The sequence below is a fragment of the Triplophysa rosa genome, linkage group LG12, assembly GCF_024868665.1.
Source record: "Triplophysa rosa linkage group LG12, Trosa_1v2, whole genome shotgun sequence".
Taxonomy (NCBI): domain Eukaryota; kingdom Metazoa; phylum Chordata; class Actinopteri; order Cypriniformes; family Nemacheilidae; genus Triplophysa; species Triplophysa rosa.
In genome coordinates this window covers 4,727,825-4,799,913 of record NC_079901.1, presented here as the reverse complement: position 1 = coordinate 4,799,913, position 72,089 = coordinate 4,727,825, and the positions used below count along the sequence as shown (strand labels likewise).

At 39.4% G+C, this 72,089-nt stretch overlaps 3 protein-coding genes across 4 annotated transcripts; 1 reads left to right on the top strand and 2 right to left on the bottom strand.

Moving 5' to 3' along the window:
- Positions 1–38,579: 38,579 nt before the first annotated feature.
- iqcg (IQ motif containing G) lies at positions 38,580–48,048 on the bottom strand. The gene is made up of 9 exons (XM_057347346.1): positions 47,743–48,048; positions 47,538–47,605; positions 47,249–47,377; positions 47,055–47,136; positions 46,637–46,798; positions 45,361–45,435; positions 40,522–40,653; positions 40,337–40,438; positions 38,580–40,059 (listed from the first exon to the last, which is right to left on the bottom strand). Exons 1-9 carry the CDS (start codon positions 47,836–47,838, stop codon positions 39,958–39,960), a joined length of 948 nt encoding a protein of 315 aa, XP_057203329.1. The 5' UTR covers positions 47,839–48,048; the 3' UTR covers positions 38,580–39,957.
- Positions 48,049–54,826: 6,778 nt separating this feature from the next.
- Positions 54,827–58,895, top strand: LOC130562880 (uncharacterized). Its single transcript, XM_057348187.1, has 6 exons — positions 54,827–55,662; positions 55,944–56,077; positions 56,484–56,631; positions 56,969–57,217; positions 58,070–58,334; positions 58,690–58,895. The coding sequence occupies exons 1-6, from the start codon at positions 55,292–55,294 to the stop codon at positions 58,891–58,893; spliced, it is 1,371 nt and encodes a 456-aa protein (XP_057204170.1). The 5' UTR covers positions 54,827–55,291; the 3' UTR covers positions 58,894–58,895.
- A 307-nt stretch (positions 58,896–59,202) lies between these two features.
- LOC130562881 (uncharacterized) lies at positions 59,203–61,843 on the bottom strand. 2 transcript variants are annotated; one of them, XM_057348189.1, is made up of 8 exons: positions 61,413–61,843; positions 61,037–61,234; positions 60,862–60,948; positions 60,393–60,646; positions 60,183–60,299; positions 59,860–60,000; positions 59,549–59,660; positions 59,203–59,429 (listed from the first exon to the last, which is right to left on the bottom strand). In XM_057348189.1, exons 1-8 carry the CDS (start codon positions 61,522–61,524, stop codon positions 59,209–59,211), a joined length of 1,242 nt encoding a protein of 413 aa, XP_057204172.1. In that variant the 5' UTR covers positions 61,525–61,843; the 3' UTR covers positions 59,203–59,208. The 2 variants fall into 2 exon arrangements, with proteins under 2 accessions (XP_057204172.1, XP_057204171.1); XM_057348188.1 differs by having other exon boundaries at positions 60,183–60,311; positions 61,413–61,842.
- Between the last annotated feature and the right edge of the window lie 10,246 nt (positions 61,844–72,089).

The window sequence follows — 72,089 nt, the reverse complement described above, 5'->3', positions numbered from 1 at the left end:
GGTAATCAAACACTTAGGGAAGGATAACGAGGAAACGAGATGGCGGGAACAGAGACGAGACACTGGAAAAACACATGAGAGGTAAAAACAAACATCTCATGGCCTTCCCACATAAAACCCAAGGACTCTGCCCCGATCCCACCACACGACTAGAATTTCATAAACAAGACGGTGGGACCGTGACAGCGTCGTACCGCATGCAGGTCGCGACCGCGTCGCCCCCTATTTCCGCGCGCCTGCCGCGCATCTACATTTAAAATAACGAATATGCGCGCGGAAAAGACGCGAAATGTGAATTGGGCCTCTGTATTTATGCTGTTTTATAACTATTATATAGCTATTACGTATTTAATTAGGTGTTATACAAATTACTGTTAATTGATATAAACCCATTCCACGTTTCTTGAAGCTTTTATTATTTTATTATTTTGACAGTTGTCGAAGCAAAATAATAAAATGTTATTGTGTAGTGTTGTACAATAAATGAACTGAATTTTGAGTATGCATTTGTCATTTATATATGAGTATATTAACTATCTGACGTTGTCACAACGGTATGATTACGAAATCTGATGACCACACTTTCGTTGTGACAACGTAATCTAGTAACGTTGTGACAACTGGAAAAGTGAAATTCCTGGATTCGTTGCAACAACGTAACTCTGTGACATTGTTAGTAAGTAACCTCCACGTTGTGACAATGTCCTCTTTTACTATCTTACTAACAACGTCACGAAATTACGTTGTTGCAACGAATCCAGGAATTTCACTTTTCCGGTTGTCACGACGTAACTAGTTACATTGCCACAACGAAAGTTTGGTCGTCATATTACGTTGCAGTTACGTAACAATCACGTGATCACGTTAGCTGGGTGTTTGGTTAACGCGGCGCGAATTTTCGCCAAAGTTCAGAAGTCAAACTATTTGCCTTCCATATGCTCATGCATGCGTGAGGTAAAAGCGCGCGAGCAGATCATCTACATGACAAGCCGGTTCTCTTTCATCATCTCGTGTTCGAGATCCACCTATGGGAAGGGCATCCATACCTGACCTCTGCAGAAGCATCTAATTGCACCAAGTCTGGCTAGACAGACAGAAGGGCGCAGCCAATGCCAGGTAAGGCCCCACCCCTTTACCTGAGCGCATATAAGGTCTGCTTGCGCTGCTGTTCCTCAGTTGTCATTCGCTTCTCACGATCTCTGCTTTAACGCAGTTAAACACGGTTGGATTTTCGCTGCTCAATGTTTGTCTTCAGGAGGACATATCGTCTGATCAGCCTGTGCTAGACGTGACAGTCGTCTATTCAGCCAGGTTAGCTGTGTGTTTTCTATTCATCCTGAGCCGCCCACGCTCGTGCTTTTTTCACCTGCTCCCCCTTTACTTTCCACGGCTGCCCGCCACGGATATTAACGAGTTTTTCGCCTACATGTCGCTCTCTAAATCTGCCACTGCTCCCGGGACCAGCTCATCATGGGCCTGCCCGGCTCTCATCGCAGCTAAGGACTCTCACGAGTTCTGCGTGGTCTGCTTGGGCCTCAAGCATGAAGAAGAGGCTTTGGAGAACCCGGAGCATTGCAGCCATTGCCTTGTGCTTCCGAAAAAGCTCAAAAGTTGCCGCTACCCAGTGTATCGAGCTCAGCCTTTCTGACTCGGATGGGGGACACGGTGACGGCGACGCGCGATTTCGGCACTTCACCGGCCCCGGTGGGGACGCTCGCGAATTACGAGTCCGCCTGGCAGACTGTTGCGCCTCCAGAGTCGGTGATGCGAACAATTATGCAGGGTTACAGACTGCAGTTTATAATGAAACCCCCGCTTTTCAACGGAGTTCTCTCTTCTCACGTGGAGGAGAGCTCCGCTCACATTCTGAAAGGAGAAATCTCTTCTCTCTTAATGAAGGGAGCGATTCAGGTGGTACCTCCCAGCCTGATAAGTCAAGGGTTTTATTCCCATTATTTCCTGGTCCCAAAGAAGGACGGCTCTCTCCGCCCCATATTGGACCTCCGAGTGTTGAACAAACATTTGAGGAAATACAATTTCAGAATTTTAAACCACGGCACTCTGTCCCGCGCCATAAAACAGTACGACTGGTTCACTTCGGTCAATCTCAAGGATGCTTTTTTCCACATAGGCATTTATCCGCCACACAGGAAGTTTCTTCACCCGCGTGTGGTTGCCACTATACAAAATATGGTCCATATATGGTTGTAAGTGGCAAGTGTTTGAAGAGTGGTGTGATGGGCGCAGTCTCACATCATATCAGTGCTCAGCTCCTGATATTTTGTGTTTCTTACAGGATCTTATGGATAAAGGCAGGTCTTTTTCCACAATTAAGGTCTACCTGGCAGCTATTTCTGCCTGTCATGTGGGCTTTGAGGGCTCAACAGTCGGGCAGAATCCTTTAATCCGCAGATTTATGAAGGGTGACTGTCGCTCCTTGACAGTCATCAGGAGAACCGTCCCTGAATGGGACCTCTCCTTGGTGCTGGAGGCCCTGTCTCAGTATCCCTTTGAGCCCCTGTGAGGTATTTCCCTGAAGCTGTTGTCCTTCAAGACGGCTTTGCTCTTGGCCTTGGTATCAGCCAAACGTGTCAGTGAGCTACATGCACTCTCAATACATCGTGCACTAAATTCTCTTTGAGTGGAGATAAGGTTTTTCTTAAACCTAACCCGGCTTTTATGCCTAAATGTTTCCCTACATTCACTTCGGAGGTGTTGGAGCTGTCAGCTTTTCACCCTCTGCCTTTTTCCTCTGTGGAGGATCAGAGGCTGAATGCTCTGTGTCCTGTTCGTGCATTACAGGCATATATGTCCAAGACCAGTGCTTTCCGGAAGAGCGACCAGCTCTTTATTTCGTGGGCACCCCCTCATAAGGGGAGTCCCATATCTAAACAGCGCCTCTCACATTGGCTTGTGAACGCTATAGCAGTTGCACATGAATCAAGGGGAGTGCAGCCCCCAGGTACCATCAGAGCTCATTCCACGAGGGGCTTAGCTGCCTCTTGGGCTTTGTTCAGGGGAGTATCACTGCAGGACATCTGCTCTGCAGCCAGCTGGGCTTCTCCCCATACGTTTGTGCGTTACTACCGATTGGATGTCACCAAAACCTCGGTAGCACATTTTGTTTTAGGAGTGGGGTCTTCATAGCCCCTCCTTGTTATATTCCTTCACCTCCTGTTTACATATTGTTATGGTAACGAGGGTTGAACGGGCCGGTGGGCCGTGCGCATTCATGTCACCAAGCATGCATTCACATTCCGGCCTGGGTGGTATATATGTGTTGCTGGGTTAATTACATGTGTGTGCCTCATACATGTTCCTGTCCTGTATGTGTGCAGCAGCTATGTGTGTGCATCAGGGCTGCCAGGGACATAATTATGGGACGTGTCATGCACCGCCTCTTTGGGGGTGACCGTCTTTTCTGGCTTTCAGAACCTCACTGTGAGTGTATTGGGCAATCGGGGAGCTGTCCATGTCTCTCCCATAGGTGGATCTCGAACACGAGATGATGAAAGAGAACAATAGGTTACTATTGTAACCCCGGTTCTCTGAAACATCGAGTGGAGAGATCCACCAGCTTTGCCCCGCTTGCTACACGAGAAGTGAATATACTTACTGAAGAACAGCAGCACAAGCAGACCTTATATATGCTCAGGTAAGGGGGTGGGGCCTTACCTGGCATTGGCTGCGCGCTTCTGTCTGTCTAGCCAGACTTGGTGCAATTAGATGCTTCTGCAGAGGTCAGGTATGGATGCCCTTCCCATAGGCGAATCTCTCCACTCAATGTTTCAGAGAACCGGAGTTACGATAGTCACCTATTGATTTTTATCTTCATGTACACATTACACAATAATAATATTTTACATTGTAAACCATTTATTTTTTTATATTTGGCATGTTTGTGTGCTGCTGCGCTTCCCTCTGTGTAATAAGTAAAGTGAAAGCGTGTTGTATGTGGACCCACCCAGAGGTGCATTTTCTGCTAATGCGCTCTTTTTTTAAACAAAAAAATATTGCGCCATTGACTTTAGACTTTAGACCAGGTTTGAGTTGGTCTATGGAGCAGTCTATTTTAAGTTCCTCAAAATAGCAACGCGCCAACAATGCGCCTGAGCACACCTCTTTTTTAGACCAACACGCCCATGGGCGCACAAATGAGTGCAAATGCATTTGCTATTTAAACAATGCGGCGCAGGATGGGAAAATGAGAACTGCGTTGGGCGGAAACTAGCAAAAACACTTGCGCTGCGCCTTGCGCCGCGTTGCGCCGGGTGTACAATAGGGCCCCATGTACACTCTGAATCAGAGTGCATTGTGGGTAAAAAAGTAATAAACGAATGTAGGGAATAAGTTGTTCACTCAGAATTCGGACAACACTGCAAAATGGCGGAGCGAATTCGGACACAGCTACTTTGTATGATCATTTAGCCTGCTTATTGACTGGTTTGCAAAAAATGTATATTTATAATCACCGTTTGTCTATATATACACACAGAAACCATGTTTTGTCTGATTTATTACAAATTGTATTACCAAAATTTGTGGTTCCTGTGCTTTACTGAGAATATTATTGTTAAACTATGCTTAAAAATATGGTTAATTTTCGTAGGTATTGAGATATCAGCAGATCACAAGTTAAATATGCACACAGAAATTGATTTGAGGAATTTAAGCTTAAGTTTCAAGTATCCTAACCTTCCGATTTCGTTTTTCGATTCCCAACACTGAATAATGAATAGTTGAATAAAATTCAGATAATGAAAAAAAATATTTAATCACCCTCATGTCATTTAAATCCTGTATGACTTTCTTTTGCAAAACACAAAAAGAAGATATTTTGAAGAATGTTGGTAACACTGGCCTCCATTGACATCCATTGAATGGACACAAAACCACTGACACATTTCTCAAAATATCTTCTTTTGTGTTCTACAGAAAAAGTGTCATGTATAGGTTTTTAAATGACATCAGGTTGAAGAAATTATGACAGAATTTTGATTTTATGGTTAATTTTGATGTAATATATTTTGATCTATATTGTATCTGTTGCCATTTTATACTCCATTCCTTTAAGACTCTTTAACTATTGTAACATGCACTGCAAACATATCCATATACTTTAAAGGGGGCATGCAACAGTGTTTCATGCATTCTTGTCACGTATGTACGGAGACAGAACCCAAACGCAGGCAGCAGTACGGGTAACACAAAAGATTTTAATAAATGTAAACACAACAAAAATCCACGATGGGGAAAACTGTACAAAACACGAAAACAAACTAAAATACTTCCCGAACGGGGATAAAGTACACACGAAGAATAATCCAAATAATAAATCCAACAAGAAAATAGCCCAGGGGAAAAACGTAGTCCAGGGGAAACACGTAATCCACACGACACGAACACAATGAACTGACAAGGACTGGGAAAAAAGACAGGGGAAAACTAATGAAGGATAACAGGACAAGGACGGTGACGGGCAGGTGAGGGAGATGAAACACTAATGGAGAAACAAGGGGGCGGAGCTAAACGAAAGACAGGAGGACACGCGGCGAAATGTCAAAACAAACCGCCACGTGTCTCCACACAAGACGAAACACACACACAAGACATGGTACTGTCACGACCCTGTCCAAAGAGTTAAAGAACTCGAAAACAGGAAGGACAGAGTCCTGACAATTCTGACTTCTTTACAATGTTAAACGTGCTGTCTTCTCATGCTTGACATGGTCAACTGGTCAAATATCTGGTTGGACGTATGACATAGTATTTCTGTGCTCAATACACTACCCCAACGTTCGTATAGGTTTCGGAAAGTTTCGTAACAACTTTTCTTAGTCCCTTATTGGGCAATTCTCCAAAGCACGCCCAAGGCAAGGCGAAAGAAATAGCCCGCAGCATCAACCGACGAGCGAGACCCGCTTAACATCAAGACTGACTGCGCTGTGGGCCTGCAGCTGCAGCTTGTTACTCTTGCCACAGTGAGAGGTGTGTTTTTGTTTGTTCACGGCATTTAAGTGATGGATGTTATATAAACGGTGGATATAAGCCTGGATTTGGAGATCGTTTGAAACTGATAGATGGAGCGGTCCCAGAGCTAGAAAATGCTGGACATAAACTGAACGTGGTAAGTGAAACTGAGTCATATGTCTGTGTTTTGTTGGCAATGGGTGGGCACGTGCTTTAGTTTCACCCCCACATCCCCCCGCCCGCGTCCTATGTTTTCGGAAATAATTGTACTGTCTTTTATAAATGTGACCAAACTAAAGACTCTACGGATATTTGAAGGGTGCGATACTATTCTGTAAGGACTCAAGATTATCATGAGATATGCAGAAACTGTCTGAGTTATGGCCACTTTAAATCTGATTAAAATTGTCTAACTTTATTTGCCTTGTTTCAAGTATGAATTTATAGAGATATCGGATGTATGGCTGTATTTGAACAAATGTGTTTTACATATATATCCATATATGAGATTTCTGTATGGGAGATACAGGCAATGGCACTTTACCTCTTCATTCACTGAAATAATAATAATAATTGTGTATCTGTCTAAATTCTCAACAACCCACACTGACACTGGACAACTTGCGTGCCAAACTGCAGGTTCAAAATGTACAAGTTAAAGGCGAAGTGATGCCTTGGCAAACAAAGTTTCTCACAAAAAGGCCGTCTGTCTACTCTTCCATCACGGCATGAAGACTCTGGAGAGCTGCCCGAATGTATTATGAGATATGAAGTGCCTTCGAACTGTTTGCTAAACAGACGGTGTGGAAATATCATTGGTAATCCCATTGTAAGTGTTTTAACAGAGAAACATCCAGACTTCGTATTGAAATATTGAACCAGCTGCGATGATTCAAAATGTTTCTGTCTGTCTGTTGCAGCCGCGAGGATGCGATGGCTGCACACACTCCAGCACCCTGGCATCAATAATGAAAGCAAATTTACTTTTATTTGATATATCACAGGATACTTCATTCACAGAGGTCTATTCATCATTGCCAGCGTTTCCACTTTCAAGCATGTGAGCAGAAAGAGGTGCATTAGAAAGATGGAGGCGGTTATTAGATTACAGCAGGCCTCTGTATGTCACCCCACTCTTCACAAGCTCACAACTTCTCCTCTATTAACCCTGCATGCATTTATCCACTTACACACACACACACACGCACACGCAAGTTAACTTTTATCTAATGGGGACATACCAAAAACGCTGTTTCTTTTTGTATACACAGCTTTTTAAAAAAAAAAAAGAAATAATACTAGCCCTCTCGCTAAACTGATGCTTTGTCAGATGTATCTCATAAATGGGAAACAGTTTGAACTGAGAGTGCAGTATTGCTATGTTGACCCCCACACACACACACACACACTGTATTGTGATGTATTAACTGATGTAAATGGGGACGTGCAATTGTTCTCTCCAGTCACTAACATCCTCAAACTCACATTTCACACAACAGCTTCGAATTCACATGTGAAGAGTGTGATCCTTTCAGATATAACTCTGCTGCGTGTCTGCCTGGCGTCTCTCTGTTTCTCATCGCACTGATGGTCTGATGCAGAGCTGGGCGAACTTAAGTGAATTGCACATCTTCAATCTTTTCCAATCACTTAGAGCCGCAGTGCAGCCATCAGCCATCCATCATCTGTGGCCTGAAACATCTGGTACATCAGCAGCTGAATGATAGGAATAGAAATGATAGTATTCAGGCAAAAGAGACCCAAACGCCAGCCTAGATTGTGCATCACAGGAGCCATATTCAGCAAAATATTTGCCCACCTAAACCACACTTAGAAATGTCTGAAAGTCATTGGATTGGATAACAAAATAATAAAACAAGATCGGCATGCGCAAACAAATCACGCCAGCTTTTCAGATTTTTAAGATCAGAATCAGATGGCTAGAGGGGAGGGGTCAGAAAACAAGAGGGAAGTCCGATGCTTTGAAGGCAGAGCAAAGTATTACATTTTATTGAGGGATTACGAACACAAGCTTTTTGAAACATGCACAACAACACTCTAAAAAAAAACCTGCTTCAAAAGGTTCTTTGATGCCATAGAAGACATCCGAAGAACCTTTCTGTTACAAAATAGGTTCTTTGTGGGCAACAAAGGTTCTTCAGATTATAAAAAATAAGAAAGAGATGGTTCTTTAAAGAACCTGTGACTGAATGGTTCTTTGCGGAACCAAAAATGGTTCTTCTATGGCAACGCTGTGAGGAACCTTTGAAGCACCTTTATTTTAAAGAGTGAAGAGCAGCAACATTTATTATGAAAGTAAATAATTGACTTCAAAATATGAATTTTAATGTTCACACAGGTGTCCTACAGCATTAACCTTATATCTTGGTAACCTGGTATTTGTAATGCATTATGTTTTTGTTATTTATGTCTGAATGCTCCATCCATTGATAAACCACACAGATGTATGTGAAACAACTGGGCAGTTTTATCATGTGAGAAGAGATGAGTTGTGGGTCACATCTCCTGACCGTCATTGTTTTATAGGTCTCTGTCCGAGTATAAGCCCGGGTGCAGGGTTCTTGGTCATATGACACTATAGGACTACAGTGGCTTATTACTAAATGCTTGACCTGCGTCCAACCCCTTTTACAGGGTGCGAGGAAGCTATCTTCTGATAGCTCGCTCCTCATTTCATGATGGCAGCGGCATAGTAGATTAATCTCTTCCATAAAAATGAAATGAATATAACTGACAAGCGGTCAGATGTAAAAAAAACAGCGAGATGAAAAGAGAGATGGTGACATTCAGCTGATAACGCAGTGATGTTCCTCATAATATTTATTTATTTATTTTTGTTGGGATGGATCTCTAATAATGTGATTATAAATATTAAAACATGTTGACTGTATGATCTTAGCAGATCTAAACACAGTTTAAAACAACAAAGATTTTTCCAAAAAAAAAAACATTTTGGCATCTTTTTGTACAATTGTGTGCCACTATTTCCACCGAAACTCCATACTGCAGCTTTAGAGGGATAGTTCACCCTAAAATGATTGGTTCACCCTCAGATTGTTCCCAACCTGTATAAATTTATTTGTTCTGATGAACACAAAGGAAAATATTTGGAAGAATGTTAGCAACCAAACGATCTCATCCCCCATTGACTCCCGTGGTATTATTTTCGCTACAATGGCAGTAAATGCGGGATGAGCTCAGTTTGGTTACAGATATTCTTCCAAATTTCGTTCTCTGTGTTTAGCAGAACAAAGAAATATTCACAGCAAATTTGCCAGTGTTAAATTACCACTGCTGTGTGGGGTCTCGGGTCTGAGCACCTGTCTGTTTTGTTTCATGTCGAACACATGGTGCAGTTTGACAGCTCACCATGTGCTCGGTGTCTTCGTGACAGCCCCGCCCTCGCGTGTCCGCATTAATTACCTCATTATTGTTTCACTCCGTTCACCTGGGTTGGCTCTGGTTTTTCTCGCTCCCCTCCTGGTTTCTCATTCTCTCCCGTGATTATTGTCCTTTTTTAAACCCTCTTGTGCCTCCGTCCTTTGTCAGATCGTCGGTGTTATTTTCCGACGACTTACCGGTCGTTTATCTAGTCTTGGGTATCGTGTTAATCACCTCTTTTTCGTCCACGCTCCTGAGCTGTGTTTGCCACGTGGTGTCTTCTTGTCTGCCTGCAGCGTCAGACTCGCTGCACGGATCCTGTTTATCTGGCTGGTCGGTCTGACGGCTCTGGAGGGATTTCCCGTCTACATGTCCCCAGCCTCACAGGGAACCGCTTCCTAGTCCTGGAGACTGGTCCCTGTATGCTCTCCTGTCGGTCAAAGTGGATTTCATCCAAGTATCTCTGCCCTGCCGGTCTAGTGGATTCTCATTGGAATAGAATTCTTTTGTCGGGCAAAGTGGATTTCATCCAAGTATCTCTGTCTTGTCGGTCTAGTGGATTCTCGTTGGAATAATTCTCCTGTCGGTCAAAGTGGATTTCATCCAAGTATCTCTGCCCTGTCGGTCTAGTGGATTCTCATTGGAAGATGACTCTCCTATCGGGCTAGTGGATTTTTCGGTTACCTGTCTCAAAGTGGATTACTGAACTGCCTATAAAGGTTGACCTTCTGTTTCGTTCATTGGACATTTTTTGCCCAGAGCATTCTCTGGCTCTGTCTTCTCATTCCACGGTAGTGGACGACACTCTCAGCCTCATGCTCAGTTGCGGATTTCCCGCTGTTTAAGAACTGTATTGCTTTTCCCCTTTTTGTGGCCAAACGCTCAAGCCTTTTTTCCCTGGGTTTTCCAAACTCCATTTTTCGACTCGCCGGTCAGACTGACCTTGGGTTTCTGAAGTGTGGCCGCTTGATGGCCTTTGATTTTGTGACTATTCCCTTTTGTATTTGCTGAGTGAGGTGCTTATTAAAGATTCTTATTACCCTGCTTTTGACTCCCGAGTGTCCCTAACAGAACGATCTGACCAAACATGGTGTCAGCAGGGTCCAACCCTCTACACGCAGCCCTCACCCAACAGGGAATATTATTAGGGCAACAGGTCTCCCGACTCAATGCCGCCACCCAAGAGATCGGAGCCCTCAACGCTCAGGTGGCAGAGCTCACAGCTCGCCTTGGAGAGCTCCAGCACGCTCCCACCTCCCGTGAACCCGAACCACACTCCAGCAGCCCACCTGTTTACTGTGGAGACCCGAACTCCTGTCGAGCCTTCCTTTCCCAGTGCTCTCTTGTTTTTTCGCTCCAGCCCCGACGCTATGTCACCGAAGCCTCCAAAGTAGCCTATGTCATTGCACTTCTCTCCGGATCGGCCCAAGATTGGGCAGTTGCTATTTGGCATGCTAAGGCCCCCTGCTGCACCTCATTTGAGGTGTTCCGTAAAGAGATGGTTGGCTTATTTGACCGTACGGCCCAGGGGCATGATCACTCCTGGCTGGTCTCATTCGGCACTCATCATCTCCTGCGGGTGTGGGATTCTTCTTTGTGGAAAAGAAGGATGGCTCCCTATGTCCCTGTATCGATTACCGAGGTTTGAATGACATCAGTATTAAGAATTGGACCCCTTACCTTTAATGTCTTCTGCCTTTGAGTTATTGCAGGGAGCCTGGGTCTTCACTAAACTCAATCTCCGCAATGCCTATCACCTAGTCCGCATCCGAGAAGGTGATGAGTGGAAGACGGCCTTCAACACGCCCACAGGACATTATGAATATCTGGTTCTACCGTTTGGTCTTACCAATGCCCCGGCCGTCTTCCAGGACCTCGTCAATAGCGTTCTGGGAGACATGATTAATAAGTTTGTCTTTGTGTACCTGGACGATATCCTTATTTTTTCCCCCTCTCTCCAGGAACACACCCTGCATGTTAGGCAGGTCCTCCAATGGTTACTCGAGAACCAGCTTTATGCCAAGGCGGAGAAGTGCGAATTCCACACCGATTCAGTTACATTCCTTGTTAACATCGTCTCCACCGAAAAGTATCAAGGCGGATCCGGCAAAGATCAAAGCTGTCGCCGAATGGCCCATCCCCGACTTTCGCAAGGCGCTACAACGGTTCCTGGGTTTTGCCAACTTTTACCGGAGATTCATCAGGAACTTCGGCCTCAGAGCTGCGCCTCTTACCGCATTGACCTCCATGAAGTTCCCTTCTGCCCCGAGTCGAGGAGAGCACGGCCAACGTGTGAAAGTCCTGTTCAAGTGGAATCACGATGCACAGGTTGCCTTTGATAAATTAAAGTCCTGTTTTGTCTCTGCACCTGTTCTGTCTGTTCCAGATCCTGCTCTCCAGTTTATTGTTGAGGTCGACGTGTCAGATGTTGGGGTCGGCGCAGTTTTATCCCAACGCTCCGCTGGTGATGGGAAGGTGCACCCGTGCACCTTCTACCACCGCCTCAGCCCTGCAGAACGTAACTACGACATCGGCAACCGGGAGCTGTTGGCGGTTAGACTAGCCCTGTGGGAGTGGCGTCACTGGTTGGAGGGTGCAGAGCGGCCCTTCTTGGTCTGGACGGACCACAAGAACCTAGAATACGTCCGTTCAGCCATGAGGGTGAGTTTGCGTCAAGCCCGCTGGGCACTCTTCTTCGGCCATTTTAATTTCACCCTGTCGTTCCGGCCTGGATCTAAGAACGTCAAACCCAACGCTCTCTCACGCCTGTTCGAGACCACTGAGGGGGGAGCCCCCGACTGAAACCATCCTCCCTGGGAGGGTGGTAGTTGGGGCTCTCTCCTGGGGGATCAAACGGCGAGTAGCGGAGGCCAGACCAGGGGTGCAAGTGCCAGCAGAGTGTCCAGGGGGTAGGCTGTCAGTTCCTCCCGCTTTGCGATCCGATGTCCTTCAGTGGGGTCACTCTTCCAGATTGGTCTGCCATCCAGGAATTCGTGGAACGCAGGCGGCCATCTGCCGGCACTTCTGGTGGCCGTCCTTGGCCGATGATGTCAGACAGTTCGTGTTGGCCTGCCTGGTTTGTGCTCAATGTAAGACGCCCAATCACCCTCCCGCTGGTCTGCTCCGCCCCTTACCCATTCCCTCCCACCCTTGGTCCCATATAGCTCTTGATTTCATCACTGGGCTACCTGCCATGGAGGGCAACACTGTGGTTCTCACGATGGTGAATCGTTTCTCCAAGGCGGTCCATTTCATTCCTCTGCCCAAACTTCCCTCCACCCGGGAGACTGCTCAACTGATGTTAGATCACATCTTCCGTCTCCATGGTTTGCCGGTCAACTTGGTTTCGGATAGGGGTCCTCAGTTCTCCTCCCGGTTCTGGAAAGAGATTTGTAGACATATCGGGGCCTCAGTGAGTCTGTCTTCAGGTTTTCACCCCCAGACCAACGGGCAATGCGAGCGGGCCAACGAGGATCTCGGTAGAATGCTCCACTGTCTGACATCCTCCAACCCGAGTTCTTGGTGCTCTCAGCTCCCATGGGTAGAGTACGCCCACAACTCCCTTCCCTTGGTATGTCAGGTATGTCTTCCTTTGAGTGTTCGGTTGGTTATAACCCCCCTCTGTTTCCCTCGCAGGAACCCGACGCTGCGGTTCCGTCTGCTCTGGCCTTCATCCGTCGTTGCCGCCGCACTTGGGAGAAGGCCAGAGGAGGTCTGGCCCAAACTGGTAGACAGACCAAAGCAGCGGCTGACCATCACCGGGTCTCTCCTCCTACCTGTATTTATGGTCAGCGAGTATGGCTCTCTACCAAGGACCTGCCTCCCCGGGCGCCTTCTTGCAAGCTGGCGCCCAAGCTCAATGGTCCATTCCGCATCGCAAAGGTGGTTAACCCGGTGACCGTCAAGCTCAGACTTCATCCCTCCCTTGGTTGGGTCCACCCCGTTTTTCATGTGTCCAGGGTCAAGCCGGTGTTCTCTTCACCCCTTCACCCTGCCAGTAATCGCCCCGTCCCCCCTCCCCCACGTCTAGTGGATGGCACCCCCACCTACACGGTGAGGAGGTTGCTGGACGTTCGTCACAGGGGTGTCCAGTACCTCGTGGACTGGGAGGGTTATGGCTCAGAGGAGAGATGTTGGGTACCATCCCGGGACATTCTGGACCCGTCTTTGATCTCGGACGACGAGGTGAGCCCCTACTAGGACGCCCAGTGGCGCCGCTTGTGGGGGTCCTGTGGGGTCTCGGGTCTGAGCACTTGTTTTGTTTCATGTCGAACACATGGTGCGGTTTGACAGCTCACCATGTGCTCGGTGTCTTCGTGACAGCCCCGCCCTCGCGTGTCCGCATTAATTACCTCATTATTGTTTCACTCCGTTCACCTGGGTTGGCTCTGGTTTTTCTCGCTCCCCTCCTGGTTTCTCATTCTCTCCCGTGATTATTGTCCTTTTTTAAACCCTCTTGTGCCTCCGTCCTTTGTCAGATTGTCAGTGTTATTTTCCGACGACTTACCGGTCGTTTATCTAGTCTTGGGTATCGTATTAATCACCTCTTTTTCGTCCAGGCTCCTGAGCTGTGTTTGCCACGTGGTGTCTTGTCTGCCTGCAGCGTCGGACTCGCTGCACGGATCCTGTTTATCTGGCTGGTCGGTCTGACGGCTCTGGAGGGATTTCCCGTCTACATGTCCCCAGCCTCACAGGGAACCACTTCCTAGTCCTGGAGACTGGTCCCTGTATGCTCTCCTGTCGGTCAAAGTGGATTTCATCCAAGTATCTCTGACCTGCAGGTCTAGTGGATTCTCATTGGAATAGAATTTTCCTGTCGGGCAAAGTGGATTTCATCCAAGTATCCTCTGCCCTGTCGGGCTAGTGGATTCTCATTGGAATAATTCTCCTGTCAGTCAAAGTGGATTTCATCCAAGTATCTCTGCCCTGTCGGTCTAGTGGATTCTCATTGGAAGATGACTCTCCTATCGGGCTAGTGGACTTTTTCGGTTACCTGTCTCAAAGTGGATTACTGAACTGCCTATAAAGGTTGACCTTCTGTTTCGTACATTGGACATTTTTTGCCCAGAGCATTCTCTGGCTCTGTCTTCTCATTCCACGGTAGTGGACGACACTGTCAGCCTCATGCTCAGTTGCGGATTTCCCGCTGGTTAAGAACTGCATTGCTTTTCATCTTTTTGTGGCCGAGCGCTCGAGCCTTTTTGCCCTGGGTTTTCCAAACTTTTCGACTCGCCGGTCAGATTGACCTTGGGTTTCTGAAGTGTGCCCGCTTGATGGCCTTTGATTTTGTGACTATTCCCTTTTGTATTTGCTGAGTGAGGTGCTTATTAAAGATTCTTATTACCCTGCTTTTAACTCCCGAGTTTCCCTAACAGAACCCTAACATGCTGGGTGTCTATATGTGTCCACACTATTGGGTGTTAAAGTAACACTGAAGCAGTGTTGCATATAATGAGATAATGAAGTGATAAATGAAGAGCTGATTGATCAATAACAATGAACACCTGCTGTTAACAGAAACAATCACTGAAGAAAACATGAACAACAAGAAGTGTTTCCTTGAGTTGGGCTCTTGATCCTTGATTTCTAGTAATTTGAGTTTTTCTTCAGTTGAAATATTGTGCTTTATAAGTGTCTTTATTACAGCAAAAGAAAGCTAAAAATAAGCTAAATGATAATATTGGCAAATGGTAATTAGCAAAAGCATTATCCTGAAGATGTTTTGGTAATCTTTAGTTTGTCTTTTGACCCTGTGATTCAGCAGTGTAGCAGTTCCCAATTATTGTTAAAGGGGACAAAGTTCTCAACCATTTAAACACACAGACATCAAGAATCTATAAATGAATCTCAACAATGGTGAAAATCAACAACAAAAAACTTTATGCAGCAATGCATTCTGGGTAACATCATAATACAAAACTCCTCTATGATTCCCAGCATGCATTGCAGTTGATCTGTTTATCTAAATAATTTCGTAGCTTGTGACCATCATTGAGGTTTGTATGATGAGTGTTGATGTATCTTAGTGACAGTGTTAATTCTTTGGGCAAGTAATTGTTTCTCCACACTGATATCAGTGATCTTTATACTACATCAGTATTATTTATGTTATATAAAGCATTTTACATGTACAACGTTAAAACGTTAATTTAACACTGGCCAATTTGCTGTGTATACAGGTTTGAAACAACCCGAGGGTGAGTAAATGACGGCAGAATTTTCATTTTTGGGTGAACTATCCCTTTAAGAATCACCCACATGCCCTACACATTTTAATTCTACAGTCAACTGTTGTAAACCACCATGAGGTCTTCTGTCAGACACAGTTAACACAGTTACAAAGAGCCGACACACTTCTGGCACCTGCATCCACACTGACCCACATTCAGAAACTCGTACCCCTACAAACCCACCACGGGCCACAGCGGCCACCCGCCCAGCCCCAGCCCGTGCCTCGAAACAATGGGGTTAGTGGCAGCTGCTCCGACGTAAATCTTGTCGGAGTCAAATGGCAACTGTTGAATAGCGCACAGGCTGGTGAGGCACGAGGAAGGGGGTTTCACGGGTGGGGCCGGCCACCCTTAATACTGCATCACAAGCAGTTCATCTTCTCCTCCTCTCCGAGAGATTTCGGCTCGTGCTGCTCCGGCACAAAAGAACATAATGGCCGGCGTCCACCAGAGAGCCAAATCGCTGTTTCCTAATCTCCCTTCATTAGGCCCCTCTCGTCCACCACAGTCCTTGTTCCTTTCATCCCCCATCGCGCCGTCCCGCGACCGGACAATGCTGGAACTTCTGTCCTCTCAAAGGGCCCAGCGGATGTTCAATTAATCTTGCTTGCCTTCCTGCTCGATGAAGAGAGAGAATGTGGATTTAGTCCTCCTGTAGTCATTTTACAGATTAAAGGAGATGTTATTCCCTCCTCACACACACACACAGATGTTGTCTGCTTTAGAATATAGTTTATGCAATACAGTACAATGCTGATTTGCCAGTAGAGAATTCCAGTTCTGCTAAAATATTCACAATGTCAGATATGATGTAAAATCCCAGATACTGCAGTATTTTGATGCGAAGCACCCATAGAGACCAGATATTAACTGTACGCTGTATGATCACTACATCAGATTACAAACATAACTGACATAACTGCACTTCTCAAATTTGAACTACAATCTTTTTCATTTTGTTGCGCGATGTGTTGTCGAACATAAACAAAACTATTGTCTTCACAGACCGACAGAAAAAACATTGTTTTCTAGCCCCAAACCATGTGAGAAATCAGTAACGTTGTAGTTTGTTGAACTTGTTCTAGCCTCCTCATTTTCTACCATCTGCCCTGTGATTGGCTGGAGCAGTTATAATACATGATGGGACGATAAACATGTCCGGAAAGTCTTTGAAAGCTCAAAACGGCCCAGATCGTATCGCTCAACCGTTCACACTTAACCAGTGTTGCCGACCACACGCAGCTTCATTTTTACTTGCCTTGTTTAAAATTTGCCTGTGGAGTTTTGAAACAAATTTGGATAATAAAATAACGTTTGAGGACATTTCTGACCTTAAAGGTGAATTTTTTTTTCTAAATGTTAAAACTCTTTTTCCTTTTCTATCTATAGGCAGATTAAGATAGATTATTTTTGTAATATCGTTAGGTGGATCTAGTGGCACAAAAATGTACTATTTTAATTTTGTAGTGAACAGACAAACAGATGCTGTTACCTCAAATGCCTCACAGTTCCAAAACATTTGGTTTATTACTGCTATAGTGAAATTCGTGATTTCTGGACCAATGCAGAGAAACTATTGAAAATAGTAGTTTTGTAAATCATGCTATATTTTAAGTTAGGGACCTTCAAATGAAAACTGGAATCACCTAAACAAAACTATGTAATTGCCATCAATAGTAACCCAAACTTCCCCAAGTGTGCCCAAAAGCTCCCAGTGCTCCTCATCTACACTCCACAGATAAAGTCTGCTCTAACAAAGCTTCCCAATAGCCAGAGCTCACATGAATGAGCCTTTTTCCTTAAATCCCTCCTGTTTGAGAGTGTAGATGTTTGTGGGTGAAAAAACGGTGTGGTGTCTCTAGCTTGCCCCCTAGTGCTCACTCATTCACACAGCACATTCTCTGAGAGACCTCACAGGGGCTGCAAGCATGTGTGCTCACACACTTAACGGTCACTAAAGCTGCACAATGAGGGGAAGAGCGTTAGATCAAAGATCACCCTGACCTGAGTGTGTGTGTGTAATTATCCCACTTAATGGCATGACTAACAAAGGAGGAAAGAGACGTCAGAACTACAATTCACACAGACAGATAATACAACGAAAGCATAAAAAACTGTGCAATTTATTAACAATTATAATTTTATGGTGTGATTAACTGTTTAATCAATTCAATGTTGCCAAATACTTTGAAGCAATGTTTTTTTTATACGTAGTTCCTTTTAAATTCAGAAAAGCAAGCTATTCATAAGTGTTCAACTACAGTTAAGCTATCCTATAGGACTGACATGTCAATGTTGAATTGATTTAAACAACAACAAAAAAATTTTGTGATCACTACTGAGAAATGACTTGAATCAGTAAGTCTATATATTTATAGAGTTCGTTGAAATTTTGCATCTGAATCTACTGATCTGGTAAGAGCTGTGTAGTGTGTCGTGCAGCATTGGGAAGCTCAATTTATTTTATTGAACAAATTAGTTTGAACAGCTCATGTATGAGCCTGCTAAAAATCATTGTACAGTTGCATTGATTACATCATCTGATAGTTATTTAGTTAGTACTTTTCAGCTGTTAATGCTAAAACTACAGTACATTTTTACATTTTCGAATGCACCTGTAGTAAAATAGCTACAGTTGTGTTTAGTAGTTTAGTTGGTTACTTCACTCTAGGTCAGTAGCAGAAATAAAATCACTACACTCATGCTGTTTATACAGTACACATACACAGCATCTATTCAATGGCAAAACCATAAAGCATTAAATGACCTTTCGACCCGTGTTTGAACTGCTGTTGTTGGCAGTCAATCTCAAGATAAATCAGCGACTTTATTCTCTTTTATCTGCTGCATTTGCACTCACTGAACTCTTGTGTTTCTGACTCGCTGATACTTGACCAGGATGCATATTTAAACAAGCACACCCCTCTAATGTTCAGAGACCGATTGGCAGGATGAACTGGGCTTTTCGGTTGGACAGATCTATTGGGACAAGTGGAATCAGAACCTGAAGACATAAAAGCGCACATCTTCAGCTGGACTCACACTGAGCTCTATAAAAGATTCACGGACGCCAGCAATGTTGAGCTTCAGTTAAAAAAATAACAAAGTGAATACCTTACATTAATTGTGCGCTGTCAGATTTTTTTCCGTTTGGGCTTTCACAGACTGCTGTGTCAGATCACTGATTGGTCATTTTTAATGCTTAACAATAACAATGCAGTGTTTTTTCTGGGACTCTTCAGTGCATGTGTGTAATCTCTCCGGGCGGTCGTGTGGAGCAGTATCTCAGTCCCTCAGTCAGAGAGACAAAGGTGGCGTCTCCACAATGTAATTTGGTTTAAAAATACACCCTAAATCTCATTTGCCCTGCATTAAAGGATCTTGTGTTAAAACAAATCATCTCTCTCTTTAACACACATCAACCCTGCACAACTGAACACGCTGACGTTACTAAACTCATCCATCCTGATCGCTGATCCAAATGGTGTGTATTACAGCAGCAATGTAAGCTCACGTCATATAAGGGCTTTTCCATTTTTACAGAGTTAGATTTTCTTAGTAAAACTTTGTAATATCTATCAATTAAACTTAAATTGTAAGGTAATGTAATATCTAAAATGTTATATCCAATGGTTTTAAACAAGTTTATTTAATTGAATCGTATTTAGTCACCAATATGTAGCAGTAAACCCACGGGCACAAACAGGGGACTTCAGCACAAGTTATACATCAAGGATAAAATATTTCCCTGATAAAATAAACCAAATACTTTATAATGCTCTACTTTTTTCATACAACGGTTGTTACAATAATTCATGATAAGTGATTCTTAGAATAAAGCCTGCAAACTCAGATATGTCCGTACATACAGTACAATCACAGCGGCTCAAAAGAAAAGCGCCTCCACCGCTGCTTCTTTCAATGAGATTTTTGTATTCTCCTCTGAGATCCTCCATTAAGGAGTCTTTTCTTTATTTTGTCTTAGATTTTATTCTTACCATCTCATTCTGTTCTTGTATGCCAGAGAAAACTGCTCCATTACGCACTTCAGCTTCATGGTACCGCAGGCATTCCTTTGAGTCTAAGGTTATGGTTCATGGACGGCTGGAACGGTGAAAGATCTGAGGCTGGGACTCATGCTGTCCCAAGGTTTGGAGGGAACACTCAATTCATCCGTGTAAAAAAACACGACGCGCCTGCACTCTTAAACAGGGCTTGAAGTGAAGCAGTTGTATGAATCGTTTCTCAAGGCCGTCATCTTTGAGATTTTCCCTGAGAAGTAAGGATCAGAAATGAAGGGTTCTTCTCTTTCCCTGCTCATAACAAAGCAGCTGGTCACACTGTCTTTTGTCTTGAGATGGTGTTACCTGGCTCATATCTTATAGGTATAAATTGGCTTTCTGTTAGTTTCTTTAAGCATTAGAAGTAAAATTTGTATTATTATGAGTATTATAAACAGTTTGCTACTGTAGATCAGCTATTATCCAATACAAGCAAACCGTAGCATAAAAATATTGACACATTATTTACATAACATTTTATATGAAGAAATTTATCCTATCATCATCATCACCATGCTTTAACAAATGGCGAACTTTTTGTTGTTAAACTGTATAAAAAATGATGTGTTACAATCTGGAAGGAAACTGAGCCAGCCTCTAAATTAATTTAAGTTTTATCTTAAATTAAAAAAGCAATGAAGCCAACTGTTGTGACATTTTAATTTGCAGTTATCTTTCCAATACATTGCCAGTCAAAAGCCTTTGGGCCTTAATAATGCATTAGGGCTGCACGATATTGAAGAAAAAGAGTTAACTTGCAAAACAATGTGATACTGTATATACGTATGCGATACCATAATTCTTTAAGTTTAAAATCAATTAAACTATAGTTTAATACAACAGAAAAATATATAACCAACATACTGTACGTGGTTAAGAGCACACGCATACTCATGCACACACAGGCACTGCACAGGCAAACCATTGCGATATGCACATTTGCGATATTTCAATACATTGTGCAGCCCTACAAAAGATATAGCCAAAGATGATTTCACTGATTTACTGGCTGTCCCTTTTCAATCCAATAATTAAAATAAAACAATAATTAAAATAAAAATTGTTATTTGATTAATTGATATTCACTTCACTGTACTAAACATACTTTTAAAAAATTAAGTCTATACAGCATGGGAAACAAGTAAATATCATTCTACTGTATTTTCGTAGTTTTTGACACAAGACATAAGTAAAAAGCAATAAAATAACACAATATACAAAGAATACAAATAATTATTTTTAAATTAGGGGAAATATATATTTATCAACAACTACCAGCATTTGGCATCATTTTTTTGTCTTTATACATCTATCTTTTATGTTTAGTTTATGAACATGTTTGTAGCTAGAAAATAAAAATACGAAAGTAATAATAATATTAAATTAATATATTTTTGTGGAAAGTAATTCCTGGCCTGCAGTCACTAGAGCAGATTTTAAAATGAGCTGTTATTCTCAACAACACAACAGATCGCAGGCAGAGAACCTGAAACTGAATACAGACATCCAACAGATTCTGTCTCACGGTCTCAACGCTCTATTAATAAGATGAGAAACATATAGAAAGAATGTGAGAGAAATCTGTGGACTACTATCGCAAATACTAAACTGCAAAAAATGTTGGGTGCTCCTTCATATGAAGCATTGCCAAGGTTAAGTCATTCAGTTCATTTGAATGATTTGGTCAATGAACATGATTCAAACAAAGATTCACTTACTCATTAGAAATATTTAGTTACATGCTGCTGTTTGCTGTTGTAAGCTGACTTGATGTGCAAGTCTACGTAGACAGCTGCCTATTGTAACATCATAAACTAAAATGTGATTGATTTGAGATTCTGTTCACCACACAAATCGCCTTCCTGACCCAAAACACACAGGAGACTCACAACTGATTCCAACAGGGTTTAGTATTTGCATCTGTCTAAGGTTACAACATGGTACTCTGACATTTTAAATACACATCGCACAAAAACATAATACGGCCAATTTTAGTTAGACTGGATTATTTTTGTTGTTATGATTTCTAATCCTGAAGATGATGTGATGGCTCAGTTACATGATCATGTGTTGTGAGTGTGTTGGTGTGTATTTCATACTGAGGGTAAATGTGCATTATGCTGTTTCACCCCCAAGCAAATTAACAATATGTTGGGCAGGGGCCATTCGACCCCTGGGGGCCATGATCCCTGACCTCTCTTCGGACTACTGTATATGTCAAGCAAAGTGCATGAGGAAAATCCACAGTGGATACAAAGGATTCATAAACATATCTGCTGTATATACATCACACACTTATTACTCGGCTTGTTGGAATGCTTGATTCTGATTGGCCAGTTGCGACATTTACAGGTTCATTATTCCCAGATAACAACCGCTCAAAACTAATAACACACAGTAACCCAGATGCAGCAAATCATTTTGACAGTTTTTTTTACAAATGAATTATAAAATTTGTCTTTTAATAACATATATGATATTATATGCACAAATGATTAAACCAAATCGCCTGTTCGTGACATTTGAACGTTGTTTCTATAAAACTGAAAGTAAACGGCTTTTCCTCGCGACTTTTTCCTGCTTTCGGTAAAAATGTGCTAATAAAATATTTCAAATTCACATTTCATGTCCAGTTTTTTTCTCATGTGCCAAGTAGCCGTGTAATACTACTTGAGTACAAGATTACACTGTCGGGGCTTATTTCTGTGATAACAACCTGCTTACATTATCCCTAAAGGTCAAGAGAGTAATATCTAGCGGCAAGGTTGCGAATTGCAACCAACCGCTCACTCCACCCCTCCCTTTCGAAACACTACAGTGGCTGACAGAACATGGCAAATTACATGCAAGGGGACCCGCAGTGTATGTAGATAGAAATAGCTCATTCTAAGGTAATAAAAACATAATGCTTCATTGTGTAGGCTCTTTATATACCTCTGAAGACATAGTTATGTATATTATAGCATTTCTATCAATAGATCATCCCCTAAATTACACACTGGACCTTTAAAATATTTCACTCTGTATTATGAGTTGAAGCATGTCAGCCTGTTGAAGTCAGAATGTCGAAATATTGCATTTCAACACAACTGCACTTTTTATCTGCACATATGCACATATCGCCAGTTTAGACAGTTGATACTGCTACATCTGGTAATGTGCACCATTTAAAATGTATGCATATTTATAAATATCCTTATTTATTTATATATTTATCTATCATCATTTTGTTGTTCTTCATTTTGTATAAACTTTCTTTTTCTCTTTTTCAGATTTCCTTCAATTTAATTCTTTATTGTGTAAATAATTGATGTCAGTATCATAGTGTGTACGGTTTTGTTTGTGACATAACTTCACTTCATAAAACAAATACAGTTTTGGAAATTTGGTATTGCTTGCACGTTGAACTTTTCCTTGAAAAGTGTCATTTTATTGCAGAAAGATTTTAAAGCTTTTCAGCAAAACAACTGTTTTACCCATTCTCTCATTCTGCATTTCATTCTGCACTTTTATTATTAGAATTGTCCATGACAACAGTTTTGATGACAAGACCAGAGGCAAACCTGATCACTTAATAGTCTGTAGGTTTCTAATACGTTTTATAATCTGATCTGTCAGCGTCTTTCAAGTTCATATCAGAAAATATCATCATCAATAACTGTAGTGACTATGGTGTTTTGGCAGAAACTACTCTGTGGTAAAGGAAATTTTCAATCCTGAAAAGTAATGCTAATTTTTTGTTACACAGATGCAGTGTTGACGTTGGTATTATTAATTATGATTCAGATTTGTTCATTGATCAGAGATTGTAGATGAGTGAGTCGTCATTGCTTGTCTTGCTAGTACTCATAGACACACATTGAAACAGGTTATCAGAGTAACAAACTCCTCTCTGATACCCACATTTATCAGCAGCTCTTCTGTACAAATACCCGTCTTATTCTTAAATTGCTAATGCTAACACCCTGGAACTGATCCAGTCACGTTAAATGCTAATAAACTGGCTGTAACCCAGCTATGCTAATGCTAACATACTGGCCGTAACCCAGAACTGATAATGATGAAGGTCTGGCTCCAGCCTTCTTACTGTCTTTACTGCATTTCATAACATTCTGCATTTATTATCGGACTAGACCATGTTAACATTTAATTCAGATATATTATTTTATAGCCTAGTTCCAGTTAGCAAAGACCAAAATATTAACCTCCAAAAAACAATCGCTTACACAACTGACAAGCGGTAGTTAACATAGCCATGTAAGCTAGTTAAAGAGATCTCACACAAAAATGTAAATTCTTACATAATTTCATTCCAAACCTGTATGACTTTCTTTCAAACGGAGAACATAAAAGTGGAATAAAAAATATATATATTTAAAAATGATGATAAGCACCATTGGCCCCCATTGGAGATAAGACCCCCCTAAGACATTCCTCAAAACATATTTTGTGTTCCAGAAGAAAAAGTCTTATACAGGTTTTGAACAACTTTAACGTAAATATTTTTTTGGGAACTATCCCTTTAGTAGTTTTTAGTGACACTTCTTATTGTCATTTTTAATCTATGAATGATAATAAAATCACATTAAATGAATACAAATTTGTCATTAAAGGCTTATAAATGGCCTTTAAGTCACATTAAACCACTAAAGTGTTTCTGTTGCAAAAATGGTGAAGTGGCATTATACTGTACTTCACATATCAGATCATAGAATCCACAATTAAAATAAGTAATATAATAAGCATAATGTCTACAGTTACTGTCCATTACTACTGCAAGAACATATTGCACATAAAAAATCTGACACTATACAGTCAAATGAGACTCTTTATCTAGCGTAAATAATTGAGAAAAAAATATCCTCAGCACGTGGCGGACCATATTGTGCGTGTGTATTAGTGACGGCTGTGCCCAGATGTCCACTGCACTCATCTAGCGGCCATAAGGTCAAGGGTCATCCTGACCTTTGTCAGTTAGGACGATCAGCATGGTCACTGCTTTAGTGCCATATCTGGAGGAACAGATGGACAGAACGACCCCCCCCCTCTCAAAAAACCCATCCCACTTAAAAATCAAGACAGATGAAGCTTTGCTTTCCTACTCTCGTCCAGCGTCTGATATTATATACTGTAGATGTACAGCAAGGAAGCAAGTGGAAATTCTTGTTGTAAATAAAAATAAAGAAAATCCTTCTATCAAGTGCATGTAATCTTTGAAGGTATTGCAGTATTAGTGTACTACTAATGTGTGTTTGGCTCAACATAAGAGTGGTTGTCATATTAGTATGCCAGTATGTATGTAGGCATGGATATGGAGGACGGAAGCTGTTTCTGTAAATTAGTACTGCAAAATAATACTGGAAAGTGATAGTTCACCCTAAAATAAAAATTCTGTCATCATTTACTCACCCTCTTGTCATTTCAAACCTATATGACTTTTTTTCTGCAGAATACAAAAGAAGATATTTTGAAAAATATTGTTATCTGGACCCCATTCACTTGCATTGGTTTTGTGTCCATACAGTAGAAGTGAATGGGGTCCAGTGCTGTTCGGTTACCAACTTTCTTCAAAATAAAACCTTTTGTGTTCTACGTAAGAAAGAAAGTCATAAAGGTTTTAAATGACAAGAGGGAGAGTAAATGATGACAGAATTTAAATTTGGGGGTGAACTATCACTTTAACACTGGTAATATATTCAAACCACTACATTTTACAATATATACAGTATATTCAATAGAATATATTATATAAGGTTACGAGAATTTCAGTTTTTCATATTACACTCATACTCAAACATATATGCAAAAATATATCTGTTTTATAAGTTGGCAAAATAAATAGGGTGAAATGTTTTTATTATGGTAAAATATAAAGACAAACTGCATCCTGAAGACATAAAAACTCCTTTGTTTAAAATGAAAAGTATTTTCTCTAAACCCACGTATATGATTATGGGGAAAATACACAGGAGAGCACATCGTCAAAAGGATTTATGTAAGTTTTGTTAAAAAAATCATCTAATAATTTGTACTTAATGTTTGCTGTGAGGAATTGCTTCATCAAATGTATTTAAATTAAGTACTAATATGTACTGCATATTCAAAGACACAAACAAAATTTAGTTTTAAAATAAAAATTAATTGATATACCCATTATTATTAATAATAATATTGGTATTATTATCACAACTTTGAATAAAACAATAAAAAGTCCTACGTATTATTTAGTAAATTTAGCTATAAACAGGCATATATGTCAGCAACCATTTCTAGAGTTATGCTGTAAACAACTGTACCAATTCATTTGAAAGATATGGATCTTAATGGCGCGATTATGAGTATCTGGTTGTGGATGTGGCTTCCGTGTGTGTAGACAGTTACCGTAAGACATCATAACAACACTGAGAGCCCGAGACCTGTGAGTCTTTCACGGTTATTAGTGAAGTGTGCAAGACAAAACTATAGTATAAGTGACAATTTAACCAGTAGGGTCATTATCCTCTCACTTTAACCCTCTTGCAGTGTGTGTGTGCGTGTGTGCGTGTGTGTGTGTGCGTGTGTGTGTGTGTGTGTGTAGCACCCCCGGCCTGATAGCCATTGTAAAGCCTCAGGAAACAGCTCAAAATCAATACTGTTCCTCCATCTTTCTCTTCATTTAATAACTCGCAACCTTTGCATCATTGTATCAGCTGATCTTTCTTCATCTACAAAACCTCATTGTCTCAAATTTAGCCTGTACCCTTTCAAGACGAAAAAGATTTTCTTTCCTTCTGGCTTGTGGTGTCTTTACATTTTCTGCCTATTGAATTACAGTATATGTACAGTGTACATGGGTATCTGAATGTGTACATGAGCGTTTTATTATCATTTTCTAGATTTTAGATGAAAGCTTGAAGTGAAAGAATTTTTTTATTTCTGTAACTGCGTTCCTTTACAAGTATAAATAGTCATTTCAATTGCGTGGTCAACTGAAATCATAAAAGCTGTGTGCCTAACAATAAAAAAGATATATGTTTCTATGTTTAGCATGTCACACAAGTATTTTTATTTGAAAAATATATCATTCAAAATGATAAATGAGGTTGGTTGATAAACGAAACGTCCTCAACGTTTAATATTTAATATCATCCTTTGGTTTTTTAATTCTTGGATGCACTAGAAAATGTAAACACGCATTTCAGGAACCTTAAAAGGTCACAATTACAGTGTCTCTTTCTCTCTAAATAATAGTTCTTTAAAATATGTTGTATCTAAATATTTTGACTAAACAAGAAAATTCTTTCCTTTGTTTTTTAGACACTGGTGGATAAAATCAATACAAATCGTTTTTTTTCATACATATAGCCTTCTGTTATGAAACCTTTCACAATGATGTTGTTTTACGCAGAATATGGAGAAGTCATTTTTTCAGAAGCATTTGAACCTTTTTTCTTCCCACAAATGCGAGCGGCTGCATTCTTTCCATGGAAAACCCAAAGGTTTTCTTGTATAAATCAGGGGAGGGGAGAGACGCAGGCTGCCATGAACAGGAGTCTAGTATTGATTTCTTTTTGTGGTGCAGTCCTATTTAGCTGCTGTCAAAGCTACTTTCCACCAGCCGGAGTCAAATTGCCGTATTTACAGCAAGAGCCCTCGTGGAGTGGACAGCAAGCATTCTAACAATAAGCCCATTCAAACGGCATCCTGGCAGACAATCCAGCAGATCTGACAGAAAAGCACCCACTACAAAAGATTTTTGCTCCAACTTTCTTCTAAACAAGTGTATCACTTATTATCATACAAAAATAAGAAACGCACCAGGCCAAGCAGATTCACGGAGCGTGTGCATGTCAGATGCTTAGAAAGTTTACACAAAAGGATGTGTGTGAGGAGGAGTGATTGGTCACACTGCTCCTCATTCTCTCCTGACACGTGTGAGGAGAATAGGGCGCTCAGGGGAAGGTGTCGAGTGTGAAATCACAGCACTCGCCCATTGTCTTTCTGATGTATTGTGAAGAGAGGCACCCCTCTTAAACACACACGCGCACACAGGGTCATGGGGTGGTGGAGGTCACTGCCGCGGACACGCACATGTTAAACACAATTTTTGATGCATTGCTCAAATAGTTCTGTTAACAAAAATGTACAAACAACATTATCTACATATACATGTGTGTATGTTTTTTATTTTAAATAACCGTCTTTAATTGTAGTTTATCTATGACGAGTCCATTTGCAAACACAGATAACTCTGATATGTTCAAAAATCATGTTTTTTTATTGTGCATTCCAATCAATTTCAAACTGCAGTTGGTTTGTTTGGATTATGTAATAGTAACTCAAAACAAATACAGTGCAATAAAACACAATAAAAACATGATTTTTGAGAATTAAACAAATCTGTTTTTGCAAATGAACTCTTCATATCTACTATATATGGAACATCTCTATACATCTATATCTCTATCGATCGACCTATGTATAATATTTTACCGTATTATAATGTAACTGTAAAAGTAAATGTGCCCAATGAAACTTGATATTCTTTTTTTTTCATTTCTATTGTCCTAAAATATTGCTTGAATAATTTAAGCATAATTATTAATAACTGTACTGGTTTTAAGAACATATCTTCTAACCCATTGATATAACAATTATAATATTAACAACAACAACAATATAATAATAATTTATTTTACTTGTTGATTTTTTTTGTCTAAGTATTTGTATAGAAGAAAAATGTGATTTGACCAGTGTACATGTTTTTCTACCACTCTTTAAAAAAAATTAAGAACTGCAGTATATTTCATATTCTTTCTTTATTACTATATTTTGACTATAATCTATTAATTTTAGTCTTACAGAATACAGAAATGTCTTACAATTCAGAAAAAAATTAAAAGCACTTTCACGGTATGACATGCTTTTTAACTTTACACCGGATAATAGTGAATTGAAAAAGTCATTTTTAAATATTGCACATCGTTGGACAACTTGTTTTGTTTATTTTCCAGATACAGTATAGATTTGTTGAAACTAAGTGGCTGCTCTTCGGCAGATTTATATATATATCATGCATTAGATGAGAGCTTCTTATTGATCCGACTGTCTGTAGACTTCAGTGTTGGTGCTTCTTTGTTAATTTGTAAAATGTGATTACAGAATGACTGCTTTCCTTTACTTAAAATAATAGAGTAAAGACATGCTGTATGAAGAAATAAAAAAGGAACACGTCACATTTATCTGTAGCACAAAATTGATATATGTACACACCATTTTAAACAATAGTCTTGAGTGCTAACTGTCCTATGCTAACTCCATCTAATTTCACAACAAATAATAATTTGATATAATTTGAGATCTATACGGCAGGGTTTATGGGCAACTACAGGTACAAAAGAACTACTAAAATAGGACACATTCATTTTTATATTTAATATTTATTTTATATTACTGCAGTAAATATGTTTAGATAGTATGTTATGTTAATGTTGGTGACATGTCATGGTAATGTTTGGGACCATAAATCATTTAACATATTTTATAAACAATTACAAATGATTAATAATCGTTGATTTCCATACAGCACCTGTTTTCTACTCTGTACATTACTAAAAGAAAATGTCTAGTGCACAAAACCAAGCGCTCAGTTAAATCATATCCCTGTGCTACACAAAGACAGGCAAACACACACTAGAAAAATCATTGATCTGCACACATAAGCTGCACGTTTGGCTCCTCCCCTTTCAACAGCATCACAGCATGCTTATCTCTCTCTGTCTCATACACACACACACACACACACACAGACATAACACAGCATATTGAATCTGCTAATCTTGGCTGATTCACATGTACGTGTGAGTCATTGTTGTTTTAGCGTGAGAGCTGTATGCCTAGTGTATTCCAAAGCCTTCTAAACCATTCAGAATAATATAAAGATCCCAGATTCTTACCTGAGACGGAGACCGCTGTCGTGTGATTGTTCCTGTCGCCGCATATTGTCTCGCTTTATTTGCTTGGCTCTCTCTTTCAGTATAATGGTGGTAGCCCACCAATCAATTAGCCCTGCCTTTGATTGATCAGGCCTTGTTTTGGTCACACACACACACACGGTCTCTTTACTTGGTGGTTGAATTGACACTGGGGTGGGATCAATAATTCTTTGCAATTCTGTGACTAAGGGAAAATGAGGAGGCTGTGCTTATGAGAACGGTAATGAAAACACACACGTTTGTGTCCCAATCACGACTTCCAGATGACTTCTGTTGTTTTATTCTGAGCTCATAATATTTTATGTCCTCTAGCTGTAAACCTAAACCTTACACAAACCACTCTTTATTAACTTTGTCATTAAAAAAAATGTCAGTATGGTTGTAAAGCCATTTTCGTCATGAGCTACTGAAATAACAGAATAAAACCTTTCAGGAACAAGCTATTGTTGCTAGCTATCTAAATATAACACATCTGGTTTAATAGCTCAGAAATGTGAAAGTATGAAAGTATCGTCACCCTTGAGGAATAAGATTTGTTGCCGTTACAGTATCCCAAGAACCCTGGTACATATGTACAGCAGGACCATTATTATGTATAACAACAACAACAGGTCTGTGAGAGACCTACATACTGAATTTTGTCATCATTTATTCTCCCTTTTGCTGTTCAACACCTGTATGTGACTCTTTCTTCAGCGGAACACAAAAAGAAGATATTTTGAAAATTGTCTCAGTGGTTTTGTGTCCATACAATGGAAGTCAACGGGGTCCAATGTTGTTTGGTTACTAACGTTCTTCAAAATATCTTCTTTTGTGTTCTGCAGAAGAAATAAAGTCAAACAGGTTTGAAAGGAGAGTAAATCAATAATAGAATTTTCATTCTTGAGGGAATTACCCCTTTAAGTGCAATACAATTAAGTGCAAACAGGATTGTTAATATGTACAACAAGGACTCCACATTGAACACACTTAACACTGGATAAGCATTGGTGTAAGGTTTCTAAATAGTGTGATTCTGCTCTTAAGACTGCAAGTTTCATTACTTGAGAACATAAATGTGTTGCTCGTGTGTGTGAGTGTATATTTGTGATTAGTTGTTTATAAGTCACCACTGCACCACAGGTAAAACAGCACCATAAAAATATGTTACATTTCTCTCTCCGTCTGTGCCTGGTCTTTATATTCATGCCATACGCTGTTCATTCTTACACTTTATTGTTTTGATCCCACTATTTCTGGCCATTGATCGATTGTGAATGAGATCAATACCCAGCCACTCAGGACATTTGCGGTATTTTGAGGATTTATGGTGCTGCCCATACGATTGATACATCATAAAGCAGTAATAGACAAACACCCTCTTAATAACAAAGAGCTGGAGGAATTCTGATGGTGTTCTGCTGGAGAGAGTATACAGGCACGAACACTCTGGGATTGTTCAGAAGTGATTTGAAGTCCTGATTGAGAAACATTGTGCCGGCAAAAAGAAACGAAGAAGCAGTATTCCTCTTTTATTTCTAGGTATAGGAACTGTGAGGAAATTTTCCGAAGTTGTTCGCAACTGATATTCCACATAGGCTACAGAGATGGAGATGTGAGCTATCATCTGAAGGTTTTTGATTTGCTCACTGTGCAGACATAAGCCATATCAGTGCTGTGGATGCGATCCAGCACTTTACACTCAAAAATGAAGCCGCTGCAGATTCAATAATAGAACGCATCTCAATTGAACTTATGAAATATTGTCATGCCAGTTGTGTTGTCGGCATATTTGAGCAACAGCACTTTGGTTACAAGTTCACGAATGTCATTACAGCTGCCAGTATAAATGCTCATGTAACCAATAAGGACAACACCCCAGAAATGTGCACAAGGGTCTTTTGTATGCTATTCTGCATTGGCCGGTATGTCTTATCTTTTCATGTTTTACTTGCATATACGTAGATCCATGCTTTGCTTAATGCTTTTCGACAGCTCTGCCCAAACATTTTTTTTTTAATCTTCAGCTATGATGTGGATTAGAAAGCTTGAGAGTACAGCAAGTCCAGTCGCATCTGCAAAACAATGAGGACAACCATTTCTCAGAAACATTTCTGCCAAACACACAATAGTAAAGTACTACTTTGCTACTATAGTGTGTAAACCAATTAGAAATTAGAAACCGATGACATTATATTTATTCATATTCATTTATATCACTGTATACCTGGACTCTCTGTAGTCCAGTTGAAATGTAGATACCTATGTTTTTGGAGGTATTAAAAGGACTAATTCGCTAACAACAGGGGACAAAGGGGGTAAGTGTGCATTCAGTGCGGTCAAGTCTCTAAGCCTTCGATATGTCTTGAAAACTGACCACTGTATCTGAAAAACTGATGGTACATATTACAGAAACACATCAGAACAATGTTGTGCATGTACAGCAACTCCAGGAGACTGAAAATATTACAGCATCGTTGCATCACTTGACAAATCAGAGGGCGTTTCTAACCATTTTTTTATTGTTGAGGAGGTTGGAGAGAGGAAAGCCAATAATGGAGGAAGAAAAGTGTCATGTGATAAAGCAGGTAACTGAACTATATTATAAATATAAATATAAGGAATATTTTGCTTTTAGTGGTTCTCAGCTGGTGGATCATGATCGGTCGGCCGTCATTTATGATCAATACATACTTAAAATACATCCAGAAATATACACAAGCTAGGGCAAGATTATGACAATATGGCAATTATTATGCATACAACTCAGTAAAAGCACATTGTTTAGAGTTAACCTATAAGTTAACCTTTGACCCTTCTGAAACCTTGACCTATGACCTTCTGCAGGGAGGTCAGCCTACACACTCAGATTGTGTTTGCGTGTATCGCTGGAAAAACACAAGAAGATTAAGAAAAAATAAGATTCTATTTCCATCAAGTGTCACCACATTTTTGTTAATAGTTTCAGTACAAGCACACATGTATTTGGCCCTTTTATCCAAAGCGGCATACAGTGCATCCAAGCTAAACATGTTATGAGTGTGTTCCCTGGGACTCAAAACCACAACCTCCCCCCTGATGGACAGGAACACTCAGTGAAAACATGTTAAAACACCACATAATTAAAGTTTTACATGGAGGTTCGCCAGCTGAATGGTTCATTGAAAGCGCACACACACAGTGTGAGGTGAATTGCGAGTGTTCGCTGGCGGCTCTGTTGCAGTAGTGTACATCAGTAAATCATCCTTGTGTATTGATCAGGTTTTGCTGCTTTATGGCCCGATGTTGTAAATGTCATGTTTTAACTGTGCGTGTTTGATATCAATCTGATTAAAGCAGTTACTTCCACACACAGCAAATATTGTGAATCTGTCATCAGTGATTACTCAGTGATTAAATAGCATGTAGATTACTATATGACCATCAATTTGTCAAAGCAAACATTTCTCTGGCTTTTCTGTTTGTACTGTAGACTTTCAGTAGCAAGAAAGAGTAAGAATCAATTCAGGAGACTAGCAAACAATGCTGTCTACTCTGCGCTTTCTTACGCAAAGAGCAACAGTTAGCGGATGTTTACAGGGCGAGACGAGACATTTTAGACCTCTCGGGTAAGAAAAAAGTGATCTTTTTCAGTTTTCTGAGTTTTTTTTATGGCAATGAGATTTTATGAAGAACAAATGGATGATTTTGTTTGCAGCTTCTCTCTCTCTCTCTCTCTCTCTCTCTCTCTCTCACTATCTCTAATAAGAGGAACCTATATGTCTCTCCTAGAGTTTTATGTGATGGCTCAACAATGTCACACACTGATACCACATTCATTGAATACGTGTCACTCATACTGTCTTCCAACAATTCACAGAATTTTCTATGAGCAATGTTTTTCCGGACAAACACACAAAACAATGAAAATAGAACCACAATTCAATGTTCTCCTCAAAAGTCAAATGATAAAGACTCCTGATGATAAGCCATTGTGAAAAATGCGCTGAAACCGTCACGGCTGAGTCTCACATTAATGAAAGTTTATAGCGACACACACCTTAAGGCACATCACATTAATGCTACACAAACACAATGTACAACAGCTGGTGTGCTTAGTACAGGACTGATACCAAATCTCTGCAAACAAATGACCGGACTGCATGATTTAGCAAATGACCCTTGAACAATGCAAACACATATATTAAGCATTAGGGACTCTCGTAGGCTCCTTCACGCTTAATAGGCAGCCTTAACTCTCAGTGCTTATCATAGTAACATTTCCAGGTTATGTTCATCAGGCTCTGAGATAACAGACATGAAGCGTGAGCACTATGTCAACAAGCTGCTAGTGCTCTTATCATTACGCCTTAGTGGCGCCTTAATAGGGACAGTGAATGACCACTAGCACTCCAGCGGTTCATTCACAGACTGTATCAATAGAAAAAAGAGCCTTCATACATTCAGAAGAAATGTTGATTAGAGATCATTTCAATTGAGATTTGTCATTAATCAGTATAGAGGAAATGATTATTTCTCAGATGTTGCTCTTTCCTTGCTGAGGAGATTTCATGGCGTTTCTTTTAAGTGTCAACTTATGGCTGGAATACACTACAAGACTTTTAAAATCTGAACAGATTTTTTTTTTAACTAGACATCATACACTTGCAGACTTTTTGAAAGTTTCAGATAGAAACACACTAACTGATCAAATCTGCAGGCTGGCACACACTTTCTGCAACAAGTCCAGACTGAAAATCTGGGCAAAATCTTGTAGTGCATTTTAGCCTTTAGTCTCAGATGTTTCTCCCAAAACTCCTCAAGAGGAATAAAGGGTAACACTTTAGAATAATGGTCCGTTGTTAACAAGTAACTATGCAGAAAGTAATAGGCAGTACTACATTAACACTTACCTTAATACTATTAACTAATAGAAGCAAGATTAACTAAGCAGTAAGTAATAGCTAATTTAGGACAAAGGTAGTTCCTTATTTGGTATTTGATAATTACTAAAGAAAAATGCCATCATTGACAACTACTTGCGAACTATGACCAATTAATAAAGAAAAAACAATTAATTACTAATCTCAACATTAACGTACATAAAGTGAAAAAATAGGTTGTTTGTGGAAACTAATTTATGAATAAATACAAATACCAGAAGCCAAATACCAAAACATGAATGGATATATTCTACATATATAGCCTATCCATATAGATATATTTCATGGGGTACTGCCTATTACTTTCTGCATAGTTACTTGTTAACAACGGACCATTATTCTAAAGTGTTACCGAATAAGGGTATAGAAACAAATAAGACAACTCGTAAAATAACATGAAGAGTATGGAGGAGTAAAACGAAAGTAGATTGTATTGTACAGGTAAAATAATATGGATTTATGTAAATGTAATGAGAAATGTTTGAGTTCAAAGCAGAAAAGCAGTTCATATTCATTAAACTTAAACGAAAATGTCAATTTCCTTTAAAACGCCACTGATGTCAAGAAGAAAATGCGATTATACAGCGATCTCATCTATGATTTTTCTTTCTTCCAGATAAATGTCCTGTGAGTCCTCTGTTCACGTTGGAAACCAAATAGCTCACGTCCAGTTTCCATTTTTTTACTTCATTTTTGTGACAAATCGATAATGATCTAACTTCCAGTGTCCAGTTTGGTCCATATACATTTTATAAGTGACTGGACATTGATGAGTGAATTCACACACATGTTCGGTGTCTGGGGTCAGTTTCATCAAAAATAAATGAATGGAACAGCGAGAAGGAGACCTGGTGACAGCGGCTCGTAAATTAGGAGTCCGGACCAGGACAGCGTGACCCCAGAATCTGTCAGCTGGAGGAACGGATGGCACGAGGTACAGATATATTCTGCTGAAGGCCTTGTTTAGGTTCTCACTGACCTTGTGCTTGTGGTTGAGCCTGACACTTTTATTGATCAGCACACCGAACTGAGGTTCTGCTCAAAAGACTCTTACCTACCCACTCTGGACGCCCAATCCCTCAAAAGGAACCATATTATGTCGAGGTGAACTTCCTGAGACCGGCTGACTGACTTTAACATGCCAATCAGAACATGAAACATTACAAACAATAACTGGAATGAATTGAGAAAGTATTGTGACAGTCTGGTGACACTGAGAAAAATGAAAAATACACAATCAGAAATTCATCCACAGAAGAAGTAGTCCCTTTACATATGCACTATTTAGACAACTGATATAATGAAGAGGTTCCATCAGAATTCAATGGGTTGTACAAAAATAAAAGGCACAATTCACAGTACATCTATTGCTGGTGTGTTACTTTGTAACTGCATTTTACACTAATATCATAACATATTTAAAGACTCCATGAAATTAATTTTTATTAAGTTTTTTGTCCATGCCTATAAGTTCTAAAGCCATCTCTACGGAGATCTCCATCTCTAAAATTTGATGAAATAAACATGTTTAAAAACCTTTTCTCTTCCAGAAAAAACGAACCTATAGAGCTCTTCGGATGACATAAACAATACTGCTTCCGGAAGAACGCCATGTTTCAGTTCTTTAACACTGAACAAACAAAATACAACAAACAGAATATTTATATCCTATTTAAAATGTTAAGCAAATGTCTTTAAATTTTAATATGATTGTAAAAAAAAGGAATAATTCATAAATAAAAACTAAAATCGGAAGTGCTTCTGGACCAGTGTTTACATCTTGGTCTATATTGATGACTAATCATGCACTATGATTTTGTCCAGTCGGATGTCCTCAGAGAATAATTTCATTGCTCAGAGCTTGCTCTTTCATAGCTCAGGAGATTTTGATGGAGCTCTCTGTTGTTTCATTTAGCCTTAGTATAAATTTAGTCTCAGATGACATTTCTAAGGAGCAATCATAATAGGAACCATTACATATAAGAGATATGTAAAAATACATGAGGCGTTTGAAGGTATAAATGACAGAGAAACAAATGAGATATTAAAGAGATTGCATCTGTGACTTTTTATGGGTCTCTACGATAAGAATGTGACGTCTCCTGATGTCACACAGTGAGTAGCACGTGATGGGGGGGGACTTTCACACTGATGTCTTGCAGAGAGATAAAACAGTAGAGGGACAGATGGTTTTCACTTCCTGCGGTCAGGAAACCACTGGATCCCTGATCAGAACACAGGTCACAGATCTCCAGCACATGCTTGACGTAATGGCATTAATTTACAGTTTGGCTTTGTCAAAAAGAAAAAAAAACTATTGAATGCCAACAACAATTAGTGATCTTCTTACATCAGCTTTATAAGCTGAGTGCTGTGGTTATAGTGTTGGTAGTAAGAAATTGTACTGTAATGCTATTAAAACACGATATCAAAACACATATGGAAATTAATTATTTCCAGTTTTGCAATGTAATTTACAGTAAGTACTTTGATATGCTACTACTGACATGCTTAAACTTGTATTTTCTACTTTTAAAATTTGTGAAAAATTGCTGTATCTTATAAAAAAGTTGATGTGTTAATTAAGAGAGTTAGTTCAGATTTTTAAACACTGCCATCTTCTGTGAACTTATTTACAGTAAGCTTTTAACAGTAGATCAACATTGGCATGCAAGAATATCACACAAACTCAAGTTGTTGTTTCTCCAATTTAATTTCACGAATGCTTTATTCTTCGAGAAACAAAAACATAGAATTGCAGGAAAATAACCTGTACAGTTTGCATGAAGGTATGCTCTCTGGAATATGAAAGGTTTTTACGTACTACTTACCGACATCCTGGATCATGGATCAGGCAGCAAGATAAATAAACCTGTTTTTTTTTTTTTTTACAAAATAATACTTTTTTCTGAGACATGCATATGTATGTGCCTTTATAGATCTTATACACTCAATGGTTTTTTAATCATGACATGATGTTGACGTAGATGACGCAGCGACACACTCTGAAATGAAATATGGTGTTTGTGCGCCTTCTAGTGTCATGCAAGTATAACAACAGCAGAAGTCGGCATATTTTCTGGTTGTATTATAAACACAACATTTTTCTTGTATGTTTTATGACAGTTAACCTGTTAAGCTCTGTGCCATTATTGGATTTCCGCCTGAAATTGGCACATCCAATTTTAAAAGCACACCATATCCACACACAGTGGTGTAAATACAATATTTTGGTCATAAAATGCACGTGAAATTAACAGTGAAATTCTGTAGTTTTCACGGGAAAACCCTGTTGTCAGAAAACGTCTGTAAAAAATACGGAAAAACACTTTAAAATTGTCTGTAAAATTAACAGTGAAATTCATAGTTATATAGTAAATTCATATAACATATAAAAACCCTGTAAAAAAATGTTTTTACAAGGAGTTTTTTTTTCAACTTCACACACACCATTACCACCTTCACTTACAGACACCACATTTGTGTTGTATGTCTACAAAAGTTCTTATTGAGAATTGACACAAGTTCACATGTTGATGGTTTTTGTTGAGTCACCATTATGGTGATGAGTGTTTGCTTTTAGTTTAGTTTGCTTAAGACTTTCCCTAGTTTTATAACTATGTGTTGACACAGAAACAGGTTGGGAGAAAAAGCGAAGCAAAATTGATTTCATGTCATTTTCTGTTGGTAGTGTCATTGCCGGTTTTAGAGTTTAGACACTGATTTAAAGTGATTTCGTCATTTATGTGACTGTGTGAAATTAAATTATGTTCTTAAGGCCTTTAACAACACAACCTGCACATAAAAAATGGACTAGCAGTCATCAAGAATAAACCTGTTCGTCTCAACAATGGTGACAACCAAAAAACCTCTTAAGATAAGCGCAATGCATTCTGGGTACCATCAAAGTACAAAAGTCATCCATAACTCCAAAAGCATTGCGGCAGTAAGCTTTTTATTTGTTGGTCACCACAATATTCATACACTGATTCTTGATGTCCGAGTAAAAAATCAAATACAGTTTTTTTTACTGTTCATAAATTCTTTATATCTATTGTTGCAGAAAATGTGGGTTTCTAACAAAAACCCAATGAGAAACTACACAACATCAGATAAAAATGTCTAAAAATCAGACAAAAGAATCTTAGCACATTTTCTTTTCACATTGTTTGCTATAAAAACTATGTTTTATAAAAACACTGTCATAGCAGCCAAAAGAAAAATGCTGCTTAGCAAATTAATGATGAAAGAGCCCAACGAAAGCAAAATCTGATCACAATAATGGTGACTTTAAACAACAATAAAACATCAAGTCATTGATGTTATGCTGCAGTCCCTGTGAAGCAGAAGCGGTGACTGTCTTCAGTATTCTGACATATTTCCAAGATGAATAGTGGGTGTGGCTCATGTTTTCCGCTGTGAATTGATTGGACGAATAAAAACAGGAGGTTCCCGTATTTTTATGGTAGTTTACTGGCAACCACAGCTACCGGTATTTTTCTGTAAAACTATGGAATTTTTCTTTTCTCTTTTCTTTTCTGACATTAAATGTTTTGTGGGTCACCACTATGCTGAAGAGTGGAGTCTGTGTTTAAGTCAAGGTCAGACAATGAGGTACTGATGTTATGCAAAGAAATAAAATAAGTGAATGTAATGTTTTCACTTTTATGCATATCATTTTATATAAAAAAAATATTCATATATACAATTATAAATACATGCACTTAATATGAAAGGCTTAAATGTGTTAAGTTCATACACAGCTTGAAGTTTTTGCCCTGAAGTTTAAACTGCAAAGCTGTTTACATGCTTTTCCCATATTTTTTACGGAATTTTCCCTGCAACCACAGCTGCCGGTATTTTTCCGTTAAAACTACGGAACATTTTTCACAGTGTAGGAAACCTCTCCCAATTTCTTAAAACTCTTCTAAAAGTGATAAATATTACTGTATGTGTTGTCAGTCTGTTGAAAAAGACACAAAAATTAAGGCGTTTTTGAATTTGTCTTGACAATTGTTCTTGATTCCAACAGGTCTCAACTAAAAATGATTTTCTCCTCTATCCTGCTGTATTCAGTTATTATTCTAATGTAACTAAAGTGTAAAATCCACAGTTATACACACGTGGAATGAAATCGAAGTTTAATTTGAATGTGTTTTTGTATCATTGATAATGTGCTTGAAAGACTGTAAAGATATGTGAACAAGAACCTCCTGGAACTTTTTGATTAGATTTTATGACATTCTTCAACAAAAAAACTTTAAAATATTAAGTTAAAATGTACATCTTTTCTAATTGTATTTTCTTATTGATTCAAATACTCATTTATTATTTTATATAATAGCCTACATGAATTGCATTATTATTTAATACAATCACCTATATAATAACTATTCTGCAGCCACTAAAATATCAGAAGTCATTTCTTCTTCTTTTTGGCTTTTTTAGGCTTAGCTTGATAAGATTTCTTAGGAGAGCACAGTCCCCTCCGAACAACAGTTCCCCGCCACCACGACTGGATCTGAGAAGAGATACAGAAAACAAATTACGTCAAAGGATCAGACATACTCTACCTATAGTTCATCTGTATTATATTATGTGAGGCTAATCTGTCTATCAAAAAGCATTTTTGGAATAGCCAACTTTTACTGCAGGTATCCTTTTCATTACAACCTGAAAATGAAATAGCCTAGTGACAATGATATACTATACTGTATTTTGGTATATCTGTTTACAGATTTTCAACTGCTTCACCATCAGCATCAGGGATGTGAGAGGTGTCTGCAGGTGCGTTTTACCTTTATTGCAGCATCTATCTCTCTCTGCTCTTTCTCCAGCTGTATGCGCAGCCGTTCCTTCTCCGTCCTGTCTTCAATTATAACCTGCTGCATGTCTCTGCACTGTAAGGGTGAATTCTTCATGCGTAACGCTATTGAACATAATTATTAAATATAGTATAGCAGATTTTTGTTTATTTAATGACCTTTTTGGAGAGCTCGTGAAGTTGTTCCAGGTTGTTGGCTCTTTTGTTCTGCAGAGCGGTGAGCTTTTGCTCTTTCTCCTCCGTGTCTTTTTCATACCGCTTTATCCAAAACAGCTTCTTCTCCTGTAAGCTCTATAATAACAACAATTTATCACAGTTTCAAAAGATTTGCTTTCATTGCAGCAGTTACAGAGATATGCATTATTCTCAATGTTGGTGGGTACCTATACATCTACCCTCAACTACACAACTGCTCACAATCATGTTTAGAATGTATTTATGAAAAATGGTTTGCTTGGCTAATCGCACCTCGGGATATGGAACACATTCCACTTACTAAATTTCTATAATTCATTCAGCATACACTCTGAAAAAATGCCAGGGTGTTTCAACCAGTGGAGCCCCCAGGATTTTTTTATGGGGTGGCCAAATGGGGCCAGTATAAATGTTAGGGTGGCACAATAAAAAAAATATGTACTATGCCTAAATCTAATTGTACACTGTAAAACTTTGCCGTAGTTTTTGCAGCAGGTTTGCCAGTAACTTACTGTAGCTTTAATTACTACTTAATATACTTTCCAATGCCGTTTTCAATTACTTTATCACACTTTGACTTTTGAGATTCAAAATGAGCATGAAGAAACTGGCATTAGCACAGCAACACTGCAATGACATTCTTCCAAAGCATTTTTCTCTTGTTTTCTGTAAAAATATTTAAAACTTCTTAAATTACCATACATTTACATAACAAGAAAAGTGACCCAAGATATTTAGTCTTGTTTTATGAAATAAAAATATATAAACTAGGTAAGTTTATGCTTAAAACAAAATTGTACATTAAATCTACAATAAGTTACTGGCAAACCTGCATTTTGCGAAAATTACAGCAAAGTTTTACAGTGTAGACAACAGTTTTGGTATTGCCAATAGTATTTATTATGTAAAGCTAAATAGAAAACTCCACAAATTAACTGCAATTACCCTCGTGTTTATTTGGAGTGCAAATTTGGTTAAAATAAGAGTACACAAGAAAAAAAGGATGCTTAAACCAGACATACAGTAAAACTGTCATTACACTGTTGCAGTACATTTCAAGAAAAGTGCAAGTCTTGCAAATCTGATTCAAAACAAAATTACAACTCCTGGATGCATTTTACAGTAATTCAAATTGCAGTTATCAGTGGAACACGCCACAATAGTTATCAGCCCATCAGAGAAAAAAACAGTGGAAAACTTTCGCACAGTTTGATAAGGGGCTAACCGCTCTCAGGAGCCCTTCGCTAAAGTGACAGTGTTGCCAGATCTTCATAGAAAAAACAGCGAACAAAGACAAGCCAAAAATAAACCTTAAATATCCAAATAGTTATATTTTATAAGACCAAACAAATCTCAGACATCCGCAACTGATCATTTTTAACAGCTAAAGTGTCAAGCTTTATGATCTAAGAGCGAAAAATAAGCAGAGAAGCACATAGAAATAAGCGAACATGTTGCCATGGCAACACAGCAAAATAGCGCTATTTCCGGGCAAAACAAACAAAGCAAGTCTGTCAGTGGACAAAACTTAGCGAAAACGAGCAGATAGCAATGGGTTTATATCCCCAGTTGCGAGATGATATACGTCGCTATGGTTTTTAGTGTGTCAATCATCACATCACCGTAATAATCATATTGCATAGTTTTACATGTAAACGTAACTTGAATAAAGGCCTATACAGTGGCTTGCAAAAGTATTCATCCCCCTTCATTTTATTCACATTTTGTTATGCTGCTGCCTTATCTTAAACTACTTTAATTGCAATTTAGCTCAGAAGCATTAGTTTTGCTTGTTGATGTTTATACACCTCGAGTGGAGTTAACCTGTGCCAAATTCAATTGAATAAGTATGATTTGGAGTGGCACATACCCCTCTAGGGTGCAACAGCTAAAAATGCATATCAAAGTAAAAACCAAGACATGAGGTCAAAAGAACTGCCAGTAGAGCTTTGAGACAGGATTGTATCAAGGCACAGATCTGGGGAAGACTTCTGAAAAAAATCTGCTGTATTGAAGGTTCACAGAAGCATGTAGCCTCCATTTATCCTCAATGAAAGAGGTTTGGAACCACCAGATCTCTTACTTGAGCTGACCTCCTGTCCAAACTGAGCCATCGATGGAGAAGGGTCTTGGTTAGAGCGGTGACCAAGAAGCTGATGATTACTCTGGTTGAGCTCCATGATCATATATGGAGATGGGAGAAACTTACAGAAGGACAAACATCACTGCAACACTCCACCAATCTGGGCTTTATGGCTTAGTGGCCAGACTCAAGCCTTTGCTAAGTGAAGACACATGGAAACTTGAAATATGCAAAAACGTACTTCAACGAATCTTTCAAACTGTCAGAAACAAGATATTCTGGTCTGATGAATCTCAGATTCATGCATCGTGTCTGGAGAAAAACAAGCACTGCTCAACACCTGTACAATACCATCGTAACAGTAAAGTGTAGTGGAAACAGCATCATGATGTGGGGGTGTTTTTCAGCTTCAGGGACTGTACACAAAATACAGAGATAGTGATCATGAAAACCTAGCCCAGAACATTCAGAACCTCGGACAGGGCAGAAGGTTCATTCTCCAACATGACAATGATCCTAAGCACACAACTAAAACAATGCAAGAGTGGCTTATGGACAACTCTGTCTATGTCCTTCAGTGGCCCAGCTAGTGCTTGAACCCAACTGAACATTCTCTGTAGAAACCTGAAAATGTTTGTCTACTGATTATCTCCATCCAACCTGACAGAGTTTGAAAGGATCTGAGGAGAAGAATGACAGAAAATTGCCAAATGCAGATGTGTAAAGCTTTTCACATTGAGGGTATGAATACTTATGCAATGTACTTATTTTTGTTTTTTAATTTTTAATAAATTTGCAAAGCTGTCAAAAATCAGTTTTTTGTTTTGTCATTATTGTGCATGGAGTGTAGATTAATGTAAAAAAATAATCATTTAAAGTAGTTTAAGATAAGGCAGCAGCATAACAAAATGTGAATAAAATGAAGGGGGATGAATACTTTTGCAAGCCACTGTACAGTATATGAAGAGCTTGGTTCCAAAATGAGATAACTACCTTTTTAAACCTTTTCAAAAATCATGTTTTTTATTATATTATCATGTTTTTATTGAGTTTTATTGTGTTAGTTAGCTGTATTTTTTTGGTTATTATGGCTTAAAGGGGTCATATGGCACGAATACGTGTTTTTCTGTGTCTTTGGTGTATTATAAGTTGCCCATGCATGTATTAGACACGTAAAATTGCAAAAATTAAAGTGTCGGAACAAAAGATGCATTCTATCTAAAAGCGAATGCTCACCCAGACCTGCCTGAAACGCCTTGTGTAAACACACCACCACAAATCTACAGTACGTCAGTTCGTGGATTGATTTGACTAAGACCACCCAAATGTATACGCAAGTAAGGTACCTGTCAGTACAATTGCTTTGGAACCTGATGTTCCAAATATGGTAAGAGGCGTTACATTTCCGTCACAAGCTTGCAGTATTCGACCAATCACTACGCACTGGTTAACTGGCCAATCATAGCACACCTCGCTTTTCAGAGTGATGAGCTTAGTAAAACATCTGCGTGTTTCAGAGAGGCGGGGCAAAGAGGAGATATAAACATGCATGGTATGTTGAAAATACAGTGTTTTTAACCTTAAATCGTGTATACACATTGCATTACGTCTAAAACAAACAATAATATTCGTTTTAGCCATGTCAAATGACCCCTTTAAATCAAACCAAACCAACTGCAGTTTGATTGATATATAGTATAAATTTGACAATAATTGATATAATGCATCTTCACAATGCAGTTTTTAATTATTGTTTGAAACCAACAGAAACAAGACACATGCTCTGAGAAGCAGCATTTCATTTACACACAACTAAAAAAACTTAAAACTTAAAAAAGAAATTGCTGCCTTGTGAGCACTGCTCAGCTTTCTGAAGGCAACACTGTAAACCCAAATGTTCAAAATAATCAAACAGATTAAGTAATGTAAACTTAATTCTACTTACTTAAATATTTTAAGTTCCTGAAACACTTTTTTACTTTTGAGTAAAGAATAATAATTATTTTTGATTAACTTTTGTTTTGACTAAAACTCCTTGCTCCTTGTTCAATTTACTTAATTTAAACACGTTAATTCAACACAATTGGTCAAGAAGGATTTCCAATTCCCAGCATGCTTTGCGTCAGACTGCATTAGGAGAGTAAATTTTAAAAAATATGATTATTTTATATGTTTTTAGTGATGACTTGTTAGTGTTTAATGTTCACTTCTCTTAGATATTTAGAAGAGTTTGACATCTTTTTTCAGTTTTGTGGTTACCATTGTTTAGAAGAGTGGTGCATGTGCTTAGGCTCTGCAAAGCTACATTTGACCTGTAACGTGTTATGTTACCAGTGAGCAGTGACTGTGCTAATGCCAATTCTGAGATCAGGCTCTTGATCATTTTGGGTTGCATAAGTCAAGGTATTTGAGAAATATGTTAAATAAAGAAACTGAAAGAATTTAGTTTAGTTAACTTACAAATGTAATTTAGGTGTACTTATTTGTTAAGTTCTGTCTACTTAATTTCATAAAAAGGATCAATTAAATATTTAAGTCGCAATTGCTAAGATTAGGTAAGAAGGTAAGAACATTAACTTAACAGTAATCAAAATTTGAAAGTTCTCTTTACAAAATGTTTGAGTATTGCCAACTTATCCGGGTTTACAGTGAATGCAAATTGAGTACTTTTAGAAGTTTCATGATTCAATCTAAATGAAATGACATTGTGCTTCACTCACTGTCAGTTGTCTTTTAAGGAAATCCTCCATTATTGTGTTAGTGCTCTGTTGGTCCTCTAATTTCTCCTGCAGCGTCTGAATACGCAAACAAATGAAGAAGATGGCATTATAACAGTTATACTGACTATGAATGTTTGTGGAAACTTGACTTGTGACATTATCTAAAATTAACCATTAACTTGGCTCTAGGAGTTTCTATGCTCTTCAGTTAAAATATATAAATAAAGTCCTGTAAGTTGGAAAATTTAAATAATAAAAAAACTTGTTTAAGTGCCCGACATATTAATATCAGAGTGGTCACTATAATCGCAATATAATGCAACTACACTGCTGCTAAAAACTTTAGGGTCACTTACTCATACTTTATTTATATTTTTTACATTTTGGATTTACAGGCATTTAGCAGACACTTTTATTCAAAGCGAATTAGGGAAAACAATAAATATAAATAATAATAGGGCACGTGCATGACAGAAAACAAAAGTTATACCTTTGGTGTTCTTCATTGTTTGATCCAAGTAAACCATATAAAATAAATAAATACAATGCTTGTTTTGTAACATAAAAACAAATGTTTTGTAAACATAAAATATCAATAAACACATTTCGGTAACACTTTAGATTACGGCCCGCAATGTACCGCATAATTAAACAGAATTTACAGCATAACTAATCGTAACAATAATGTACATCTACAGTACATATCTGTAGGTAAAGAGGAACAATACGCAAAGTTTGGAGAATAAAGAAGTCAGGAAATTCAAAAAATGTTTATTCTGTAAGTATTTTAAAACTGAAATGATGTGTTCAGTTTTTGCGCAAGCAAAACAGCACGAATGAAGCAGACTGTCTGTCAACTGTAAATTTGACTTTTGACTTTTTTATTTGATTGATTTTAGGATTGTTGGTCACAAATAATTTCTTTCAATTATGAGTTATTTTGATGAGTTTTATTGTGTAAAATGTGTCTTTTGAGACTATAATCAAGTTGTTCAAGAGCGGTTTGATTTGAATGTTTATATGGCATGCAGTTCCCTCATAAACAATTTTTCTTCCTCTTACCCCTTTACTCCCCAAACTTTGCATATTGTTCCCCTTTATCTACAGATATGTACTGTAGAGGTACATTATTGTTACAATTACTTATGCTGTAAATCCTCTTTAATTATGCGGTACATTGCGGGCCTTAATCTAAAGCGTTACCCACATTTCAGTCAAGGGACCGTAAAAGTTTAAACTATTTTAAACATCAGAGTTGTCAAACACAGATACACACCTTGACTTCATCCTCCAGCTCCTTCTCGTTATGGGCATTGATGTTCTGTCCCTCACAGATCTGCTGTTGGGCACAGTTATTCACATACTCCACCTGCCATTCAGTCCTCACCCTCATGTCCTCAACTTGCTGCCTCAGGTGAACGATTGACTCCTTAAGCCTCTGGGGACAGAACAGCCTTTTCACTTAAGCCAGAGCAAAAGACACATGGATAAAAACAAATTACATATACACGGTATGACTTTATTATGTGTGACTTTTTTAATTTGGGGTAAAAATCATTTCAGAGGCAAAGCACGTTTTATATCTGTTTCTTTGCTATGAAAAAGAACAGAAATGTGTGTTAAGATTTAAAACAGGGTTAATTTTGGTTTAAGCAGCAATATTGTAGGCAATGTAGTGAAAAGGGATACATTACCTCACACCCTTCTGTTTTCTCCTTCTGGGTGTTATGCAACTGTTTTTGAAGATTTTTAACCTTTTGTCTGCTTTCTTCCTCTCTATAGTTGGAAGAATATGTACAGTACAATATAATGTATGTTAACGGATTGAAGTTATAAATTATAGCACATGATATTTTCCTATAAATAATATGTTATTTCATGTTAAGACCTGTTTAATATGTCAAGAAGTTGTGCTTTCTTCATCTTCTCCTCCTGCACTGCTGTTATCAAGCTATTATATGTGTTAGACTCCAGCAGCTCGACAATTAAACCATTAATAACATATGCAACAAAGTGCCTGTGGAACAGTTTGCAGCAATGAATGTGTGATGATGACAAAACATATCAAATATATAAAATCAGCAAAATCACATAAAGTCTTTGAAATAAGCCAGAGTTTGTTCGCAACATGACCAGCAAGTTGTTTTGATATAGGGACTATATTACTGTAGTTATACCTGTCTCTCTGCAATTTGTTGTCAGGAGGAGGTGAGCTCTCTACTGTGAAATGGGACTTGCTCCCATCCTTCAGGAAGCAATAATAATAATACATGTAATATATCCGGTGTGTATGAATACGTTAGACAGCACATAAGTTGCGATGTTTATGAATGAGTGAAAACAGAAGAAATCGGGTTATTTATATCTGTAAACATTACTCACAGTGTCCGCTGCGGGTCGCATGATGTTTCCTAAAACTGACAGCTGATCAGCGCAGTCTTGCAAAACTACACACATCCTCAACGCATTTAAAGACATCTTGTATAAAAGATATCTTTTAAATAGCCTAATAACAAACAACTCTAGCTGGGTTTTTCCTTTCGGTAGCTAGGCCTATTCAAAATTCAACAGAACAACACCGTTCAAAAAAAGACGCAAAACGTGCTGGCATGGCAACGGCGTTGCTAGTCGTGATGTCATAGGCCTGCTTACATCACAGGGTTTACATTACAACAGATTTAAATAATAGAGCGTTTGCGTGCGAGTGTACAGGCCACGTCATTCACCGCGCAATTCTGTTTAAAATAAACTTATTATAGCATCGTTACCGTAATTGTTCATAAGTTCTGTGTTTTCAAGGTAGTACATTTGATCAAATCTTAAACAAAAATCAGAATCAGAATCAGAAGAGCTTTATTGCCAAGTGTGCTTGCACACACAAGGAATTTTCTTTGGTGTTGGAAGCTTCTAGTACAGACATTCAACACAATGACAATACAATATAATACGATTTACAGTCTAAAAAATTCTAAATTGTGCATATATAAAATAAAGACTATTTTACAGAAAATGGGGTATAATAACATATAAGAGACATTGTACAGGGTAGTATATAGTAGAATATACATATTAACAGATTGTATGTACACTTGTGCAAATGGATAATATAGTAAGTAGAGGTAGTGTTATATACATGTATAAATAAAATGTAGATATAATAAGGCACTATAGTGCACACTATAGGAGTAGTGGAAGTGGAATATTGCTCTTAAGGAGCAGTTATCTGTTTAGGAGGGAGATTGCCTGGGGGAAGAAGCTGCTTCTGTGTCTGGAAGTCTTGGTGTTTGGTGCTCTAAAGCGCCGGCCAGAGGGCAACAGTTCAAAAAGTTTGTGTGCTGGGTGTGTGGAGTCAATGGTGATTTTTCTTGCCCTGTTTTTCACTCTGGAATCGTACAGGTCCTGAAGTGTGGGCAGAGGAGCACCAATAATCTTCTCAGCACTACGAACTGTCCGTTGTAGTCTTCGTAGGTCTGATTTGGTGGCCGAGCCATAACAAACAGTAATTGAAGTGCACAGAACAGATTAGATGACCACTGAGTAGAACTGGGTCAGTAGCACCTGTGGTAGGTTGAACTTCCTCAATTGACGGAGGAAGTATAACCTCTGCTGGGCCTTCTTTACAATGGAGTCTATATGGGACTCCCACTTCAGGTCCTGAGAGATGGTGGAGCCCAGGAACCTGAATGACTCCACAGTATCCACAGTGCTGTCCAGGATGGTGAGGGGAGGAAGTGATGGAGGGTTCCTTCTGAAATCCACTATCATCTCCATTGTCTTGAATGCATTCAGCTCTAGGTTGTTTTGACTACACCAGGCAGCCAGCTGAGCAACCTCCTTTCTGTAAGCAGATTCATCACCGTCTTGAATAAGGCCAATGACTGTGGTGTCATCTGCAAACTTCAGGAGTTTGACAGAAGGGTCTGTAGAGGTGCATTCGTTTGTGTAGAGTGAAAATAGCAGTGGAGAAAGAACACATCCTTGAGGAGCTCCGGTGCTGATGGTACATGTGCTGGATTTAAATTTTCCCAACCTCACTAGCTGCTGCCTGTTCAACAGGAAGTTAATAATCCACTGAAAGGTAGAGGTTGGCACAGAGAGCTGGGTAAGCTTGGGCAGAAGGAGGTCCGGGATGATGGTGTTGAAGGCCGACCTGAAGTCTACAAACAGGATCCTGACGTAAGTCCCTGGTCTGTCTAGGTGTTGTAGGATGTAATGCAGTCCCATGTTTGCTGCATCGCCCACAGACCTGTTTGCTCGGTAAGCAAACTGGAGGGGATCAAGAAGTGGTCTGGTGATGTCATTCAGGTGGGCCAGTACAAGTCTCTCAAATGACTTCATGACCACAGATGTTAAAGCAACAGGCCTGTAGTCATTAAGTCCAGAAATTTTGGGTTTCTTCTGTACAGGGATGATGGTGGAGCGTTTAAAGCATGAAGGGACTTCACACTGCTCCAAAGATCTGTTAAAAATATTAGTGAAGATGGGCGACAGCTGCTCCGCACAGACTTTCAGGCAGGAGGGTGAGACATTGTCTGGGACTGGTGCTTTTCTGATATTTTGTTTGCGGAAAAGCTGGCACACATCCTCTTCGCAGATCTTAAGTGCAGGTTGAGTGTCAAAATACATTTGTAGATAAAATAACGTAAAAAGAGCTTGTAAAATATGATTTATAACGTGTGTATATTGTTTTTGTGTATTTTTTAATTGGTATTTATTTTTTAATTGCAAGTGTAAGAGTATAAAAACAAATCCATCAAAATCCAAACTGCACACGATTCTTCTTTGCATCAGTAGAGGGCAGCAAATGGCGAGTGGAGGAGTCACACATGTCAGGCTGTACTAGAGGAGCCTAGAGTTCCCCGTTACCGAACTCTCCACCTTGTGTAAGCCTGTTTTAAACGTAGTTGAATTGCATTAATTTCAGTAAATTATTTTAACGATTTAAGAATTTATTAAGCATATAAAAAGTTATTATTGCAGTTAGTTGTAATTATACATTTAAGAATTTAGCAGACGCATTTATCAAAATGAATACAAAGAAAAAGGAGAAACATATTGAAGCAGTTCAATTTAAGGCAACAAGAAAAGTGACAGTCACAGAGTTTTAACAATTGCCAGAGACCAGAAGAAGGAAAGAGAAAAGACCATGGGGAAGTTTTTTCTTCTATGAAGTTTACTCTTTTCATTGGGTTATTTAGAGATGTCAACATGCCATTGTTAAGTGACAGATTAGCATTTCAACAGCTGGCCAAAAGTAACTGACCAAACGGCTTGAGTGTGTTCTTATGCACATACAGACACTCATGGCATCTGGTTGATACTAGAGCAAATGGAAGTACATCACTAACAAATAACTGCAGCAGCTTTACATTTACATTTATCAGACGCTTTTATCCAAAGCGACTTACATTGCTTTATCCTATACATTTATACATAGGCATGGGCAATCCCTGGGTTTGAATCCACAACCTTGCGTTGTTAACGCAATGCTCTCACCACTGAGCTACAGGAAAGCTTGAAGCAGCTTTGCTTCGTTTCAGCTGCTTCAAAACAAATAAAAGTCAGAAACAGGCTTACCATTTAGTCAATTTAAACATACTGGATTAAAGCACACTGTAGTCCTGTTCATACTTTCATATCATTATAGTTAGTTTACACTACATGATTATGGTAATTTTGTTTTTAGGGTCAAAGTCCCTTTAAGCAAAGTAATTGCACTAATGGCAAAGTCATACAACACTCAAGTATGGGGGAGACGGTTAGATCACAATCGAGAATGGGAAAGTGACGTCAGCAGCGCAATGGATCCTGTGATTTGGGGACACCGACACTGCAGTAGAGACTGAGAAATAGTGGAGGTAGATGTTTAAATGTATATTTATATTAGACAGTTAAAACACATTAGAATGCAGTTCGCTTGCTGTGTTATGAACTGCCATATCTGCTTTCATGACCGGAGGGGGAAACAGATCTGAAAAGAAGCGCAATTTTCCGCTTTGTATATTAGAAACAACACAATGGTGAAAGTGCAACTTAAAGGGGAACTTTCAAAAAGGAAAATTCTGCCATTAATTACTCACCCTCAAGTAGTTTAACATCTGTAGGACCTCCATTTTTCACCAAATCGCAAATTAATGTAGTTTTGGAAGCTTTCTGACTCCTCCTAAGATTGCAACGCAACCAATCTTCAAAGCACTGAAAGTGCGTAAAGACATCGTAAAATTGTCCACGCAACTCCGGTGGTTCAGTATAAATTAATATAATGCGACGAGGATGCTTTTTGTGCGCAAACAAACAAAACTAACGACTATATTCAAAAACTTCCTGATTTGAGGGTTAGTTTCCAGCGCGTGTACCCGAGAGACACGTAGAGCATATGGCCGTACTCACCATTGAGATTACCGAGGTCCAGACCTCGGTAGTTTTGTCATGAACATTTTTAAAAATGTTTTTAGTACTGCCAATTTAGTAGAAAATGCCTAGATAACTGATCTCAGATCTGATCTACCTCAGCTGTTAACAAGTGTCAATCCAATCTGATTGAGTTGGCCAATCAAATGAAGAAAGGCGAGGATTACTGTCCAATCAAATGAAAGAAGGTGAGAGTTGCTATTGACAGAAGTCAAGCTTGAGTTCAGTTTCTACTGTGAAAGAGTGCGATGTAAGTAGCTAACTGTTTAATGTTTTATCATAGAAATGTTAGCGGCCATTCACATGTCGCGTCTAAAAATGCATGCAAAACGGTGACTGCGTCGCTTTCTCCCTCTTTTCAGAGCGCCTGGGAGTTTGCACTCTCGTTTTGAACGTGCTTGACGCGCATCAACATTTAAACAACAAACCTGAGTAAACGACAGATCGTAATATCGGTTTGGTAATATAACAAAAACATTACCAGACCTTCACTAGTTCATGCTAAACTGCGTGGCTTTGACTTTATGGGTTGTGGTTAGCCTATTAAAACAACTATATGATTTGCAAATAATTCAAATGCATCACTTTTAAACAAATTCTCGTTCTTTAATTCTGTTTCTATATTATTTTAAGTTTACCTATTTTTAATAAAAACCTAGGTGTCTGCAACTTCTGTAGCTACACAAAAAAGTTAAAGGGACAGTGCACTCAACAATGGAAATTCTGTTATCACTCTTTACCTTTATGTAATCTCAAACCCAAATGCATTATGCTTCTTTATGAAAGACAGGTGGTATTTCAATCTGGTAGTATTTGTATAAAAATATCAATTGACCATGTGTATACTGTCATTACTAATAAACATGAAAAGACAGAGATGATTTTAGCAATTGTTGTCATTTGCACTCCAAACATTTTAAAATGCACATATGTAGATCAAGAAAGTCAATTTTTTTGTTTGGGACAAATTCAGTTTTTGGACCTCGGTATTTCCAAAATCCTGCGTACGGCCCTTCGTAGAGCCTGTGTGGTCAGAACGTGCATGCGTCGAGCGATACTGACACCGGATGCAATGTCATGTGGCTTGTGTGTTTGGTTGCGTTTGCAATCTCAGAAACCTTCCAAAACTACCTTAAAGGCACAGTTTTTGATTACAGCGGCCACTAGTGTTGTATTATAGATTTGCCATGAATCGCTCACTCCAAACACGACGGTGGCCACCACAGTACAAAAAGATGTCGTTCTCATGTTGATGCAGGGAAGAGATTTTGCGGGCATTAGAAAGACTGTAGAAAGAGCTATGTCTTATGTATTGCATAAAATAAAAGGTTTGTGGATTTTTTATTTAAAAAGAAGGATAAAAGTCAGGCAGGAGATAGGACCTGTGTTAATATTATAAAGACTTTCCAGCAGAGACGCGTTAGGACCCGCGATACTAAGGCTTTTAGAAGAGAAACTCATATCTATGGAGATACTTTCCAGCAGAGAGACGTTGGAGAGAAAGATCGTCTAAAAATCACCCCCGAGGAGGATGCTTTGATTCGGATCAGTATGTGAGTAACATACAAAAATATGTTGTTGTTGTAATATTAGCTGTGTGACGGAGCAGTTTTGAGCGTCATTGTTTATCTGGAACCGCTTTAATATTGTACTTGTCCAGATACTACCAGCTGAATCTGGAGAGCGAGCGAGAGCGCGTTTTACTCTTTTACTCAATGATGAATAAACTTTCAGTTAATCCGCAGGTCACATGCGTTCCGAACCGGAGAGCATGATCCGTACGGATCACGGATCATCCCGCGATCCGTTTCACCACTATACCGCAGTGGAGAGGAAACGCATGTTGTAGAGTTGTTTGTCCGTTTAGGGCTGCTGTACAAAACATGGCGGCGAATTCAATGTATGTAGAGCCGCTCTGTATGTAGATATAAATAGCTTATTCTAAGGTATTACAAACATAATGGTTCATTACGTAAGGTCTTTATACACCTCTTAAGAAATAGTTTTGTATATTATATTGCATTTCCGTAAATAGATCCTCCTAAAAACGCTGTATTGTTCCTTCAATTTGCGTTCTGGGGAAAAATGGATGTCCTAGGGATGTTAAATTACTTGAGGGTGAGTAATTAATGGCAGAATTTTCATTTTGGACCGGAGTTCCCCTTTAATGAAAATACATAACTTTGTCAAATGTGGCTTTGTCATTTGTAGTTATTATTACAGATTCATAATTTCTAATCCTCTTGAATATATAAGTACTCACACCATGAGAAATGTGCAAAATACGTTTAGAAATGTCATTTGTGATATAGCTCTTTGCGACTCAGTGTCCATAAGGGAGCACTCCTTTGAATGAACAAGGGATTCAAATATTAGTCCATTTATTCAAAATAAGTGAAAGCACCTCTTAACAAATTTAATGTAAATAAAGTCGTTTTTAACTCTGGTGATTTCTATTTGCTTTCATTGTACGCTGCTGATCGTCCCCAAACATGGCGGCGACTGTCCAGAATGCAATGCACTGGAATGACGTAGATTCCAAAGCTCTAAAAAACAAAATGTGTATTTGTAAATTTGTGTAACTTGACATTTGACGGTAACGTTACCGGTAACACTTTAGAATAATGGTCCGTTGTTAACAAGTAACTATGCAGAAAGTAATAGGCAGTACTACATTAACACTTACCTTAATACTATTAACTAATATAGAAGCAAGATTAACTAAGCAGTAAGTAATAGCTAATTTAGGACAAAGGTAGTTCCTTATTTGGTATTTGATAATTACTAAAGAAAAATGCCATCATTGACAACTACTTGCGAACTATGACCAATTAATAAAGAAAAAACAATTAATTACTAATCTCAAACATTAACGTACATAAAGTGAAAAAATAGGTTGTTTGTGGAAACTAATTTATGAATAAATACAAATACCAGAAGCCAAATACCAAAACATGAATGGATATATTCTACATATATAGCCTATCCATAGAGATATATTTCTATGGAAGCATATGTGTTGCAAAATTCAATTTGCAATGTAATATGCAAAATGGAAATGCAATATTCAAAATGGCAATGTATTTCTGTATTTAAATTTACATTTTCCATTACTCACATGTGCAAAGTTTGGTGCAGAAGGAAAATGAAAATGAAATTATATTATTTACATTTGCCATTTCCAACAGCAGTCTTAATATGTAAAGTGCATACTTTTTAACGCTTTATAAGTAGCGAAATTGAAATGAAAATGTATAACCCAAATTGATTTGATATGTGTAACATGTTCAAGCAAAAATAGTAGCAAAATGATAATTTAAATGTTATTTGTCCTAAATGCATTTAGACTAACAGTTAGGACACTTACGATTGCATTTTCATCATGACGCCGTGGGATGTTTGTAGCAAAATTCAGTGCGTCTTTGAAAATGCATTCCGAGCTGACCACGCCCACCCTCAGTCAATCACTGCGTCAAGGCGGGGATTGGCGGAAGCGTGTTACATTTAGATCGTTCGAAACATGGCGGCTGGAGATCTGCTAAGATCGTTGAATTCACTGGCAGATGAAGTGGAGCGTGAACAGAGAAATAGTGGTGTTTCAGAAGAGTTTTACGTGTATGTAGGTGACAGAACTAAATCAATATTGGAGCGTCTTGCAGAATTGTCGGCCTTAACTGGCCTCGACACTCGTTTCGCTACTGAACCCTTGAAGGTGGTGGAAGAGCGATTATCTTCTTCTCTGCCGAGGGGAGTGGGACGACCGGCCGTGGAGATCCCCGACGAGGCCATAGAGGGGTATCTTATGTATGGTCTTAAAGTTAAAGACATCGCGGCCTTGTATGGAGTTAGTCGCTGGACGGTACATAGACGAATGCAACAGTGTGGACTAAGGTAAACATCAACTTAAATATTTTTTATATGGTTTCATATAACGTTAAACACCCCTATTCTAAACATTTGGACAGGAATGCCCCCTTTTTTGGAGCATCATAGAAACGCATACAGCTGACTTGAATAATCTGATAGAAATTTAACTAGGACATTCAGATATGACTTGAATGAATAAAAAAATTCACAGAGGCATGTTTAGGTCTTTACATAATTCTGTTAATCTCACAAATATCTGATGCATCTAATGCCACTTATGACACAATTATCCACCTGTTCCACAGAGTATCAGAGTTGTACTCTGACATTAACGATACAGACCTGGATAGTTTGATGTTGGAAATTCAAAGGGAACACCCACAGTGTGGATACCGTATGATGAGAGCTTTTCTCCAAGCAAGTGGGCATTTGATTCAGTGTAAGTTTGTTTTTGTTACATACTTGCAGGCTTGTTTATACTTATGTGTTGGACCTATGGCAGACCTGCATAGCCACTATGCCAGGGATCACCAGCCCTGCTTCTGGAGGGCTACCGCAATATGCAAGGGTAATATAATACAAAGTCTAGTGTAATAAATGTTCATACATTTTTTTAAATTGCAAATATAAAAAAAACTTTGGAGGATTTAGTCTTATGAAAAGAGTCCATTAAGTTATGGAAGATATGTCAGCCATTAGTCATGAATTTTTATTGATCTCAGTAAGTCTTTGTGAAATTTATTTATATAGTATATACTTCACATCAAGTAGAAGGGATTTTACTTAACTTTACTTTAAGATATTGTAACATTACAACAAGTGCAATAACATCTCATTATCTGAAGTTGTTAGGGTTCGTGAGTCACTACTAAGAGTGGATCCCGAGGGAACTCAACTCCGAGCCCTGGCTAACCGGACGCTTCATCGCAGACAGTACTCCGTTCCTGCTCCGAACTGCATGTGGCATATTGATGGAAATCATAAATTAATACGGTAATTTGATTTTAAATTTTTTATTTTTTTGTTCCACCCTTATCTTACAACTGGAATTGCTAAATGTTTTGATGCCAAGGAACCCTAAATATTAAGATCGCATTGTGAGTAAAGGAAATTACATATTTTATTTTACTACACATTATATTGTGTGAGAATAAGCGTGATACTTAAAACAACTTTGTTTCCTAAATTATATATCAGAAACATTTTAAAATTTTAGACTTTTAGAAGGATGGTGATGGGGGGAAAAAAGGCATGGAAGTTTGCTAGTCAAAATGTGGACAAATCAGATGCATCTTTCTTGTCTTGTCTTGTCATTTTTGTTTCAAATCAGCTGGCGATTTGTGATCCATGGAGGTATCGATGGATTTAGTCGTCTTATAGTATATCTGAATGCTGCTACTAACAATAAGGCGACCACTGTGCTTGATGCCTTCCTTCGTGCTGTTAGCCAGTTTGGCTTGCCCTCCCGTGTTCGTTCAGATAAAGGAGGAGAAAACATTGAGGTGGCTCATTTTATGGTACAGAACCGTGGAGAAAACCGCAACTCTCACATCACTGGAAGAAGCGTTCACAATCAGAGGTAAGTGAAAAATTACTTTTATGGTTTGAAATAATAATCATGCCTTTCTATATTTATGGTGGCTTGACATGTTTGCTGAGATGTGATGAATGACCCACGTCATTGCAGCTCAGTGGTATCTAATAATAATTACTAGTATCCAATAAATAAGAAGAAAAAAAACTAGTTTGTAATAAGTACTAGTACTCTATCTATGTAATAGGTACAAGTATGTCATCACTGACCGGGGGGGGGGTAGGGGGCTAGTATTAGTATAGCTAGATAGATATATTTGTGACAAGAATTCAGGAATTTCTATGGCATCAAAATTTAGCTATTACAAAATCCTTACTTAAACTTAAAATAATTATGATTATTATTAATTAATTAATTAATTATTAATAATTAATAATTATTTGGTCATATCACCCACCCCTCATTCTCACCTTTTTCACTTCTTACCTGTATGCATCCCCAATCAACTGTGTGTGTCTCTTTTTAATGTCAGACTGCACTACAATCGAGATGCATTACAGACAACCGAGATCTCACGGTGTGACATGGCTCACAGCAGGGATCATATTCGTACAGGACAGTCGTAGAAGACTATTAAAAATGTACAGTGTGAAACCCGCTTCTAATAGGTAGATAACAGTGGTGCCCAGCCCTGTTCCTGAATAACTGGAGATTTGCAGGGAGGTAGATTTCCAGGAACAGGATTGGGCACTGCTTGTCAAGACTATTTAAACTTCACCTGTCAAAAAAACAAAAACAAATCTAAACACACAGACAAGGTTTTTATAGAAGTTATATTTTTAGCATTAACGGTTGGTGTTGATACTTGTTCTGTTTTATTTGTTTTCTTTTTTTTAGGATTGAACGTCTTTGGCGAGATGTTAACACACAAGTCCTCGATTTGTTCCATATGTTGTTTTTCCATTTGGAAGTGACTGGATTCTTGAATCCTGATGATGAGATCCACCTCTTTGCTCTGCATTGGGCATTTTTGGCCCAGATAAAACATCAGCTTAACACTTTTAAAGAAGCATGGAACTTGCACAGGCTGAGAACTGAGAATGGTCGCTCTCCATACCAACTTTGGCTGCAAAACAGAGAGGCTGCCGATGATCTGGAAACTGTATGTTTGCACATTTTAAATTATTCTTTCTTCATTTACTCACTCAAGTTATTTCTTTGTTCTACTGAACACAAAAGAAGATATGTTGAAGAACGTTTGTAATCAAAAAGCTCTGGGGCACCACTGACTTTATGACGTTATGGAAGTCAGTGGTGTCCCAGAACTGTTTGGTTACCAGTTCTTTAAAATATCCTAATGTTACCACATGCATTAATGTAATTCAACAACATAAATTTCCTCACTCATACCTACATCAAAACAAAAAATATATGCCTTTGTGACAAATGCTTGTAATATTTACTGGATGTTTTGGTAGAAGTATGATTTAAAAGCATCTGTCCTGGTATTTTGCAAGGTTAATGATGACTATGGTGTTGACTGGGATGGACCACATGCCGTGGAAGATGCAGACTGCATTTCAATCCCAGATGTAGAGTTACCACGACGTCTCACTGCAGAGGAGTTGGCAGGTCTTCCGAACCGGGAAATGCCACTAAATGAGGCAATCGATGCCTACATGAGCACAGTAGCCCAATTGACAGGGATTTTTAGACATTGAACGTTTTGAACACCACAAACAGCTGACATTTCAACAAACGTCAGAACTACAAAATTTACTAAGAACATGCATGACAATGTATGACAATAAAAGTGAGAGAAACAAGTAGTTTTATTTAACGGTTGTAATTAATTTGTTCTTCACTTAACTCAGTGAATTTTCTTCACTGCAATGAGAGCTCTTTAAAACTTATAGTCAAAAACATGCATTTTTATAAAAGCAACAAATGTGGAAAAATAATGAAGACAACAAACATGTCATTTAAAATTTTTCATAAACATGCATTTCTCCACATGAACACTTAAATATTACAACTCAGATAAGGCCAAAGCCAAATCTTGTGGATGAAACTGCGGCTCTCATTGCTTGTGTAAATGCAAGAAAGGTTCTGCATCTTAAAGGGAGTTTCAGTGTTGTGAGGCAGGTTGAAGCCACTGGGAGTGATAGGTCAGGTGATACTTCCACATACAGGTGTTGAGGGAGAACAGCCCAGCCAGTCCAAAACTTCAGCAACTCGCACAGTTCAGCAGGTGATCCTGCATCAGTTTGGGTAAAAATATTTTATTGCATAATTCCTACATATGCAATCATCTGCAACTAAACATCAAATGCACATTCAATTTGTTTTGTTTTTAAAATTAAACATTTGCAATACCTGTTTGAATATATTCACGCAAGAAAGCTGTAACATCACAAGATTGCTCCAGGTTCAAAGGGGCTTCATCATCACTGTCAGGTTCTGGCCAGATGACTTTCCTAAGTATCATCTAATACAAAGATAGCAGCACTGAATACAAGCCTTAATATGGAGTTGCAACAATGCAATTCATCCACTGAGCTAGTGTTTTATTACAAACAACCCACCAACTGGGCTTTATGATTATATGTATTACAGAAAATTAAATGATTGATTTAGTGCAATGGCTTCCATACGGTCTGTTCTCCTAAGTAGAATAGACCAATTACCTCTGGTTCCATCAGCAGTGCAGAAGATCTGGGAAACAGTACTGCAGTTAAACTGCGTCGTTCTTTTATCATTCTCAAAACACCTGTATCTTTGAGTCCTCTCCGCAGCTGAGAGATCTGTTTTTCACGTCGACCAATAACCTAGACATGATCCACAAACAGTACAAATTATAAACACTATGCAAGCCATGATGAAAGATTGAAGCTTTTGTCCTAACTTAATGGTTATGTAAAGAGGCTTATGTAGAGTTAGAAAAAGTTCAAGTACATACCCAACTGCAATTAACACATACTTCCACCTTTATATGATAAGAAATACATACCCCATGGTGGAGAATGGTTTCTGCCAACCACCTTCTGTTGCTGTTGCTGACTGCTGGCAAGTCCCAGTTGATGGCCAGGTTGTTGATATTATCCATTTCATTCTGATTCAGTTCATTCTGGCTTTCCAGCTAAGATTTACACAAAGTGTGAAAAGGTAAGACACAAAAGGGTTTAAATGTATACATAAATATAAATAAATCTATACATACAAGGGACACAACTTCAATCACATCTGTATCAGGACAGTCCTTCAATTCGAAAAGTGGAGTATCGTCCTTACTGCCACTTAAAAGGGGGAAGAAAGCTGGACTAAGTCCTGAGTAGAGTGGACCTTCATTAATAAATGTATGTCCAATCATTCTTCCCACAACTCTGAACAGATCACCATCCAAGAGTGCTCTGGATGTTGAAGGAACCTTGTGATCATCTTCGCCATTGAAGAGCAGCGTTTTGCCACAGTTATCTGAAAAATGTATAATAAGTAAAATGCACTCAGATGAGCATACTTAAGCATCCCTTCCTATACTATCTATGCTCATAACTTAAATCTACAAAAAAAAGCTAAAATGTATTACATCCTGAATGTCTGTATTTCTAACAGTGACTAAAGTGGAGGTCAAGGAAATGGTATGTCCAAGCTCTGTACAGCATTTCAAAATGTTTTCAATTATAACTCACCAATGTCAAGTTCAAATCCATGGTGGAGCTTTTCCATTATCAATGTGAAAAAGTGCCGTTTTACTCCATCCCCTAATGCAGCATCTCCTGTTTTTAATAGAGATTACATATAATTTAATAATCATCAAAGTATAATGCAAACAAGCAGAGCTACTTTGCACCAATAAATACATACCTTTAAGTTTTACAGTTAATGGACTTGTCCAATCAACATTTGGACGTTTATAAAAAGCTAACATTTCTCGTTCACGATCCTTTTCACAGCTGTGCAGATCTAGTGTAACAACTAGGTCTGGTTTGTCATCTGCATTCTTTAAGATCTGTCTTCGATATATCCGGGCAGCTGATTCAAGATCCGGTTCAATCTTCCACTCTATGAAAACACAAATTAGTGATAACAATTCTTCAAAATAAATATGAATAACTGTGATATAATTAACATCCCTGACATATGTCCTGTTGTTTTGTAGTATGAGAAAAATTATTTGTATGCTAAAAAAGGTAATACAGAGAAAGTGTGCTCAGTGGTATGGTCAATTCGATAGAGACACCTTCAATGGCAGGCTCCGCTGATGGGCTGGTACTGGCTGAGAAAACAGCATTGAGTGATGTTGAGGCCCTTTCCTCCCTTTCAGCATTATCCTCTGACATGGTTGCTGCCATTTCTTCCTGTCTTGTACTGCCAGTGCTATCTGATATCACTTTGCCTGACTCATGAAACCTGATATAACCATAACAACAGTACAGCAGCTAGATTAGTGAAAGATATAAAATTCAACATCACTCTCTTTGCAGCTGTATTGCAAACCCTCCCATAGTACCATCAAATATTTTGTAATTGACAACTTAAAAAGTTATGAAACTTATAAATTAATTAATTATTGCAGACATCCATCACTGCAATCTATGACAAAAAGGTCAAGTGCAAAATGTTAAATCTGTATTAAGAGATTTAAAGACCCACACAGATATCCCACCTCTCACAGAAGTTGCGGAAGTCTCCCGCAATATAGACAGTGGCTCCCTGGTGCAAATTATATACAAATCCCAGGAATTTTGAAGAGCAAATGAGAGAGAGACAAAGAGGTGGGATGTCTGCCCACATTATAAATAATTTTACATGCGCATATACAGTATATATATTATTATAATATATAATTTATTCTGCAGGTAGGTAGGAAAAGGTTAAAATCTCTGGTTAGTAATAATACTCTGGATGTTGAGAAAGTTTAAACCATCAAAATTAAGTGATACACTAGTTTTGTGTAGGCCTATCCTAAGTGATTTAGGATAGGCCTACCCCTAAATTAATATTTATTTGTATAAGCTAACCCTACTATCTATCTGCTAATGTGACTTTTTATGTTCTTACAATGATTCAGACTCTTGAGAGTGACCAGCCTATATCCTCTGGACCACTGACAGAATGCTTGTACTGCAACGAGAAGTATAGCCTGTCAGAAATACAAGACCATGTTGATTTTGCGAAAGTAGTGTCTTTTAAAAAGGGTGTGTGGGGGTGGTGGTGCTTATCACTCAACAATGTAGATGCGCATCACATGCGAATGAGGGAGATCATGCGAGGAATTCGATTTCGCTGCTTCACGTTTGTTGAACTCTGACCTGCGAATTCGTATCACGTGACCAATACCGATCACACCGCGACCTTTAGCTATATTAAAAGAATAAGTATAATAAGTGAAGCTTTGGATATTTTTACATTTTGGGTTGATTATTTACATTTTTTTTGTTATGTAAGTTACACGTGCTCAAAGTGTAGTTTGACCGCGGCTAAAGCCGTCGTCCCATTGTTTTGTCCAAAATGAGCATTTCTCATACATACGATGGTCAACGAATGTGATCTTCAGTTACAACCCACCTCCCCAGACCCCGAGTGAAAGTTGGCAACCCTAGGCAAAACTGTTGCCTCGGTCTTTGTCTGTCAACTTACCACGTGTCCCACCACTTCGATCCGGAGGCGTCGCGCTCAGACCAGACTATGGATTTTCTGAAGGGCCAACATTTGCAGTTTGCCGCTCCAGTGCTTGAGCAGCTTCTCGGAGAAGCTCTGGAACGGACTTCGCCATGTTCCCTCCCGCCAGTTATCAAATACCAATGACAACGCAAAGTAATCCCCGCCTTGACGCAGTGATTGACTGAGGGTGGGCGTGGTCAGCTCGGAATGCATTTTCAAAGCCGCACTGAATTTTGCTACAAATATCCCACGGCGTCATGATGAAAATGCAATCGTAAGTGTCCTAACTGTTAGTCTAAATGCATTTAGGACAAATAACATTTAAATGATCATTTTGCTACTATTTTTGCTTGGACGTTACACATATCAAATCAATTTGGGTTATACATTTTCATTTCAATTTCGCTACTTATAAAGCGTTAAAAAGTATGCACTTTACATATTAAGACTGCTGTTGGAAATGGCAAATGTAAATAATATAATTTCATTTTCCTTCTGCACCAAACTTTGCACATGTGAGTAATGGAAAATGTAAATTTAAATACAGAAATACATTGCCATTTTGAATATTGCATTTCCATTTTGCATATTACATTGCAAATTGAATTTTGCAACACATATGCTTCCATAGTTTTGGGCATTATTCAAATGGGCTTACTGTTGTTCAATTGGTTCCCAGCTTCAAGATTACATCACACCAATAGAATCCAAATACCAGTGTACACTATTATAGTTTCCATTAAAACAAATACAACTCCCATTGTAACCCTTAAATCCATAACATTTTCTATTGTGTTAGTGAATTATTAAAATAGTTCATAGGTTACATAGGCTGATTTATTATTTTTTAAATATGTGGGATTTTTTAAAACAAGTAGAAAATGTGCTGAATGTTTAATTTCATCCAAGTGAAATTAGCAAAACAGTTAGATAGAATTTACATTTGTTTGACACGCGGAGCTAGGCGTGAGTTGACACAGGATGCGCGCGTGCGTCAAGGCAACAGGCTGTGTGTGCGCATCAAGTTTAAACGACTCGTCCACGAGACGCGTAACGCGGGGCAGAGACGTGCGAGTATGAAACAGGCTATGTGTGCGCATCAAGTTTAAACGGCTCGTCCGCGAGACGCGCGAGTGTGAAACAGGCTGTGTGCGCATCAAGTTTAAATGGCTCGTCCGCGGGAAGAGACGCGCGAGTATGAAACAGGCTATGTGTGCGCATCAAGTTTAAATGGCTCGTCCGCGAGACGCGCAACACGGGGAAGAGTCGCGCGAGTATGAAACAGGCTATGTGTGTGCATCAAGTTTAAACGGCTCGTCCGCGAGACGAGCATGAAACGGGCTATGTGTGCGCGTCAAGTTTAAACGGCTCGTCCGCAAGACGCGCAACGCGGGGAAGAGAGCGAGTATAACATAGGCTGTGTGTGCGGTCTTCTGAATTGGATGGTTCTTTAGTATTTATTTGCCTAATATGATCGATCTGACTCTGCAGATGCCATAATAACACTCTCTCTCTCTCCCGCTTTCTGTTTGTTTTTTTCATTAGGCATAACGGAGGTGCGCTCACTCTGTTGGTTAGCAAGAATGCCACTCAAAGCGGGCTTGGAACAGACGCGTTTCCTATATTTCACATTGTTTCCACATCACAGCCTCTTGCGATTAGCAAATCGCAACGTCTCACATCGCGATTGCGATTCGATTTCGATTAATCGTTCAGCCCTAGTTACAATGCAGATGTAAACGGTCACCTTTTGGGTCACATAGTATATTTTTCTTTTAAGAACTTCCTGCATGGAAGGGTTTAGAAAATGACAATAATGATATACGTTTGTCTGCTATTATAATTTTCTCACATAGTATATTTTTATTTTAAGAACTTCCAGCATGGAAGGGTTTAGAAAATGACAATAATGATATACCTTTGTCTGCTATTATAATTTTCTTTTAAGAATTTCTTGTCTGCTAGTATATTTTTCTTTTAGGAACTTCCTAAAAGGTCATGCCACAGTTAAATCTTAGCATAAGTAAACCGGTAAACCTGACATGTAACTGTAGCAGGTCACGACCTGAGTAAGATATAAGGGCAGCAAATCATAAGGGGGATAAGGTAATAAAAAGGTGATATCATGTGAAACCTGATTGGTAGAAGGTATGTCAGATGAAGCATGATTGGTTAACACTGTGAAAACCAACCTGAAGTTACTGTATAAAAGATGGAGTCAGATGTGTATTCATTAGACATCTTCAGATGAACTCTGTATGTCTCACTTTGCTTGCTCTAGCAAATAAACATTGAAACTCTTGAAACCTGGCTCCCTGGTCTTCGTGAATTCTTCCTACATTGGGCGATCGATTCTGCCACAACATATTTGGTGAACCCGACATGATCCAGGCTAGAGGGCAGGAGGCTGATGATCGTGACGGGTGGACCTGGATCACACAGATCCACGTGTTCCAGGAGATAAGGTATATCTAAGAGTATTTCACAGGTAGTGGAATGAACCAAGAAGAGAAGGGTCCTACATAGTAGTAAGAGCCACCCCAACAGCATTACAGGTAGAAGGAAGCACCACGTGGTATCATTTGAACCATTGCACCAGAGTCCCTAAACTAAGACCAAGAGCTCCAGAACAAGCAGAAGCAGAAAACCAGTCAGAAGAGTCTGAGGAAGAGCCTATAAGTCAGGATGAGAGACCCCAACCTGCTGACGACCGAAATGGAAGCAGAAATACCGTGGAGTCAGCCACGGAGGCTCAGCCCCAGCGGGAGCCGCTCTCAGAGGCGCAGCTGGAGCAGGAGCCAGTCCCGGCGGCACAGCTGGAGCAGGAGCCAGTCCCAGACGTGCAGCAGGAGCAGCAGCCAGTCCCGGAGACACAGCAGAACCAGGAGCCGATCTCAGAGATGGAAGAGGAGACAGAGGAGCAGATCCAGGAGCCAAGAGAACCGAGAGAGCCAGAACAGGAATTGGAGCAGGAGCCGCAACAGGAGTCAGAGCAGGAGAGAGGACACGAGTACCTTGGAGAGCAATCTGGGGAGAGGGTTATGTCAGATCCTGACGTACCTGGAGAACGCCGCCCAGAGGGAGATAGAAACGATCAGGGAGAGACCAAGAGGGGAGAGACCGCACAGAGTATCTCAGGGCAGGACGACATGTGGCCTGGTCCGAGTCAGGAAGGAAATCCACGAGATCTTGATTATAGCGCTAACATTGATGAACTTATTGCAAGCCTTACCAACAGTAGAGAGTCACCAGATGACCACCCAATGGCCGCAGAATTCCCTTCAATCAATTTCGCAGACCTTAAATGGACAATGCCAAATTGGAACATGTGAAAGAGAGCAACCACAATTTGAAAGACTTTTGGACATTGCAGAGCATAATGAGTGGTACAAGTGGGCTCGTTTCACAGTAGAACAGACTGATCTAGCAGATTGTGTGCTTTGTACACCATCACCTATGAGCAAATTAATTGTTGTGCCAAACCCATTTGATTTTAGAAACTGCGCTAGATACTACTCCAAAAGTTGCACAATCGAGAGGCAGGCGATTCCTTTTTGTCTTGCAGAATGTTTAGCCATGGCTAGTTGTCCAGAAATGCAACATCATGTTGCACATCAACGATGGGGGGTAGAGTGTGTAAAGGTAGATATAAGGATATCACCTAATGAGGTTAAGGCACCAACAATCTATGACATAGATTACTCATTGGATTATGAGTGCTTTAATAAAACAAGTAAATCTAATGGAACACAGGTGGGGATGTTCCCAGGCAAATGTGTAACGATTTGGCATCTGGATAAAGAAATGTTTGCTGAAAAAGAAACAGCAGGATATTTAAATAACAGGTTTGCCTCCGCCACAATAACCGACAACATGAAAATCATAGGTTGGGAAAATTGTGAGAATCAAACATTAGCATGGCCATTGATCAGACCATTTGAAAAACATATTGTACCTATAGCAGATTATTTTTGGGTATGTGGGGATAAGAAATTAAGACCAACACTGCCTGAAAATTGGAATGGAATGTGTGCAAGAGTGAAACTACTGCAAGACATTACTATGTTTCCCTGGAAAATCAACAAGACTTCAGAACCTGAACTGACAAAGAGGAGAGTAAAAGCGAGCATATGAAACTGATCCCAATATCTTTTTAGATGCAATTGGCCAACCAGAAATATTCCAAATGAATACAAAGCAAGACATGAAGTTAAAGCTGGATTTGAATAAATTTGTATATGGATCGCGTAGAACAAAAATACAGTTGCACTTGATGCCATAGGAGAACAGTTGGCTCCAACAAGCAAAATGGCCTGGCAAAATAGACAAGCACTAAATTGGCTTTTAGCAGAAAAGGGAGGTGTATGCATAATGTTTGGAAATGACTGTTGTACATATATTCCAAACAATACTGCCCCGGATGGGTCTTTCACAAAACCAATGGAAAAGTTGAGAAACTTGAGGGATGAAATGACAGCCAATGCTGGATCAGACAAAGAAATTGGAACATGGTTGGACTCGATCTTTGGATCATGGAGTTCATGGCTGATTAAAATAGGTGTCTTTGCAGCAATAGGGCTTAGGCCCAATCCCAATTCTATTTTCTACCCCTTCGCCTACCCCTCGCCCCTTCCCCTTGCCTCTTGAAACAAAGTGGCAAGGGGAAGGGCTACAAATTTTCCGCTAAGAAATGGGACACCACTACTACACTGGTATACGTCATCATATACGTCATTGCTAGCTCGTCACGTCAGAGGACATGTGCCGATGCACCAGGTATATGACATAAAAAAATATTTTCTAGTATCGTGCAATCAGTGCTGTCCGCTAGCAAACTTTAGCGATTTTTTTGCAAACGTTAAAAGAACATCACCGTAAATACTAACACAAGATTGAATGTAACATACATAAAAGGAAAAATTGTCATAAAAATCCTTATTAATGGCAAAAATTACTTACATTTATGGGTCTGCTTGCTCGAGTGAGCGGCCATGTTGGAAATTTCTCTTAGCCCTTCGTTTGAAGTGAGGTCCCGAAAAATCTTCGTTTGAAGGGCTATCTGGCCCTTCCCCTTACCCCTAGCCCTCCAACCAAAAGAGAATTGAGACACCACTACCCCTTCACGTGAACGCGCCAAACAGAGGGGTAGGGGAAAGTGTAGGGGTAATGGGTAGAATTGGGATTGGGCCTTACTCTATTTTTTGTAATATTTTGTTGTCTTTTACCAGTCATAAGAGCTATGGTGGTAAAGGCCACAGACAAACAGATGATGTTAAGTAACAACTTGAGCACATATTCCAACAATGAGGAGACCATGTTAGATATGCTGGCTACTATGAGCGAGTATGGGGAATATGAGGAGGAGGTCTAACAAAGTGAGGAAGAAGTGTCTCATGAATTGCTTATTGTTTTTTAGACAGGAAGGGAGAAAGTTTAGAATTGTATAATCATATATGGGAATAGTTTAGACATTATCTTAGACAATATTGGGCAAGTAGTTAGAAAATTTTTGTTTAACTTTGTTTGTTATTTTAAAATCAAACCTCATATATAAACATTTGGGCCCGGTTTCACAGACCAGGTTTAAGGCTAGTCCCAGACTAAAATGAATGTGAGACCTGTCTAAACTGAATGTAACTTGCCCCAAAATATATTAAAATATATCAGTGCCGTTGTTTTGTCACAAGATGTTCACCAGTAATGTATTCTTCTAAGGTATTTTTATAAAAGCGACATAAATATCTTAATTCAACCAAGGCATAGTCCTGACTTAAGCTAAACCGTGTCTGTGAAACCGGGCCTTAATGTTTTATTTTTGATCATAAGTGCTCTATAATCAAAGCTGCTATGCGAGTGCACTTGGTGCACATGTGTGCATTCTTATTATGTTTTCTCAGAAAGTGAGAAAGCTGACCTTCCCGCAAGTTGGTGAATCAAAGCTGTGAAGAAACTGAGTGATGCTTACTTCAGAAAAGGCCCAGAAGCAGTTACATTGAAACACTGAGTCTTCCAGGAGGCTATCATCTTAGCCGGCTAGAGTGCAGAGTGCGCAGAGCTGTGACACAGAGAACTGTATCTTCATAAGTCATCACAACTTAACCAGCAGCTGATCATCCATCAGAAAAGAAGCTCAGAAGAAACTACTTTCTTCAAAAGAACCATATTCATCTTTCACCAACAGGCTAGACACAACTAACCATTTGACATTATCATACAAGGACATCAATTTGTACCTTTAGACTTTTTTACACAGACTATTATACATTGTGTGATCATGAAAAATCAACTACAGCAAGAACGAAGAATGACAAGTTTTCTTAAAGCATGTGTGATAATATTTCTGATTTATCTTGGTATTCTGCCATTAATTCTGTATCAAAACACAATAAACGAAAACAGGATCAATGTTACCTCCAATCAAACTACTTCAGAGTATGGTGAAGCAACAAAGGACATCATAGAGAACTTTGATAACCTGAGCGATTATTTACTTTCGCAAAGAGGATCATCATTCCACGGAAAACAGCGAGTCAATATCATAGAACATGACATTATTTCAAACGACACTAATGCTTTTTCCGATCCCAAAGATTTTGATGCTGTGAATTACACTATGAATGTCTGTAACCGATCCAGACTTCGACAAAAAAGACATCATGATGAGCTATTGAACAGATCTTTGGACACCTGGATGGACCATGAGGAAGATTCTCCACACCATTTTGCAGCTAACTTGTGGTGGAGGTTAACTAACCACACAGTGAGAATCTACAATCCAAGGAACTGCTATGTCTGTGCACAGTTTCCTCATAGCACAGCGGCAGGAGACTGGTGGCCTCATCAGGACCCAGACACAGTGGAGAATTTAGCTCTAATAGCAGTAGCAGCAGCGTCACAGCATCTGACACTTTATATCTCAGACAGTACGCAAATGAACCACTAGAAAAAGTCAAGATTATCAACCGAGTGTTTGGTCAAGTGGCTACAGTTCGAAACATACCAGATAGGTTGGTGTGCTACGAAAGAACAAAGGGACTACATCGTGTGGGAAAGATTCCAAAAGAGAAGTGCTCTATTGTTCATAATGAAGTTACAACTAATCAGACTTACCCGACAGATGTGCCTGACCTGTCTGAGGATGACAGCGTTAATATATCCTTTAAAAGTGAACATCAACGAATGGAAAAAACCTAATTTGACACGAACAATCATGGCACTTGAGTTTTTATTTAGTGCTGAATGGATTAGGAATCAGTGCTTAGCGGTTTGCTCCTCATTACATATTCCAGATGGACAAGGAGCTGGAGTCTTACAAGAACATTACTGGTAGTGCGGTTACAGAGTATACTTATCATTACCTAGAGAATGGACAGGACTGTGTCCCTTGGTACAGTTGCATGGTGGAGCGATCATCATACCACATGAAAAGATGACACGACAACAGAAGACACGAAGACGACTGTTTGATTTCTTATCTGACCAACTTTATGGAGATGCAGATTTCATTTTCCAACAGGACTTGGCACCTGCACACAGTGCCAAAGTTACCAGTACCTGGTTTAAGGACCATGGTATCCCTGTTCTTAATTGGCCAGCAAACTCGCCTGACCTTAACCCCATAGAAAATCTATGTGGTATTGTGAAGAGGAAGATGCGATATGCCAGACCCAACAATGCAGAAGAGCTGAAGGCCACTATCAGAGCAACCTGGGCTCTCATAACACCTGAGCAGTGCCACAGACTGATCCACTCCATGCCACGCCGCATTGCTGCAGTAATTCAGGCAAAAGGAGCCCCAACTAAGTATTGAGTGCTGTACATGCTCATACTTTTCATGTTCATACTTTTCAGTTGGCCAAGATTTCTAAAAATCCTTTCTTTGTATTGGTCTTAAGTAATATTCTAATTTTCTGAGATACTGAATTTGGGATTTTCATTAGTTGTCAGTTATAATCATCAAATTAAAAGAAATAAACATTTGAAATATATCAGTCTGTGTGTAATGAATGAATATAATATACAAGTTTCACTTTTTGAATGGAATTAGTGAAATAAATCAACTTTTTGATGATATTCTAATTATATGACCAGCACCTGTANGAGAGACCGAGAGAGCTGGAGCGAGAGAGACCCAGGCTGTAGGGAGAATACGAGCGATTGTGCCAGGAGGCCAACTTAAATATTATTTCCTTTTGCTTTGTGTTTTGTTTTTGAGTTAATAAATCTCTTACCAGCTACGCCGACCCTGTCTCCTTCCTTCCATTATCGCGAATCGTATTACAGTGGTGCCGAAACCCGGGAGGAAGGATAACTCCACTGTTATGCAAACCCCGCCAACCTTGCTGTTTGCGGACGTCATCTAGGCGCTCGCTGGACTCCACCAGGAGCATCATCAGGCTCTGCTGGACCTACAGAAGGAGCAGGAGAAAAGGTTCCACCTGCTCCTCCAGGCCCAGACGGATGACCGCGAGCTGTTCCGGGGCTGGATTACCCAGGGTGGGCAAACCGGAGGGACACCAGCGGCCGCCAGCCCATCGGCTCCCGTGCTGCTGCATAAGATGGGGCCTCAGGACGACCCGGAGGCTTTCCTTGAGCTCTTTGAGAGGTCCGCGGAGGTATCTGGCTGGCCCCGCGGCGGCTGGGCCGCCCGACTTATTCCGTTGTTGTCAGGGGAAGCCCAGCTCGCGGCTCAACAGCTGCCGGTTCAGAACCTCCTGAACTACGCGGACATCCGGAAGGCGATCCTCCAGCGGGTTGGACTGACCCCAGAGCAGCAGCGCCAGCGCTTCCGGTCGCTGGAGTTCGGGGATGGCGGCCAGCCCTTCGTGTTCGCCCAACGGCTCCGGGACGCCTGCCGCAAATGGTTGCTGGACGATGACGGCGATGTCGACACGGTCGTGGAGCGGGTCGTACTGGAGCAGTTCGTGGGTCGACTACCCAAGGAGACGGCCCGGTGGGTCCAGTGCCACCGGCCGGCATTGCTGTCGCAGGCAAGCTGGCGGAGGACCACATGGCGTCGGGCCGCGGGGTCGGCGACCCCCAAACTTCTAACCGTTTTTTCTTCCTTTCCCTAGGTCCTGTCCGGTGCCACCGGCAGCCACCCAAGACCGGAGTGGCCCGGGGGTGCGGTTTCTACCGGCCGTGAAAGTGTCCCTACGGCGCGGGGAGGCTGCCGGGGGGATGGCAGCTCCCGGCCATCCGACACCTTTCTCTCCTTTCTCTTCTCGCTAATCCCTTGGCCTGCTTCCTACCA

What these genes read in the sequence shown, in the direction of transcription:
- iqcg (XM_057347346.1), bottom strand. Translation starts at nt 47,838, where the DNA reads ATGTCTTTAAATGCGTTGAGGATGTGTGTAGTTTTGCAAGACTGCGCT. An exon ending in AGCTGGAGGATGAAGTCAAG is followed by an intron (nt 45,436 to 46,636) that starts GTGTGTATCTGT and finishes TTGCGTATTCAG; the next exon opens with ACGCTGCAGGAGAAATTAGA. An exon ending in TCCTTAAAAGACAACTGACA is followed by an intron (nt 40,654 to 45,360) that starts GTGAGTGAAGCA and finishes TTGTTATTATAG; the next exon opens with AGCTTACAGGAGAAGAAGCT.
- LOC130562880 (XM_057348187.1), top strand. Translation starts at nt 55,292, where the DNA reads ATGGCGGCTGGAGATCTGCTAAGATCGTTGAATTCACTGGCAGATGAA. An exon ending in ATGCAACAGTGTGGACTAAG is followed by an intron (nt 55,663 to 55,943) that starts GTAAACATCAAC and finishes CCTGTTCCACAG; the next exon opens with AGTATCAGAGTTGTACTCTG. An exon ending in CTGCCGATGATCTGGAAACT is followed by an intron (nt 58,335 to 58,689) that starts GTATGTTTGCAC and finishes GTATTTTGCAAG; the next exon opens with GTTAATGATGACTATGGTGT.
- LOC130562881 (XM_057348188.1), bottom strand. Translation starts at nt 61,524, where the DNA reads ATGGCAGCAACCATGTCAGAGGATAATGCTGAAAGGGAGGAAAGGGCC. An exon ending in AGCGGAGCCTGCCATTGAAG is followed by an intron (nt 61,235 to 61,412) that starts GTGTCTCTATCG and finishes GTGTTTTCATAG; the next exon opens with AGTGGAAGATTGAACCGGAT. An exon ending in TGATTGAAGTTGTGTCCCTT is followed by an intron (nt 60,312 to 60,392) that starts GTATGTATAGAT and finishes TGTAAATCTTAG; the next exon opens with CTGGAAAGCCAGAATGAACT.